General features: G+C 38.9%; 2 protein-coding genes across 3 annotated transcripts; both read left to right on the top strand.

The window, feature by feature from the left end:
• Window positions 1–29,450: 29,450 nt before the first annotated feature.
• WNK3 (with no lysine (K) kinase 3) lies at window positions 29,451–35,528 on the top strand. Of its 2 annotated transcripts, XM_077370900.1 has the most exons (9): window positions 29,451–29,772; window positions 30,014–30,180; window positions 30,846–30,883; window positions 31,064–31,291; window positions 31,392–31,615; window positions 31,708–31,865; window positions 33,402–33,585; window positions 33,683–33,826; window positions 34,096–35,528. In XM_077370900.1, the coding sequence occupies exons 2-9, from the start codon at window positions 30,094–30,096 to the stop codon at window positions 35,292–35,294; spliced, it is 2,262 nt and encodes a 753-aa protein (XP_077227015.1). In that variant the 5' UTR covers window positions 29,451–29,772; window positions 30,014–30,093; the 3' UTR covers window positions 35,295–35,528. The 2 variants fall into 2 exon arrangements, with proteins under 2 accessions (XP_077227015.1, XP_077227016.1); XM_077370901.1 differs by lacking the exon at window positions 29,451–29,772 and having other exon boundaries at window positions 30,041–30,166.
• Window positions 35,529–52,656: 17,128 nt separating this feature from the next.
• Window positions 52,657–70,698, top strand: LOC143861474 (uncharacterized). Its single transcript, XM_077372402.1, has 5 exons — window positions 52,657–52,969; window positions 53,392–53,631; window positions 68,681–69,533; window positions 69,581–70,013; window positions 70,177–70,698. The coding sequence occupies exons 1-5, from the start codon at window positions 52,657–52,659 to the stop codon at window positions 70,696–70,698; spliced, it is 2,361 nt and encodes a 786-aa protein (XP_077228517.1).
• Window positions 70,699–72,089: the final 1,391 nt, after the last annotated feature.

Here is a 72,089-nt window from a genome sequence, read left to right as displayed (position 1 = left end):
ACCGAGACGGTCAAACCATGGTCCAAGATCATGATTTCCAGTAGTTTTGGAATTTTTAAAACCCTAGAAAAATATTGGTTTTTGAAAAGGATCCTATTTTCAAACACTTGCTTTGTAAATCTCGTTTAAAACCATACCGAAAAGAAAAGAAAGAAAATCGATCTTTGAATGGAGGAAAACTAATTTTTGGGCGAAAGTTTTGATTTTAAAAACTTATATTTTATGTTATATCATACTGGAATTTTAAAAGAAAAATCATAGATTTGATGCTCCAAAAAAATAAAACCCTAGCATGTTTTTCTAATTCGTAAAGAAGAGAATTCTTACCGTTGATCGCAATCCTTGTCTCTAAGGTTGGTGATCCTAGATATACGCTTTGTCCAACCCTTTTATATGCTCAAAAAGATCCAAAGAACACTCCAATAATCCTTGATTGTGTGATGCCTTGGAGAAGAAGAAGGAATTTAAGAATCCATTTTGTGAAGAACACTTGAGAGAGAGATTGTTATGTCATCTAATAAAGTTCTCTGCTGGATAAGTGTTAGTGAAAGTCCATGAAAAGTCCCAGTCTTTAGGGAGTTGTTAGCAAGACCTAGTCTTTAGGAGAGTGTGGGTTAGTGCTCTGTTGTGAGCTGCTATTTAGGAATCAATTGCTCTGTTTCTGTTATGGTAGGAGTCTATATATCAGTTGGAACTATTGTAATCAGTTTTCATGTTAATCTAATCTATGCTTTAAGCATTTGGAGGTGAGTTTCCCTCGAAGAAACTAATTTCTCTCTCTCTCTCTCTCTCTCTCTCTCTCTGATTATTTCTTCAAAATAGGTAAAAACAAGTCCAAGGGGAAGAGCCGTGAGGTTTCTTATCTGAACAGTGAAAGCATCTTGGGTAATCCTGATTCAATTCAGAGAATTACTCAATCTTCCTCTGTTGCACATAACAAATTGGTATCAGAGCCAGGAATGGCTGACCAACGGTTTGAGCGACTTGAATCAGAAGTGGGTAGCTTGAAGTCTGAAGTCGGAAGTTTGAAGGAGAAACAAGGGCGAAAATTCAGGGAAATGATGGATTCCATGCAAAATCTGTTCGCTGGCATCAACACACGTCTCGACGGTGTTAGTGTCGGCCACGATAAGGGGGAGACATCCAACAATCAGCAACAGAGAACTGGAGGAAGAGGCAACGGCGCACCGAACCAGACTACTACGACGGGGTCCTCTGGAACTTACCTTCCGAAGATGGTAAAGCTTGATTTCCCTAAATTCAACGGCACAGAAGACCCAACGAGTTGGATTTTCAGAGCTGATCAATTCTTTGATTTTCATCAAACTCCAAGAGAAGACCGTGTTCCCCTTGCTTCTTTCAACCTCGAAGGAGATGCGCAGTTATGGTACCAGTTGATGAAGGAAGAACAAGAATTGGTTTCATGGCGTTCTTTCAAGAATGAGCTTCATGTGAGGTATGGTCCTACACAGTCTAAGGATTTCTTTGGTGAATTAACCAAGCTGAGACAAACTGGTTTGGTAAAAGATTATCAAACCGAGTTTGAACGGCTGTTAATCCGTGCTGGACGTTTGACTCCGGAGCAACAAGCTAGTTGCTTCGTTAGTGGTCTCAGAGAGGAAATTAAGGTGGATGTCCAAGCCGCACAACCGGCTACTCTGTCCGCTGCTATCGGCCCTGCTCGTCTTTATGAAGCCCGTAATCACTCTTCAAAGTAACAGTCCTTTGCAGCTGAACTAAGAAGGCCCTTCACTGACCAAGATAACGCCAAAAACTCAACAATGCCTATCAAGAGACTTACTCCAGCGGAGTTAAGCGAGCGTCGGGCAAAGGGGTTATGCTTCAATTGCAACGAGAAGTTCGGCCCTGGACATCGGTGCAAAAAGTTATTTCTTATTGAAGGAAGATGGCCTGATGATGAAGACGATGGCGGTAATGACGTTGAAGCAGACACGGAAAAAGAGGAAGAAGTACTAGAAATTTCTCTTCATGCCATAGCCGGGGCCAGAGCCCCTCAAATGATGCAGGTTCAAGGGAAGTTGGGTCATCAACGGGTGACATTTCTAATTGATTCTAGCAGTACCCATAATTTTTTAAATATTAAACTTGCAAGGAGAATGGGTTTGATGCCTAACAGTGAAGACAAGTTTGAAGTAGCTGTTGATAATGGAGAAAAGGTAGAAAGTCCAGGACGTTGCAAGGGAGTATGTATGCTGCAAGGAGTTTCCATCAAGTTGGATTTATATTTGCTGCCTTTGGATGGTTATGATGCCGTTTTGGGTGCTCAGTGGTTGTGCACATTGGGACCCATTGTGTGGGATTTCTCAAAGCTACAGATGTCATTTTTGGTGGATGGGCAAGAAGTTGTGTTGCAAGGAATGAAGACCCCTACAAACAAGTTGGTGGATGAGGTCTAGTTCTTTCTCAAAGTGTTACTGATAAACAATTAAAGGATCTGTTGCAGTCCTATGAAGATATCTTTCAAGAGCCGAGAGGCCTTCCTCCAAAACGCTCTCATGATCACCGAATTCCATTGAAGGAAGGAAGTGACCCTGTTTCCATTCGGCCTTATCGATACCCTCATTATCAGAAATCTGAGATCGAAAAAATAGTAACGGAGTTACTGCAGTTGGGGGTGATTCAGCCAAGTAGCAGCCCATATTCGTCACCGGTACTGTTAGTAAAGAAGCATGACAACTCATGGCGTATGTGCGTGGATTATCGAGCACTTAATCAGCTAACCATAAAGGACAAGTTCCAATGCCAATGATCGACGAGCTGTTAGATGAGTTATATGGTGCAACCTTCTTCACAAAAATTGATTTGAGATCAGGCTACCACCAAATTCGCATGCACCCGAGCGATATTGAGAAGACTGCATTTCGTACGCACCAAGGACATTACGAATTCCTAGTAATGCCCTTCGGATTGACGAATGTGCCTTCAACTTTCCAGTCTTTGATGAACTCCATCTTTAAGAACTACCTCTGTAAGTTCGTATTGATATTTTTTGACGACATTCTTATTTACAGTAAGACTAGGGAAGAACATTTGATGCACATTGATGTGGTTTTTTCTATTTTAAGAGCTCATAAGTTATATGTGAAGAAAGAAAAGTGCAGTTTTGGTCAAGGAACACTGAAGTACCTGGGGCATCTTATTAGCCAAGAGGGTGTGGCGGTTGATCCCGAAAAAATCGAGGCTATGCTCAAGTGGCCTAAACCAAAGTCATTAAAGGCCTTACGGGGATTTTTAGGGCTGACTGGATACTATCGTAGATTCATTCAAAATTATGGTAAGATCGCAGCTCCCCTAACGGAAATGTTGAAGAAGGGAGGATTTCATTAGGCAACTCGATCAGAAGAAGCATTTGAGCAACTTAAAAAAGTGATCACTGAGGCACCTGTTTTAGCTTTGCCGGATTTTTCAAAGACTTTCATTATCGAGTGCGATGCTTCTGGAGTTGGGATTGGAGGGGTATTAAGGCAAGAAAAAAGACCAATCGCTTTCTTTAGTCATGCATTACATGGTAAAAATTTATTTTTATCTACTTACGAAAAAGAAATGCTAGCTTTGGTCCCTGCAGTGCAACGGTGGAGACATTACTTATTGGGGCAGCAATTCATTGTGAGAACTGATCAGAGGAGTCTCAGATATCTTTGGGAGCAGAAAATTACAACCCCAGCCCAGCAAAGATGGTTGGTGAAATTGATGGGCTACCATTTTGTCATCGAGTATAAATCAGGGAAGGAAAATTTAGCAGCTGATGCATTGTCAAGAAGAGATGAGGAGGGAGAAAGTTTCGCAATATCTGAACCTATACTACGATGGTTTATCCAATTCGTGAAGAAGTCCAAAGCAACTAAATGATGCAGGAGATTGTGAACCGTGTACAGCAAGATGAGGCAGTGGGACCGTGGAGCTACAAGGAAGGAGTTCTATTCTTTAAGGATCGAATTTTTCTAGCTACAGAATCCTCATTAATCCCAACCATCCTGGAGGAGATGCATTCTAGCACACATGAGGGTTATCACAAGACCTTCCAAAGAATAAGATCTGTATTTTTTTGGAAAGGGATGAGGCGAGATATCCGGGAGCATATGAAGAAATGTTACACGTGCCAGCGCCAAAAATGGGAAAACACAGCACTAGGTGGCCTTCTCCAACCCCTTCCCATTCCCATGGAGGTATGGACTGATGTATCTATGGATTTCATAGATGGTCTCCCCAATTCCAAGGGAAAATCAACCATATTTGTGGTGGTCGATCGTTTATCGAAGTACGCACATTTTATTCCTATTTCCCATCCATACACTTCTTCATCAGTAGCCCAAATTTTCTTTGACAACATCTTTTAGTTATATGGCATGCCTAAAAGCATAGTTTGTGACAGAGATCCGGTATTCACAAGCACATTTTGGAAGGAGCTATTTCGGTTGCAGGGTACAAGCTTTAATTTTTCATCGGCGTATCACCCACAGACAGATGGGCAGATGGAGGTGGTAAATCGCACAGTCGAAATGTATTTACAGTGCTTTACAGGTGATAAACCGAAAGAATGGGCTCGGTGGATTCCATGGGCGGAGTATTGTTATAATACAAGCATCCATTCTTCTACAAAAAAAACACCATATGAGATTGTTTATGGACGACCTCCATCAACTTTACTGTCATATATTCCTGGTGCAACACAAGCAGAGTCAGTTTATAAGGAGCTGTATGATCGGGATCAGGTTCTCAAAGAATTGAGGAATCAGTTGCTAGCTGCACAGAATCGCATGAAAAAGTTTTATGATATGGGTCATTTAGATCGTTGTTTTGAGGTGGGTGACTTTGTTTACTTACGCTTGCAGCCATATAGACAACTTTCAGTTTCGTTGCGCAAGAATATCAAACTCTCACCAAGATACTATGGGCCATTTGAAGTCATTCAAAAAATTGGACAAGTAGCTTATAAACTCAAATTGCCCAGTGAGTTGAGAATTCATCCAGTGTTCCATGTATCTTCTTTAAAGAAAAAGGTTGGGTTAGCAGTAGAAGTTCAACATGAGCTCCCTAAGGTGCATGAAGAAGAGGGCACAATTTCAGCTTGGCCTCAGGCAGTGCTCGAACGACGCCTCAATAAACGAAAAGAAGAAGTTCTTATACACTGGAAGGGGCTTTCTCCTGCAGATGCAACATGAGAGAATGTGGAACAACTGAGGTGCCAATTTCCTGAGTTCACCCTTGAGGACAAGGGTGATATTTAGGGGGAAGGAATGTTATGTCATCTAATAAAGTTCTCTGCTGGATAAGTGTTAGTGAAAGTCCATGAAAAGTCCTAGTCTTTAGGGAGTTGTTAGCAAGACCTAGTCTTTAGGAGTGTGTGGGTTAGTGCTCTGTTGTGAGCTGCATTTTAGGAATCAGTTGCTCTGTTTCTGTTATGGTAGGAGTCTATATATCTGTTGGAACTATTGTAATCAGTTTTCATGTTAATCTAATCTATGCTTTAAGCATTTGGAGGTGAGTTTCCCTCGAAGAAACTAATTTCTCTCTCTCTCTCTCTCTCTCTCTCTCTCTCTGATTATTTCTTCAAAATAGGTAAAAACAAGTCCACGGGGAAGAACCGTGAGGTTTCTTATCTGAACAGTGAAAGCATCTTGGGTAATCCTGATTCAATTCAGCGAATTACTTGATCTTCCTCTGTTGCACATAACAGAGATGAACACTAAAGCAACAAAAGAGATGAATGAATTTCAAGGAGGAAGAGAGAAAGAGAGAAAGAGATGAATTTTCTAGAGAGAAGCCAAAGGTTGTACTTGCTTTGTTTTTATAGAAAAATTTAGGGTTAGATTAGATTTAGAAGTTTCCAATGTGAGGACTCCTACCTTTAGTTAGTTTCCAATTTTCACTGTTGCTTGCTTTTCCCTTACCTTCTAAATTGGATTTACTTCTAATATTGATTTCTTGCAAGCCAAGCAATGCTAAATTACATAATGGAGATCCTTCAATATCAATCTAGAAGCCTTCTCACATAGGAAACTAGTTTTTATGAATGATTTTCGTCCAAAAAGGGCTGCCTGACGTTTGACCTCATTTTTTACCTATGTAGAGGCTGATTCAGAAAAAATCATAAACTAAAAATTTAATAAAACTCTTTTAAATTCAATATTTTATGGATGGACCTAACTCATGTGACCTTTATAGTGCACCCCTAACATATGGTTGAACCATCCCCTTTAAAGAAACAAATTTTTTTGGACCAAAACACCTCTATTTGACCATTACCCACCAAAATGCGACCAAAATATCCTCAAATTGGTTCATTTTTAAAGGGGAAAGTTAAAAATGAAAAATTTTCGTAGTCAAACCTAAAAAATAGAAAGTTTTTAAGTTTGCTTCTTCTAGTGGGTAATATCAGACAGGATCATTTGGCATCCTCTCAAAATTCCCAAAATGCCCTCAACACTCAAAATTTTCAAATCGAGCGAAACTCCTAAGAGGTCTAAATTTAGCAAGCTTTTCAAAATTCATGGAATCACTCAAGATTTTTTAGACACAACCCGAGGGTCAAATGAAACACATTGAAAATTACTAAATTACCCCTGTGGTGCAAAAATTGATGAAATTAGGAAAAACCCTGAGAAATTCCAAAAATAGCAGGTTTTCTTACTTGATTGGAAACTTGAATTCTAATCTTCCGGAGACTAATGGAATTCCCTAGAGACTTTGAGGATCGCGAATCAACTTCAAAACTCCTATAATGAGCGAAACTTATCCTAAAAATGTAAAAATGCAGAAGACCGACTCAAGACTCGATGACACTACCGAATCTTTTGCTTTTTAAAGTGTAGCAAAATGGGGGTGTCTACACATTTTCTATTGTTATGAACTCATATTCTTCGACCATCACATCTTTCATTGATGTTGTTCGCTCCGCAAAGTCTTCGGATGTAGTGGCTATTCCCAATCTTGTTCATGTAGACCATGTTGTTTCAATGAATCTAGTTTGTACCAATTATCCCCTTTGGTGGTCCTGGTTCATTCCCATGCTTCGGGTGCACGGCCTTTTGGGCTTCGTCACAGGTGAAACATCCTATTCGGTGCCCTTCTATCCGCGCTACAAGCCTGAGGAGCCCCTTCAACCCAATCTAGATTTCGATATTTAGCATCGTCATGACCAACTTATCCTTAGTTGGATTATCTCTTCACTTACCGAAGGGCCCCTCGCTCAAGTAGTCATTTTATCCACTTCCATGGCAGTATGGAATGGAGTTGACAGGAAGTTTGCTTCGTTTTCACGTGCACGCATCATGCAAATCCATCTCCATTTCAGACGTTATAAGAGGGTACTCTTTCTATCCAACGCCCTTCAATCGCAGATGCTCTTGCCTCTGTAGGTTTGCCAATCTTGGATTATGATCTTATTCTTTATATTCTTGTCTGTCCCAGCCCTACTTACGACAATTTTGTCACTATCATCACCAATCGCTCCGACAACTTGCCTTTGGAAGACTTCTACGACTTACTTTAGAGCCATGAGGTTTGTCTGGAACTGCAAGTACTTTCTCTTAATGACTCGGCTATATCATCTGAAGCTAATGCTGCCTCCAACGTTCCTTCATCTTGGTTTTTTGCCATAGTTAAGTATTTTGGAAAATATTTTCTCAAGAGTGTTTGGTAAAAAGAAATTTTTTTTTGGAAAGATTTACTTTTTACAAAAGGATGTAGAAGTGTAGTTGAAAAGATAGTCCCGTATCGAATGAGAAAAAGGAAAGAGAAGGGCTTATAAAACATTACCCTTCTCTACTACTTGTTTGGTTGCACATTGGGTTGAACCCATGGGTTGGACCTGTGGGACGGTGCAACGCACCGTTCACAGACGCGCACACACAACGTGGGCAATGGGCTATAGGGCTCATAATGGTGCTTTTTTAGGCGCACCTTGCACTTTGCACGTACGCATCGTCGCGATGAGCGATTGGAGCACTTAATTTCTCCAGATTAGATTTGGACTGTTTGATCTAGATCAAGGTGGATCGGTCGGGTTGGGCTTCGAGTTGGACCGAAAGGTTGGCCAAGTGGGCCCAATGCGCTCCAACTACTACTGTGCCAGTGAGTGTGATCCATTGGATTGTGCCCCTTCCCCCAATTGCCAAGAGCCCAAGGGTTGCGATCCGCACCGTAGATGGTTGATCTAAAGGTTACGGGGCTGGAGGGAGGTTTTAATCAAACCAAGAATCACTCCAAGACCGTTCAATTGTGAATGGGTGCGATCTAACTGTCAAATTTCAAACATTCTGGAAAGGTGCCCGGTAGAGGTGCTTTTCACATTGAAAAGTCATTAGAAGCTCTATAAAAATAAAAATAGCAGATTTCTGTCATTTCAATATAGAAACAAATTGGCAATTTCCTAGTGCTATTCTAACAAATTCTAAACACTCTTCTACATTCCTACAAAATCCCCAAGTATTTTTTACATACTGTTTTTGTTTTGTTACTGTTATGGATACTGTTATTCTGCAGAAACAGTATCTAGAAATTTCTCTTAGGCTTGAAATTTCTGAAGGGCATTTCGGGTTTGATTCCGCTTGTGCGAGGCGTCATCAACATTAGTAGGATTTTCCTACTAGGCTTCATTGTATCTTGTAGGCAATTCGCGAATCCCCTTTGCACACTACTGGCTGGGACGAATCTTGTCTTAAGAAAATTGATATCACGCCTTGAAGCAATATTGTTTTGTTTTCTCACCACCAACAGGAACTTTCAAATTCTCCAACTATCTTAAAACAAGATTTCTCTTCTCTTACTGTTGTTTCAATGGCGTTATATTCCATATGAAAAATGACCCAAGACTTTGTCAAACTTGAACGTTTTGACAAAGGAAATTTCAAGCGGTGGCAAAAGAAGTTGCATTTTATTCTTACTCTACTCAAAGTGGTCAGGGTTCTCACAACTCCAAAGCCAACAGCAAATGAGAATGAAACTTTGGCGGAGGCTCGTGCAAGGATGAAATGGGAACAAGATGACTACATTTGCAAAGGGCACATCCTCAACGTTATGTCGGATACACTATTCGACATATACCAATGCATGGGATCAGCAAGTGAAATATGGAATGCGCTTGAAGCCAAATACATGGCAAAATATGACAGTAGCAACAAGTTCACTATGAGTCGATTTTTAAAGTATCGCATGGTAGATGATAAGTCTGTGATTGATCAATTACATGAGATAAAACATGTAATTAGTCAAATTCATTTGCAATGCATCCTTCTTAATGATTCCTTCATTGTTCCTTCAATAATTGACAAACTTCTACCAACTTGGAAAGACTTTAGAAAAAGTCTCAAACACAAGAAAGTGGAAATGTCTCTTGAAGACTTGGATCAATGCCTCAGGATTGAGGAAGAGTCAAGGATAAGAGACAAGAAAGAAAAGCTTGAACCTCTATCCTCTAATTCTAAAATTCATTTGGTGTAAAATGTCAAGAATTCGAACCAACAATCGAAAGGCAATCAGAAGAGAAACAAGCATCCTGAAAATTTTCTAATAAGAATAAGAAAAGAAAGGGTGATTGTTTCAACTGTGGCAAACATGGCCATTACAAGAGGGAGTGTCGACTTCTTAAGGATAAGATGTCGGGTGCACCAACAGACAAAGATAAGTTTGTGACCATGATTTCTGAGGCAAATGTCCTTAAAGATGGCAATGATTGGCGGATTGACTCGGGTGTGATGAGGCATGTCTGTAAAGACAGGAACCTGTTTTTAGCCTATGAATCGGTTGAAGATGGAAGCGTGTTGTACATTGGAAATTCGTCAACAGCAGAAGTCAAAGGGAAAGGAAAGGTGGAACTTGAGTTCACATCCGGCAAGCGACTCACTCTAACCGATGTCTATCATGTACTAGAAGTTAGAAAGAACTTAGTATCTAGAAGCATTCTTAACAAGAATGGATTCAAACTTGTATTTGAATCTGACAAGTTCATTATTTCTAAAGGGGGTACATTTGTTGGGAAGGGATAGTCACTAAGTCACTTCCTAAAGTTGAAAATGACTTAGTAGATAGATGTAAAATATGCATGCAAACCAAGATAGTCACTAAGTCACTTCCTAAAGTAGATAGAACTTCTAACTTGTTAGATTTAATGATAGTGATGTATGTGACATACAGTGTCCCCACTAAAGGAGGAAAGAAGTATTTTGTTACTTTTATAGATGACTCTAAATATTGTTATGTGTATCAACTTAGCCATAAAGATGAGGTTCTAGAAAAGTTTAAGGTTTATAATACATAAGTCGAAAACCAATGTGAAACAAGCATTAAGTGCCTTAGATAAGATAGGGATGGTGAATATCACTTTCCTCATTTCTGTGAATCAGTAGGCATAGTCCATGAAACTTCCGCCCCTTATACACCACAACAAAATGGTGTAGCAGAAAGAAAGAATATGACTCTTACTGAAATGATTAATGATATGCTTGATAATTCTGGTTTAAATAAGAGTTTTTTGGGTAAAGCCTTACTTAGGGCTTGTCACATTTTGAATAGGGTACCAAGTAAAAAATCTAATATAACCCCTTATAAACTGTGAAAGAAAAGGAAACCAAACTTAGGTTACCTTAAAGTTTGGAGTTGGAGGGCTATAGTTGAAGTCCCTAAACTTAAGTTAAGGAAATTAGGTGAAAAGGGTATTGAGCGTATCTTTTTGGGATATGCTAGTCATAATAAGGCCTATAGGTTCTTAGTTATAGAAGTTATTTCATAGAAGTTAATATTGTAATTGAGTCTAGAGATGCCATTTTCTATGAAAATAGGTTCACTTCAATACCTAAAGAACCTACAACTTCTATGGAACAACCTTTAGACCCACAAATAGAAGTTAGTGAACGTAGTGTACAACCTAGTAAAATAAGAAGAAGTTCAAGAGATAGAAGGGATAGGAGTTTTGGCCCTGAATTTGTAACCTACCTGGTAGGAGGGACAAGAGAAAAACTCCAAGGTTCTGTCCTGTTAAACTTAAGTATAGAAAGTGACCCTCAAACCTATGAAGAAGCCATAAAGTCACAAGATGCTGCTTTTTGGAAGAAAGCTATTAATGATGAAATGGATTATATCATAGGTAATAAGACATTGATTTTGGTTGACCTATCACCTGGGTCTAAACCTATAGGATGTAAATGGATCTTCAAGAAGAAGATCAAAGTAGATGGAACCATATAAAAGTTTAAGTCAAGGTTAGTTGTCAAAGGGTTTACTCAAAAATTCGGTATTGATTACTTTGACACATATGCACCAGTTGCTAGGATTTCTACTATTAGAGTCTTGATTGCTTTTGCTTCCATATACAAACTTCACATTCACCAGATGGATATTAAAACTGCATTCTTAAATAGTGAACTTGATGAAGAAGTGTACATGAAACAACCTTAGGGCTTTGTTCTGCCAGGGCAAGAACATAAAGTATGTAAGGTAGTCAAATCTTTATATAGCCTTAGGCATGCCTTTAAGCAATGCCATGATAAAGTTTTAGTGTCAAATGGTTATAAGATACACGAGTCAGATAAATGTGTATACAGTAACTTTAAGGGTGGCAAAGGTGTTGTTATTTGTTTATATATCGATGACATGTTAATATTTAGTACCGATATTGAAAGCATTCAAAGTACTAAATCATGGGTGAAGCAGATGTGATTTTAGGTATTAGAATCATAAGACATGATAGTGGTCTGATTCTAACCTAATCACATTATATAGAGAAAGTCCTCAAAAAGTTTAATCATTTTTTATTGTTCACCCATTTAAACACCTTTTGACCCAAATATGAAGTTGTATCTAATTCTGGTAGGACTATCTCTCAACTAGGGTATGCTAGTGTGATTGGTAGCCTTATGTATGCTATGACTTGTACTAGGTAAACTTAGCAGGTTTACTAGTAATCCTAGTTTTTTCCATTGGAATGCAGTCTATAGAGTATTAAAATACTTAAAGAAAACTATAGACTATGGTTTATGTTATAGTGAGTATCCAACTGTAATAGAAGGATACACTGACATTAGTTGGATAACTGAGTGTATAGATCATACATCAACTAGTGGGTCAATTTTCACCCTTGGTGGGGGAGCAGTCTCCTGAGCCTCTAAGAAGCAAACATGCATTACAACTTCTACTATGGAAGCATAATTTATTGCATTAGCTACTTGTTATAAAGAGGTAGAATGGCTTCGAAATTTGTTATTGGAAATTCCATTATTACCTAACCCAATACCATCGATTTTTGTCCATTGTGATAGTCAGGCCACACTATCAAGGGCATATAATCATGTTTATAATGGTAAGTCCAGACATATAGGACTTAGGCACAGTACTGTGAGAGAGTTACTTCCTAATGGTGTAGTAACTATTGATTATGTAAGATCGAGCCAAAATTTGGTTAATCCTTTAACTAAGGCTCTTCCAAGAGATCTGATGTGTAAAACATCATTAGGGATGGGGTTAAAGCCATTAACCAAAAGTCACCAATGATGGAACCTCAACCCAACACTTGAATAAACATCAAGTCTTGAGTTCAATGAGTCCAAGTACATCATATGTAGTGATTGCAAGCACTATAATATGTTTTATTTGCCATCCCAAGGTAAAGTGCTTGGTACTTGTAATGTTTAAAAGGAGAAGGCTGAGTATTTAAACTCTTAATAGGCTTAAAACATAGTACTGGAGTGTTTAAGTTATAGGGACACTCTTGATAAGCCTACCTATGTGAGTGTGGGAGTGGTGCCGCTTCCTATGAGATCTGCTAGTCTCTAGAGCGCTCATGAAACCAAGATATAGACACAAGGCTAGTACATGTGTCAGTTTTTAAAAATTGCCCAAAGAGGTGAAATCTTATGTGTGAGACATGTCCGGTTAACCAAATAGAATAGCTAGTTCAAAGATACATCTACTATACAGTTCTAATTAACTTTGATGTGTTTTCACTAAGTGAAGTGAAATACTCGTAGGCCCTAGATGGCAACCCAAAGTGGGGGTTATAAGGTTTTAAAAACTTTTGCCAAATACAAAATGCGGAAGCTTAAAAACAAATTGGCAATTAAAACTTAAGCACAACGGAAGATAAAAAATCATAAGTGCAATAAAATGTAAAGGAGACAAGAAAGAGTGCACCAGAGATCTTTAAGTGGTTCAGTCTAAACCAAGGACCTACTCCACTCTACCAAGAACTCTTGATGGCTTCACTAGTCTGATCCCCTTAACGGAGGAGAATCAACCCAAATACACAGAGGATAGCTCTGCATCCTCAGCACTCGCTCTGTGGAGATGGCTACGCATCTCCACCAACACTTGCCCTCTAACAATGATTGAAGAAAAGAAAAGAAAAATAATATCCCTCACAAGGGTTTACAAACTTGAAGAAGATGTACAAATGAAGGCCTATAATCCAAATCCTTAATCTAGAGGTTGAGAAGCACAAAAATAAGCTTGAATCACTCTTAGGATGTTCCAATAATATTTTAGAGTGTAAGGATTGAGTTTGGTGAAGTTTAGAACCCAATAAATAGGAAAGAACCAAATATGACCTTTACAGGGGCATATTGGTAATTTCGCAGAAGTCCCAACGACTTTTTTTTACTTTTAGACCATTCACAGAGTTCCAAGAGAATTTCTCGGAGTTCCGAGATAATTTCTCAGAGTTCCGAGAAAACAAGCAGGGGTTGAATATTTGATCCCTGGACCATTTCTCGGAGCTCGGAGAAGCCTATTTTAAGCAGATTTTCCCGATTTTGTGCTGATTTGATTTGGGCCTTTTGGACTTCCTATTCACACATAGATGGGATTGATATGAGGGTTCCAAAGTCTTGGAACACCACAAGGGCAATCACTCTACCATTATAAGTCTATTTAGGGGTGTGTGATGTACTCCATTTTATGCTTTCCAAAACCTAAACTAGGATTGGATACGTACAATCTAAAAAGACTTAAATTAAAACGATCTTCACTTTGCACCGCTTCAAGTCTTCTTGCGTCTTGGATCACAACGTCTTTGGCCTTCCGAATGTGGTCCAATGAGAGCTTCTTGGCCTTGATCCAAGCAACCTTGATATCAAACTATCATGATCTACAACTAAGACATTAAAACACATTAGTAAAATAAAATCACTTGTGTTTTGGAATCATAAAAAAAAGATGGGAATGCCAAGGTGGGAACCATTAGGCTTACAATCTCCCCCTTTTTTATGATGACAAGCACAATGGATTTTCCAATAAAAGCAAACACATTTCTCTCTCCCCTATTTGGTTATCAAATATACTAGAATTCTCTCCCCCTTTGTCATCAACAGAAAGATGGGGCAAGAGGCAAGAGAAAAGGGATAAAAAAAAATCAATTTTAACTCCCCCTTTATCAAGGAAAAAATCAACAATAGAACTCCCCTTATTTGGAATACAAATACAACACAAGAGGGGATTTTCAAAACCATACATCAACAATTAAGATGTTCAATAGATAAGCTCAAACCCCTAATCTAACTCATTTTCAAAATGAAAATCAAGTTGGGGATTTGGGAAACCAATATCTCTTGGTTCTACCACTATCTCCCTTCCATTTGGATGCACATTGAAATTGGTAATGGCCATGAAGCCCACAATAACGGCACCCAATGGATGGATTAGCAAGGCTAGTTTTCTTATGATAACCATTTCTAGAACTAGCCTTCCTAAGGATTATGTCTATGATTTTGTCTCCACTCATAAATCCATTTAGACATATCCTGAGCCTCTCATTTTCATTTTGAAGATGAGTTATTTGGTGCAAAAACTCATTTTTCACAACTTCAAATAATTTGGATGAACTTGGTATGTTTTGAAATTTCAAATTTTGGTTTTCAAGTTCTCCTAATCTCCCCTTTAGGGTATCATTCTCAAGTATGGAATTTTTCACATCAAGTTCAACTTGAGTTTTTGAAATTTGAAAATCCAATGTCTCACATACTTCATCATAAGACATATTTTCATTATCACTAGATGGAGAGCATACCTCTTCTTCATATGCAAGAGCGATGAAGCAAACATTTGGATCTTCTTTGTAGCTCGTGATGGCGATGTGAGCATCCTCTTCTTCACTTGAGCTTTTGGATTTCTCTCTTCCTTGGTCATCCCATGTAGCAACCAAGTTCTTCTTGTTCTTCTAATTGTTTTTTCCTTTGTACTTAGAAGATTTTAGAAGGGGACAATCCGGTCTAATGTATCCGGGCTTCTTGCATTGAAAACACCAGGGGGTTCCACTATTTCTTTTCCATTTCCGTCCTCCTTCTTATCTTTCTTTCCTTTCTTTCATAGTTTTTTTAACTTCTTCAAGGCTTCTTCTTCGTTGCTATCGGCACTAGATGATGATGATGATGAAGATGATGCCTTGGCCTTAAGGGCAATGGATTTGCCTTTATCCTTCTCCTTAAATCTCTTCTCGTCTTCTTCTCAGCTAGAGAGAATCATCTCATGGGTGATGAGTGATCCTACAAGCTCCTCCAAAGTGAGTGTTTTTATGTCCTTTAACTCCAATACGGCAGTCACCTTTGGATCCCAACCTTTTGGAAGTGACCTAAGCAATTTGCTCACCAACTCATCATTAGCAATAGGTTTACCAAGATTAGCTAATTCATTAGAAATAGAGGAAAAACGAGTATACATTTCCGAAACATTTTCATCTTCAGACATTCGAAAATTTTCATATTTACTTCTAAGGAGGGTTATCTTGGAATCTTTTACTTGACTAGTTCCCTCATGGGTGATTTCAAGTGTATCCCAAATTTGTTTGGCGGAGTGAAACAGAGCAACTCTACCAAACTCCTTTGGAGATAAAGCACAATAAAGAGCGTCTATCGTCTTATAATTCAAGTTGGCTTGTCTCTTTTCCACCACACTCCATTCTTCAAATGGTTTAGTTAGAGGCGTGTATCCAATTTCAACCATGTTCCAAAGTTAAACATCGATTGAAAGTAGATAGAAGCGCATTCATGACTTCCAATAACTATAATTTGTTCCATTGAAGAAGGGAGGTCTAGTTGTACAATGGCCCTCTATAATACCACGAAGGGAATTCCAATGCCGGCCATTTTACAAAAAGAAGGATTTGCCAAAAGATCTTAAAACTCAAACAGGTTAAGGCTTAAAAAATCAAGAGCCCTAGGCTCTGATACGAATTGAAATAGTCGTAGGCCCTACATGGCAACCCAAAGTGGGGGGTGTATAGGGTTTTAAAAACTTTTGCCAAATACAAAATGCGGAAGCTTAAAAACAATAATGGCAATTAAAACTCAAGCACAACGGAAGATAAAAAATCACAAGTGCAATAAAATGTAAAGGAGACAAGAAAGAGTGCACCGGAGATTTTTAAGTAGTTCGGTCCAAACCAAGGACCTACTCCACTCCACCAAGAACTCTTGATGGCTTCACTAGTCTGATTCCCTTAACGGAGGGGAATCAACACAAATACACTGAGGATAGCTCTGCGTCATCGGCACTCGCTCTGTGGAGATGGCTACGTGTCTCCACCAACACTTGCCCTCTAACAATGATTGAAGAAAAGAAAAGAAAAACAATACCCCTCACAAGGGTATACAAACTTGAAGAAATGTACAAATGATGGCCTATAATCCAAATCCTTAATCTAGAGGTTGAGAGGCACAAAAATAAGCTTGAATCACTCTTAGGATGTTCCAATTATATTTTAGAGTGTAAGGATTGAGTTTGGTGAAGTTTAGAACCCATATAAATTGGAAAGAACCAAATAAGACCGTTACAAGGGCATAGTGGTAATTTCGCAGAAGTCCCAACGGCTATTTTTTTTGCTTTCAGACCATTCTCGGAGTTCCGAGAAAATTTCTCAGAGTTCCGAGAAAACAAGCAGGGATTGAATATTTGATCCCTGGACCATTTCTCCGAGATCCGAGGACATTCTCGGAGTTCCGAGCTCGGAGCTCCGAGAATTCTTTCCGAGAAGCCTATTTTCAGTAGATTTTCCAGATTTTGAGCTGATTTGATTTGGGCCTTTTAGACTTCCTATTCACACATAGATGGGATTGATATGAGGGTTCCAAAGTCTTGGAACACCACAAGGGCAATCTCTCTATCATTATAAGTCTATTTAGGGGTGTGTGATTTACTCCATTTTATGCTTCTGAAAAGCTAAACTAGGATTGGATTTATACAATCTAAAAAGACTTAAATTAAAACGATCTTCACTTTGCATCGCTTCAAGCCTTATTGCGTCTTGGATCACAACGTCTTTGGCCTTTCGAATGTGGTCCAACGAGTGCTTCTTGGCCTTGATCCAAGCAACCTTGATATCAAACTATCATGATCTACAACTAAGATATTAAAACACATTAGTGAAATAAAATCACTTGTGTTTTGGAATCATCAAAAGAAGATGGAAATGCCAAGGTGGGAACCATTGGGCTTACATGAAGGTTCAAATCGAGAGATACCTTCATTTATGCATAAGATTTTCAAGCCTGATGAGAAAAAAAATTTTGATTTTGAAAATGGTGGGGGATTGTTAATGATTTTAGATTTTCAAAATCTTGGTTTTTTTCCATAGTTAAGTATTTTGGAAAATGTTTTATCAAGAGTGTTTGGGAAAAAGAAAATATTTTCTTGGAAAGATTTGCTTTTTACAAAAGGATGTAGAAGTGTAGTTAAAAAGATAGTCCCGTATCGAATGAGAAAAAGGAAAGAGAAGGGCTTATAAAGCATTACCCTTCTCTACTACTTGTTTGGTTGCACATTGGGTTGAACCAATGGGTTGGACCCACGGGACGGTGCAACGCACCGTTCGCACACGTGCGCCGCGTGGGCAATGGGCTATAGGGCACTTTTTTAGGCGCGCTTCGCACTTCGCTCGTACGGATCATCGTGAGGAGAGATTGGAGCCTTTAATTCTTCCAAATTAGATCTGGACCATTGGATCTAGATCAAGGTGGATCGGTCGGGTTGGGCTTTGTGTTAGGCCGAACGGTTGGCCTAGCGGGCCCAGTACGCTCCCACAGCTACTGTGCCAGCGGGTGTGATCCATTGGATTGCGTCCCTTTCCCCCAACAGTCAACATCCAAGGGGTTGCGATCCGCACCGTAGATGGTTGATCTAACGGTTACAGGGTTGGAGGGAGGTTTTACTCAAACCAACAGTCACTCCAGGATCGATCAGGACCGTTCAATCGCGAATGGGTGCGATCTAATGATCAAATTTCAAACATTCTGGAAAGGTGCCCTGTAGAGGTGGTTTTCACATTGAAAAGTCACCAGAGGCTCTATAAAAAGAGTAGATTTCTGTCATTTCTATACAGAAACGAATTGGCAATTCCCTAGTGCTATTCTGACAAATTCCAAACACTCTTCGACATTCCTACAAAATCCCCAAGTATTTTTTACATACTGTTTTTGTTTTGTTTACTGTTCTGGATACTGTTATTTTGCAGAAACAGTATCTGAAGATTTCTCTAAGGCTAGAAAGTTCTGATGGGCATTTCGGGTTTTATTCCGCTTGTGCGAGGCGTCATCAAACATTAGTAGGATTTTCCTACTAGGCTTCATTGTATCTCGGAGGCAATTCACGGGTCCCCTTTGCACACGATAGGGGTGAATCTTGTCTTAAGGAAAGTGATATCATGCCTTGAAGCAATATTGTTTTGTTTTCTCACCACCAACAGGAACACTCAAATTCTCCAACAAAAGTTCCATAATGGTTGTGGTCATGGTGGCCACCACAATTGAATTCGTCTCCATGATCGAGCTCCCCACCATCTTACAGATTGAGCAATAGCACTTGACGAGTCGTTCGTCAGCTTTGTGGATGTATTGGACACTTTGCCTCTACTTGCTACAACTATAATCCACATGTACCTGTCGACGCTCCTTGGCACCACTCTTCTCTCTATGCTGGATCTCCTTCCTCGGTTGATCGAGGGTGGTATTTTGATTCTAGCTCAACCAATCATCTAACCTCGGACCTACACAACCTTCAATTGGTCTTCGAATATCATGGGCAACAATGGTCAATGTTTGCATATTCGACATATTGGTTCTTCACCGATTTCTACTTCTCATAATTTTTCCCTCCAGCATCCCATGCATGTCCCTTACATTACGAAAAATTTACTCTATGTTCGTCAATTTTGCCTTGATAACTCTGTTTTCTTTCTGTTGAATTCACTTCCTTGTTTTGTTTGGTCAAGGACCTCTGATCAAGGATCGTTCTTCTTCATACGCCGATTAGAGGTGGTCTCTACTACATTCCTGCCCCAATGTCTTTGTCAAATAATATGGCAGTCGTGTGTACCCTGATTGGGGAACGTGTGTCTGCGAGTGTCTAGAATCAATGTCTGGGCTACCCCCCACCACTCTTGAATCGTCCACAACATTCTTCGTACATATCGGCTTCCTTCATCATCAAATAATTTGAAGACAGTGTGTTCATCTTGCTAGATTGGCAAGAGTCACTGCCTTCCATTCCAAGACTTCTAGTAGGCAGCCTTAATTTCCTTTACAACCAGTATTTTCTGATGTTCAGGGCCACTGCTAGTTGATTCAATAAATGGCTATGACTACAGTAAATTTACATGGATTTTTCCTATTCGTCTTAGATCTGATGTGTATGATGTTTTTCTCTGCATTAAACGTCATGTTGAAAATATTTTCGAGTGCAAAATTAAATTTTTACAAACAGATGGTGGAGGCGAATTCCATTGTCTTCTTCATTTATTAACTAATTATGGCATCGGTCATCGTGTTTCGTGTCAGCGCACTCATGAACAAAATGGGTCCTTTGAGTGCAAACACTGACATATTATCGACAAGGGATTGTCCCTTATGGCTCAGACCTCTATGCCTCTCACATATTGCGACAATGCCCTACAAACAACCGTTTATCTTATCAATAGGCTACCTTCTTCTCACTCTAATCAATGTCTACTTGAAATTCTCTTTCAATGAAAACCTGACTATACATTTCTTCTGAGTGTTTGGTTGTGCATGTTACCTTGTCTTCACCCTTATTCTCCAAATAAGTTTAACTTCCAATCAGCCACGTGTATTTTCTTAGGATACAGTTCTAATCACCATTTATATCGTTGTCTCCATCTTCCCTCTGGTCGGATCTATATTTCATGCCATGTTGTCTTTGACGAAACCGCTTTTCCATTCTCTTATGAGCGTCCCTTGTCGTCCCTTAATCATTCTTCATCTCCTATCCACTTAACCATTCCTTGGGTTCCATCACATCAACCTATAGTTTCATCCAACCTGTGGCCCACCTCGGTCTCCAATTAGGTATCTGTCGATACAACCTTACCTATAGTCGACATATGTGTCCCTACCGTCGAGATTGTCCTATCCTTCTCCCTCCTTCACCCCCTCTATTGATCATGTTGTGAACATTGGCGCACATCCCACTGCGTCCCGATCTACTACAACTAACACCCACACTATGGTTACACGATCAAAAGATGGAACTCGGAAGGCCAGGGCTCTCTTATCAACTCGTCACCTATGACACATGATGCGACAATCGACACCCACACTGAACCTACATGTTTCTGCCAAGCGTTTAAGCTTCTTGAGTGGCATGCGGCAATGACCGATGAATTCAACACACTTTTACAAAATGTTACTTGGCTGCTTGTGCCACCCGCACCATGGGTGAATATCTTCGGATGCAAGTGGGTGTTTCGAATCAAAAGACATGTTGATGGAACGGTCAATCATTTCAAAGCTCGCCTTGTCATTCGTGGTTTCAGTCAATAGGCAAGCTTAGATTATGGAGAGACATTTAGCCTAGTTGTAAAACCCACCACAGTAAGATTGGTCCTATCCCTTGCTCTCCAATTTGGGTGGTCCTTACGGCAACTTGACGTGCACAATACCTTTCTCCATGGATACCTTCAGGAAGAGGTTTATATGTCTCAACCACCTGGATCTGTAGATCCCAGATTACCCTCATATTATGTCGCCTTCAAAAAGCCCTTATGGTCTCAAGTAAGCTCCTCGTGCCTGGTACAAACGCTTAAGCAACTACCTTTTCACTCTTGGCTTCATTGGATCTCTCTCAGATTCATACCTCTTGATATTTCGTCGAGTCATCATTGTACTTTTGGTATATGTAGATGATATTATTATTGCTGGAAATAATAGTGGATCCCTCTTCGTTTTTTTGCACCAATTGGCTCATGAGTTTGACAACACGGACCTCGGCTACCCACACTACTTTCACGGTGTTAAAGTTCAACATCTTGCAGATGGTCTCCTTCTCTCTCAAGCCAAGTACATTGCAGACTTATTGGCTCGTACCAAAATGGAGGGGGCCAGACCCTATTGCACACCAATGGCTTCCAATTTATCCTTGTCACGTTTTTCAGGAACGAGTCTCCCTGACGCAACAGAATAACGAAGTACAATTGGTGCATTGCAATATTTGTCTCTTACTCGACTAGACATTTCTTTTGCAGTTAACAATGTGTGTCAATTTCTTCCTCGTCCCAGTACACAGCATTGGTCCACAGTTAAGCGTATTCTCCGCAATTTAAAGGGTACGATCACACATGGTTTGATCTGCAACGCTCCTCTTCACTTACTCTACATGCCTTTTCCGATTCTAGCTGGGCTGGTTGCCCCACATGACCGTAAATCCACTAGCAGGTACTATGTGTTTATTAGACATAATCTTATTTTATGGAGCTCATGTAAGCAGCCCACTGTTGCACGATCAGGTACCGAGAGTGAATACAAAAGTCTTGCAAATGTGGCTGCAGAAGTCACATGGTTACGTTCTCTCCTATGCAAACTCAGTTTTCATCTTCGCAAGCCACCTGTGCTTCATTGTGACAATATTGGCGCAATCTATTCCACGACAAATCCTATTTTCCATGCTCATACAAGGCATGTGGAGATTGATTATCCCTTTGTTAGGGATAAGGTTGCTCGTCGTGAACTGTTGGTGTACTTTATTCCTAGTAATGATCAACTTGCAGATACACTCACAAAAACCATTAATGCTCTATTCAATTTTGCATGCTCCGAGACAAGTTAACAGTAAGATCTCGACCGTTAGACTTGCGGGGGACTATTATATAAGTCATCAAAATATAAAATAAACTTTGTAGCTGCTTTATCTTGTAATTGTTATCTTGTGAGATATTTAGGGACTTTTAGATGTACATCGTTAGCAGATGTTCTTTCAGATATCTTGATTATTATCAAGAGATACTATGATCTTATATACTATTCTATATAATGGAAACCTCCTACAAGAATCTGTAGAGAAGGAAATCTTTTCATCCAACCATGGGGAATTCCACATTGGCATTAACTTTGGATCCTTGATGAAAGATCCACTTGAGCTTGCCTTGGACTAGACATCATGCAATTATACATAGTGTTGGGTTTTTTGCCGAAGAAAACCCACTAAAATTACGAAGCAAATAAATACGTGGATAAAAGAATCAAACCAATAAGAGAGCAATCACACAAAAGAACACAAAGATTTACGTGGAAAACCCTCCAACGAAGAGGGAAAAATCACGGGGCAAATCCGACGAAATATCCACTAATCAAATAAGTAATACAATGTCTCTTTCTCAAGTTTTTCACCCAAAACTTGAGATCATACAAGAAATAAGAAAGATAAAAGGTTTACCTCGTTGCGAACAACAAACCCACTTTCTCACCAAAAATACCCACTTCGATCTTCAAGTCGAAGAAACTCAAATCCTCACGAAGTCTCTGTACAACAAGAGGATTCAACGGCCCGGTGAAATTCTCCAAGAACAACGCTCCAAACTCTTGGTTTTGATCACACACAAAACCCTCTAAAAGAGCCACCAAGAAAACCTTGTTTTCTTTTCTTCTTCTCTTCCTTTCTCTCTCTTTCTTTCCTTCATTTTTTCACGTATTTGATTTTCACCCTTTTTACAAAAACGTCAACAACCTGCGCACTCATTCTTCTTATGGCTTTTGCTATGTTGCCGTTTTTACAAACACTCGTTCACATCCACCGACTCCCTCACTTGCCTCTTTTAATTAGGTTTTCTAATAATAACAGGATACTATTGCGGGTGGATGTGGGCCTACACATGGGCTGGACCCACTACAATCTCCCCCTCCAGGCCCATGAAGAGAAGACACCAACCTTGACTCTCACTTGGATATATATACGAGCTATGTCTAGGCATAGCTCAAGCTTTCCTTTGGAAACAACCATAGTCAACTTATCAAACGGATTCTTATCAGTACGAATCTTCTTCAACTGCACCAACCGTGTTTCGATCACATCACAGATCCATCAGTTCCTGAAAATCCATTCTACTACTGCCAAGTATTCGTTGGCTTTATGAGATTGTGTCTCCTGAAACCTCTTTGGTTCCCCCTCACTAGTAACCAACATATAATCTGAGGTAGGATATCTCGCTGATGGCCGATGCTCTCTAGTAGATCTTCTAACCTGAGATTCCACTATCTCTGTCTGTGGGGGATGCTCCCTCTGCTCATGATATATCACAATATCATGACTACCTGCATCCGATCCATGATCACTACCATCTCCTTGCACTTCTCCCCGATGTGTAACATGCTCGAATGGAGAACGAATAGATGTAAGATCAATAACACCATCAACCACACTCTTAGGTGTTTCAACCCTCTCAAAATCTGCAAAAGTCTGGTCTTCGTGGAACACAACATCTCTACTTCTGACTATCTTCTTCTTTTCAAGATCTCATAGTCTATAGCCAAAATTTTCATTTTCATAGCCTAGAAATATGCACAGAGTAGCTTTATCATCAAGCTTCAACCTTTGCTCTTTGGGCACATGAGCAAAAGCTTTATACCCAAACACCCTCAAATGAGAGTAGGAAACATCTTTTCCTGTCCACACTCTTTCTGGAATATCAAAATCCAACGCAATCGAGGGAGATCTGTTAATCAAGTAGCAAGCAGTGCGAACTGCGTCATCCCAAAATGACTTTGACAACTTAGCCATCTTCACCATGCATCTGATTGTCTCACTAATATTGTGGTTCATCTTCTCTGCCACTCCATTATGCTGTGGAGTATCAGGAACTGTCTTCTCATGCCTTATTCCATGTTTAGAGCAATAATGTTCCAAATCTTTTGTTTTATACTCTCCCCTACCAGTACAGAGGCACTTCAAAGGTTTTCTCGTCTCTCTTTCTACCATGACATGAAATCTCTGAAAACATTGGAACACCTGGTCTTTTATTTTCAAAAAATAAACCCACAGATTCCTGGATGCATGATCAATAAAAGTGACAAAATACCAATTCCCACCAAGGGATTCCCACCTAAAAGGGACCACACACATCAGAATAAACTATTTCTAAAATATTATATTTTCTTTCTGATGACGTAACAAAAGAGACCCTATGTTGTTTACCAAATAAACAATAATCACATGGGTCGAGATGCGTACCTTTGACGAATGGAATAAGTGTCTTCTTTGCCAAAATCTGCAACTCTTTCTCACTCATGTGAGCAAGCCTCTTATACCACAAGCTAGGAGAACCATCTTCAGTAACATTTACCACATCCTTGCACACCTTTACATAAGTCTTATATAATGTGCAACAAATCTTCCCCTTTGAAAAAATGAGTGAACCTTTGGTAAGCTTCCATGTAATGAAAGTGTAAGTGTTAGTGACAATGGGAGTTCAAGTATTAGAACTGGCGATAATGGCAGCGATTTCAATACTAAGAAATTCAGGTTCTTGTGAACCTTCATAAACAAGTGAAGCAAGGCCCTGCCATGTGTGCAGCGGAGCTAAAGTCAAACCCAAATCCTCAAAATCCAAGATTTGTCCCAGTCAGCAAAGGAGGCCCCTCCCGAAATCCCTCATTGATGCAGTTCAAATCACAAAGTTGTTCCCTTACCAAAGTAGCTTTCATAGCCTTGCCTATCCATGGCTATCCCAGAAATAAGATTTACGAGCAAATCAGGAACATGTCGCACATCTCTCAAAGTCAAAGTGCACCCAACATTGGTTTTTATGCACACATCACCAATTCCAGCAATCTTTGAGACACTAGTGTTGCCCATCTTCACCATACCAAAGTCTCCTGCTTTATATGAAGTGAAGAACTCCCTGTTGGGAGTAGTGTGGTAAGAACCTGTATCAATAACCCACTCTACATCCTGTTCTGCAACACGTAAACACTCTTCTTCTCCAAAAGAGAGTGTTATTACATCTTCATCAAACACGGTAGTCGTAGTGTCTTTATCATCATAGTTGTTTTGATTTTTACCTTCTTTTTGTTCTCTTTTGTAAACCCAACAATTCTTCCTTATATGGCCCTCTTTGTCACAGTGGAAGCATTTTTCCTTCTCTCTTGAATTCGACATTTCTCTGGATTTGTCATCATTTTTTGACCCTCTACTTTTACTTCTACCCCTGTTCTCTGTGACAAGAGCCTGTGTATGGTCTGTACTCGTTGATTTCCTTCTAGTCTCTTCATTAAGCAAGCTACTAGTAACTTGACTCATGGTAAGTACACCATCTGGAGCAGAATTACTAAGTGAAACCACCAAAGTTTCCCAACTGTCAGGTAACAAGCTCAAAAGTAACAAAGCCTGCAACTCATCATCAAGCACCATTTCACTGAAGACAATTGGTTCACTATGCTCTGAACTTCATTCAAATGCTCTGCAATTGAACCACCTTCTTTGAACTTTAGGTTCACAAGCTTTTTAATTAAGAAAGCTTTGTTCCCAACAATCTTTCTCTCATAAAGACTCTCTAACTTTTTCTAAAGAGAATGTGCAGATGTTTCATTAGACACATGAATGAACACACTGTCATCCAACCATTGCCTAATATTTCCACTAGCCTTTCTGTTCAAATTTTGCCAATCTCTATGAGACATGCCAGTCGGCTTGGCCTTATCATCTTCAATGGGTTCATACAAATCCTTACAATAAAGAATATCCTCCATCTTTGGTTTCCAAATCATCCAATTTGATCCTGTAAGCTTGATCATGGTTCCCGTAGAACTCTCCATCTCAATCCACACATACAACTATGCTTCCAAACAATAACAGCTTTGATACCACTTGTTGGGTTTTTCGCCGACGAAAACCCACTAAAATTACAAAAGCAAATAAATATGTGGATAAAAGAATCAAACCAACAAGAGAGCAATCACACAAAAGAACACAAAGATTTACGTGGAAAACCCTCCAACGAAGAACGAAAAATCACGGGGCGAATCCGACGAAATATCCCTTAATCAAATAAGTAATACAACGTCTCTTTCTGAAGTTTTTCACCTAAAACTTGAGACCATACAAGAAATAAGAAAGATAAAAGGGTTACCTCGTTGCGAACAACAAAACCCATTTTCTCACCAAAAATACCCACTTCGATCTTCTAAGTCAAAGAAACTCAAATCCTCACGAAGTCTCCGTGCAACAAGATGATTCAACGGCCCGGTGAAATTCTCCAAGAAGAACGCTCCAAACCGTTGGTTTTGATCCCACACAAAACCCTCTAAAAGAGCCACCAAGAAAACCTTGTTTTCTTTTCTTCATCTCTTCCTTTTTCTCTCTTTCTTTCCTTCATTTTTTCACATATTTGCTTTTCACCCCTTTTACAAAAAACGTCAACAACCAGCCCACTCATTCTTCTCACAGCTTTTGCTATGTTGCTGTTTTCACAAACACTCTTTCACATCCACCGACTCTCTCACTTGCCTCTTTTAGTTAGGTTTTCTAATAATAATAGGATACTATTGTGGGTGGATGAGGGCCTACACATGGGCTGGACCCACTACAAGAAGATCATTAGTCCAAATAATTTTTTATTATTTGACAAATTGCGATTGTTAATCATCAAAACATGGGTTTCGGAGAATTTGTTGAACCCTTGGGCTAACACTGACCTTAAGGATACTCATTTCTTGAACTTGTTGTTGATTTAATAAATGTCAGTATTAGTAGCTTTGCATACTGTTGTACAGGTTGTGGTCGACGAAAAAGCCTTGCACACCTATGAGATAGATCCATGGGTCCACATTCCTCTCACGTGCTGGGTTGTGGCTCGGTTCGGAATGTGACAGTCTATTCATTGTATGTGGGTGTGATATTTTTGCTTTAAAGACTGCTGATTCAGACTCTACCATGAGTCAGACTCAATGATAAGTCGCTTCTTCACTGGTTTGTTCTTAATATTAATTCTCCTGCCATCTAATGCTTCCGTTTTTCCATTGTTTTCATATAATCCCAAACCCTCTACTATTCATTTGAGAGATGAGCTACAAAATCCACACAATCATTGAACACACCAAAACCTCTGTTCCTCCACCTAACCTAAATGAAATAGTAACCTCTAATCGATATGATATCCCATTCCACATTAGATCTCCACTAATGAATATCATGGGACAGCAAGAGAAGTCATTAGAGCTCCAGAAAAAGTTTCATGTGTGGATACAGCATCTATCTTCACTCTACAACCAACTAATTGAATGGAACCCTTGTCATGGAGAATGTGATCCACGTTCTCAACTGCATGCAGAAGGGAATATGTAAGAATGTAACTCATATTATTTTTCTCCATTGTAGGGGTCCACCAAACCTTACCTTACGTTGACCATATATTAAAAAAAAAGAAAAAAAAAAAAAAGCTACTGTGACAAATTATGGGATATTTTGGGACTATTCTTCCGCACTATCCCGGCTATATCCAATCGTCGGCCCCGCGCACACTCCACAGCAGACTATATGGCGAACAAAGCATACTGAGGAAGGAGAAGCAAATTTTGTGGATGATTACACCAATAGAATTTGAAACTTTTTTGTTCAAAGACTATTTGGTTATGTTTTGTATGAATCTCTAAGGAGGTTATATCTTTTCTTGTTTTACGAACATCCTTTGGCTACCCCCCAAAAACAAAGATGGAATTTTTACGAGATAGAAATAGAGATGTGAGGCGTTTATTAGCTTTGAAAGTGGTTATATCAGTAAGGTATTTAATAGATATAGATAAATTTACTTAAATAGGATATTTAATGGATACCATTCATAATGTGACTGAATACCTCTGTGGCCCACGATCATTTAAAGAGTTATAAATGTCATTTCTTTTCTATTAAAAACCCTTTAAATGTATATTTCTTTAAATCTATTTAGTACCTTATCCATGTTAATTTCTTCATAGCTACTGAATACCTTTGTTTTTTAAAAATGGATAGCTACCGAATACCTTAAAATTAATTTTTTTAATATCTATTAAATACCTTATATTGGGGCGCTATTTTTATCGCATAAAATTGGGAGTGATATTCCTTCCCTATACAAACCTCTCTCCCTCTCTTTCCCTGCAAAATTAACGGTTTGTAGCCTAATAATTAATTTATTTAAATCCTTGGCCATTGGATCATCCAAATTAAATGTCCATTTGATGGGCCACATGGAAGAAGAGATTGAAGAGAATATTAACCATAGAATAAGAGCTGGTTGGTTGAAGTGGAAGCTTGCCTCAGGATTTCTGTGCGACCGTAAAATCCCTACCAAGTTGAAGGGAAAGTTTTATAAGACGGCTATGAGGCCAGCCATGCGGTACGGCTCAAAATGTTGGGCCACCAAGAAGCAGCATTTGCATAAGATGAGTGTAACAGATATGCGAATGTTTAGATGGATGTGCGGCCAGAGAAGGTTAGATAGAATTAAAAATGAAGACATTCGTAAAAAGGAGGGGGTGACACCAATTGAAGAGAAGATGAGAGAGCACCGCTTAAGATGGTTTGGACATATCCAACGTAGGTCTTTGGATGCTCCGGTGAGAAGAAGCGACTCGTGCCAAATTGATGGAGTAAAACGAGGTAGGGCGGACCAAAAACAACTTGGATAGAAACAGTGAGGAAAGACTTGATAGCTAGGAACATAACAGAGAATATGACCTTGGATATGATAGAATAGAAGAAAATGATCCATGTAGAAGAGCCCAAATAGCGCCAGGATTAGAGCTGGATAGATTCCTTTCACATTTTTCATGAAATTTTTCTGTAGGATTCATACAAGTTTGAGACAAAGGCTTTGTTGAGTTGACTTGAGTTGATGGGCCACATCTTAAATAGGTTCATCCCTAAAACTCATGCCATATGATGGATATAAAGAGAAACTACATGAAACCTCCATAGATCGGAGGGTTGCGATCTCCGTGTGGAAATCATTTTGTTATTAACTAGGTAAATGACTGGGATTTTTTATATGGTACAAGAACGCGAACTTCAGTGTAGGTGGTACACTGCCCTTGATATTTGATCCAACAGCATCAAACTTATCAAGACTCTGCTGTTGGATAAAATATCAAGGGCGGTACTTTAATCGTACCCCCTGCACTAGATTTAAATGATATGAAGGACTTTTTGGTAAAAATCCAAAGAAAAATAAGATAGACGTTACCTCTCTCAATTTCGGTCAAGCCAACGTAAAACGTTCTCTCTCTGAAAATTCGGACGTTTCATCTGCTCTCTCAATTTCCATGATTTTTCCATTACCAATTTGATTTTCATTTGTAGGTTTTCGCAGATCAATATTCTGTTAATCAATCAACATGTCCTTTTCTGAACGTTTTATGGTCCCTTCGTTTGTTTTGGGAGAATTAGAGGTTTGAATTCCCATTCTTTTTTATTCTGTTTTGAGAAAATTAGGGCTTACCATGTTGTGGGTTTTCTTGCGATATTCCTCGTCCGAACAATATCCCGACGATTCTGAATTCGCGCTACATTTGGGTTAGTTTTTTCTTTCTTTCTATAAGTAATCTTGAATGTTTTAATTCAGAAAAATTGATCATGGCTCCCTTGGAATTTTGACTTACAATTTTATTTCAATTTTTGGTTGTGCTTTGTTTAATATTTTTCATGAATCATGAAATTTGTTCTGGCCATGATTTCACCAAAACAAATTTGATTTTCATTTGCTGCTGATTAATCTTTCAAAAAAAAATTGATTTCCATTTGCGGGTTTTCGCAGACTCTGTGAACCAATACTAGATCTTGTTTTGAGAGAATTAGGGCTTCCCACGTTGTGGGTTTTCTTGGCTATTCAATAAGATGATGCGAGATTCCTCATCCAAACAAGTTCCTGATGATTCTGATGCCGCATTTGCTGAGATCGACTCATCTGGTCGGTATGGTCGGGTTAGTTTCTTTTCTTTTCCTTTTTTTTTTTCATTATATGTATTCATGAATAATGTACTTCTGAATAATTGATCATGGGTCTCTTCAAATTTTTGATTTTCAATTTCATTTCATTTTTTGGTCGTGCCATTTGTAATATTCTGATATGTGCATGTTGGTAGTGTATATGGGATTAGTTAGAATGTAGTTATTATGTGGTTATGGGTTATGTGTTTTGGGGTTGTGGGTAGTAGTTGTTGATGATGTGTCTTGTAAGTGGGGAAGTAGATCAATGGTGTGTACTATCTCTGTGCTTGTATTTAAGTAGTTGTATTACAATGGACTTGTAGAGAATTTGCAAACAAAACAGAAACTTATGTTTTAGGAGAATTATGGTTCCTCTCAAATTGAACCGTTAGGAGGTCCGGTTGTCTTGAATCAACCTATCTCCCCCTCTAGTTCTGTCTTTTTCCTTATTTATTTGTGTTAAGGCCAATTAGACACGTAACATATTCTTCATGATTCATGAAATTCGTTCAGGGGGACTATGATAGATTTCCCTTTTTGGGTTGATGCTGTTAATCTTTTCATTTCTTTGTTTATTTGTTTCATTTTATTTTAGTTGGAGGTTTCAGTTTATCTGTTTATTATTATATGTTTGTTTGTTTTTTGTCATGGTTTTGCAGTATCAAGAGGTGTTAGGGAAAGGAGCTTTCAAAACAGTGTATCCTTTGCACCTTTATTCTCTCTTTTTGTTCTAAAATTGTGTTGATCAATTAATCTGAGATTATTAGCAGATGATAACTCAATAAAGAAAAAATAATAGGAGAATAAGAGTTAGACAATAGCATATGGACATACTAGTTAAATTTTGTGAGTCCTTGATTGTTCCACAATTTTTCAGCTACAAAGCTTTCGATGAATTTGAAGGGATAGAAGTTGCCTGGAATCAAGTTAAAGTGGTTGACGTGTTGCAGCGTTCAGATGACTTGGAGCGTCTCTATTCCGAAGTTCATTTACTCCAGACTCTGAACCACAGAAACATTATCAAGTTTTACGACTCTTGGATTGACACCAAACATGATAATATCAACTTCATTACTGAGGTTTTCACTTCGGGAACATTGCGCCAGTGGGTTATCTTCTTCGAATTTCTTTTTGTTCTTATTTTAGAGATAATCTCTGATTTGAAAGTTATAATTGTAGAGTTTTTTGGGCGGTAAATTTTCTAGGTACCGGAAGAAACATAATCGTGTGAATTTGAGAGCATTGAAGAACTGGTCCAAACAGATCTTGCACGGCCTTCTTTATCTCCACAGTCACAATCCTCCAGTTATTCACCGGGACTTGAAGTGTGACAACATATTTGTTAATGGAAACCATGGGGAGGTGAAAATAGGCGACCTTGGATTGGCTGCCATTCTTCGCCAGGCTCATTCAGCCCACAGTGTCATCGGTAACTATCACATGTTTTTGGTTGGCCTATTGGAGATATGGCATAGAAGTCTGGTATTTTGTATCATGTTATCCTTGTACTTTTCCCTGTAGGGACTCCGGAGTTCATGGCACCAGAGCTTTATGAGGAGGAATACAATGAGCTTGTAGATATCTATGCGTTCGGTATGTGTTTGTTGGAGTTGGTGAGCTGTGAGTACCCATATGTAGAGTGCTCCAATGCAGCTCAAATTTACAAGAAAGTTACAGCGGTGAGGATGCTCAGACCTATAATCAGTTTCAGACACATTGCAGCCTTTTCTTGCTCTCTATTATCTATGTGTTCCTTGTTTGATCTTCTACTTGCTCCTTGTTTACTCTTCCAATTCCTGGAGGCTTTATCTTTTGCTATTGTTTGCCTTATTACTTTGGTATTTGTAATCAAGGTTTTAAAGTCGGCACGGAAATGGAAACATTTCGCTTTCAGTGGAGATCTTGTAAAATCACGGAAACATATGCAAATGATGAATTTTTTTTAATCTTTTAAAAAACATATGCAATTGATGAAATTTTAGGATAAAACTTTGGGAAATGCTAGAATAAGCATGAATACATACTTATAAACCATCACATAAGCAACAAAACCATCCATAATTGTTTAATCACATCGAACACCTAGTAATATACATTGTTGCGTATGTCTAGAATAGTAAAGTCAATAAAGAAGTACAATGTAATGAAGTACAAGAAAGTACAATGACCAACCCCCCCTCTAAGGACCCCAACCCTATGTCAATACCCCATAGAGTTACGAGGTATTACCTGTCGCATGCATAAGATACGGTTACTTTGCAACGTAGTTCAATGATGTTGCCTACTAAATATCATTCTCTACATTAATGAAATGAAATGCAAATAATAACATCTTTCCATTTGTTTTGTTGTTCCCACCATTTTGGTCGAATTTTGAGAATTTCAGCCGAATTTTGGGAATTTCGGTCGAATTTCAAGTATTTGGGTCAAAATTTCAGGGAATTAATGACGTGAAAGAAAATCATGTAGATTTCATTTCGGTGTGGATCGAAATGGAAACATCTTGTAATTAGAGGTTGATTATTTCGGGGAATCTAAAACCATGCTTGTAATTAGAGGTTGTACATATATTGGGGACAAGGTAGCTTTGAAACTCCCTTTTTGAATTGTGAATGATTTTTTGTTTTTGGGTAGGATGGTTGCCCACCGGATACCCAAATTCCTGGTCTGCTCGATCTCAACAGTAATTGTGTCCCATGTATACTCCAGATGATGACAGGAATTGTTCAAATGGTAGGCTACACCATAGATGCAAAAATTGCACCAATTGGACAATCCTAAGCCGTTAGTGGGCTTTGCATGTTGAATGTAAACCATCAACCAATTTTGTACTAACTCTCAATTTGCAGGCAGTTATTAGTCAGTTATGATAATTAATTCATGGTGTGGTCCACGTAATGAATGGTTCTGATCAATGTACCAGGAACCTTATTCCTCTTATCTTGCTTCTGTGTATTTCAAAGTATGTCCTTTTTTATTTGGGGCCACATGCCCACATTGTAATCTTTACATACTTTCAACTCTTGTTAAATAAGTGTTCTAGCCAATTGATAAAGATAAAAAATAAAGAAAAAAAAAATCTCCGTAGCTAGAAGAACATCTATTTGTTATATTCCTGTTTATGAGCAGTTCTTGGTAAACCCCGGTGAATATGAGTTTTCACATGTACCATTCTTGAATTCCGTAATGCCACTTCATTTCTTGCAATTGTATAGGGAATTAAGCCCTTATCATTGGAGAAGGTAAAGGATGCTGGAGTAAGAGGATTTATAGAGAAATGTATAGCCAATGTTTCTGAGAGATTGTCGGCCAGAGAGCTGCTAAAGGATCCTTTTCTCCAATCAGATGGGGAGAATGAAAGTGTTAGGCATTCTCTGCGACCAGATCTCAATCATTCAGGTATATAGAGGACCATAGCCTCTGTGGCACCACATGTAATTTAGAGAAACCAGTGCCTTTGATTGTTCTTATTCTCATTCTGACAAAACAATGGCAGAAAATATACGTGACCAGTCTGATTCAAACACCACTTATTCAAGTCTTAAAGAAAGCCTTCCTTTGGCAAATCGAGACTTTACGGTTGAAGGTCAAAGGAAAGACAACACAATTTTTCTAAAGCTACGCATTGCAGATTCCACAGGTTGATCATATTTCTCATCATTTGATTCCTATCTTTTTAGGATGATATTTTTAGGGAAATGATATCAGCACATCCATGTTTCATTAATTGCACTAACACATCTTGTCTATTCTTTTCTAAGTAGCTTGTCAGAGCTTTTGGGAACTGTAATAAAAGACAATATGGGGTTAGTACAATTATTAAAACATAGATGTGTCGATATCATTTCCCTATTTTTCTTAGCATTTCCAAAGAGCCTACGATAAAATGTTACTATTTGAGTTCTACAGGCCACATTCGCAACATCCACTTTCCATTTGATATTGAAGCAGACACAGCGATCAGCGTTGCAAGTGAAATGGTTGCCGAATTGGACCTTACAGATCAAGACGTGACAGCCATCGCTGCAATGATTGACACAGAAATACAGGCCCATGTTCCAAAATGGATTCCGGGAGAATCTTTCGAAGATAATTTTGTTGATGAGAAACCAAATTCAGATCTTCATGAATCTGACACTAAAGTTGAGCTATCTGAATTAACAAACGACTCCAATCATCCTCCTAGTCGACTTGTCCTCGAAAGGTTACCATCGGGTCGGTTGTTTTGGTCTGATTCTCCTAAGGCAAGTAGTGAAGACTCTCCAGTTGGGCCCGCCCATTCAAATTTATCTTCTGAAGTGGGTCAACATGTTGGTAGCTATCTCACTACTGAAGGTTTTGAACTGGCAGACTCTCCTGAAGACCAAAAAATCAGAGATTATCAAAATGTTGTTGTAGGTTCACCAAATCAATGGACAGACTCTGAAAATAATGGTTCCTCATCAGTATATTTTGAAAATAGGAACACATCTCCCGATGAAAATGTTTGCCAGGAAAAGAAAGAAGTTTCCACATCCACTGAGTTTTCATTGAGTGGTGATCAAAGTAAGGGAATTGTGGAGGAGAATGATAGAATATTAATTGATAATGAGCCAGAGAATGTTAAAATCATTGCCGAGAAACTAGAGTACTTGTTGGTGGATCAGCGAAAGGAGTTAGATGAACTACAGAGGAAGCACGAACAGGCCGTGGCAGAACTTTTGAAAGAACTGCCTCCTGAACTACATTGCAGAACTTTAAATTTATGTCATTCGAAGGATCCCGACTATAACAAAGCAGAGAGTTCTGTGCACTGGTACCCAGGACAGTCCACTGACTCTGGTTCCTTTTTACCACCCGAAGCTTTGTCATCTCATATAAGCAACTCTTGTGCAGATAGTATTTTGGATGATCCTTTAGATGATGTCACTCAACCCAAGAGACTTACAGATTTGGGAAACTCTAATTCTATTCGCCCTGGTCGGGAAGATGGGAGACGGGTTTCTGTAGTTAAAAATCGCGTAGTAGGATCTGTCTTTCGAGATCGATCGAATTTGTTGAGAGGAGATAATAGATCTTCTGATATGGGTATTGCTGTGATTTTGGGAGATATAGCCAAATCAATATAGATTTTATGCAGACTTTTGTGAGATACTATTGCTCTGTTATATCAGTTTGGTCATGCTTGATGAAACTAATATCAGGTTAAACTGCCTTGTACCTATAATTTGATATGGGCCCATAAATGATGGGATGTATATTGTTCATATGATACTGTGTTGTTACTGACACTAGTTGTTACTCTGTAAATGTTATTGGTTTTTGTAATTTATCTTAATAAAGAGGATGGTGGATTCATTGGATGTTACTTATTGCATTTCTGTATTGTTTTTTGCAATTTCTATTAATGAAAGAGGGTGATGGATTCATTGGCTGTTGCTCAATGCATTGTTGTATTTTCTCTTTATCGTTTTTAACTGATCCATAATAATATTTTACCAGTCTTTGGATTCTCTCCCTTGGAGAATATAAGAGACCATTGGTCCCTCTTATTACATTCCATTAACTTGAGAACTCATTGAGAGAGAATGAGAGAATTCACTTTGAGAGGTTTCCCATAGACCGGTTGGTGTGAAGGTAAGAGAAGAATCAAGGGTCGTTTTTGGGGCATCTCAGTACTCGGAAAAGCTATGAGGATCGTCGGATTATACACTTACAAGGACAAGCCATGACACAAGGTACTACAAACCCATCTCACTTAAATTGACGTTTTTCTTTATTTTCAATGCCAATGATCCAATGGGATCATTAAAGTAATGTTAAAATTAACATTCCTCTGCTATTTTAGGTTCATTTGTATCTTTTTTAGATTTTCTTAGTCTTCCTCTGCTTTTTTAGGTTCATTTGTATCTTTTTTGGCTTTTCTAAGATCTAAACTAAAAATAGTTGTCAAAGCATGATGTAATTTGCATCAAACTATTAAGTTGAGGGGTTGTTTTGTCTTTTTATAGAGCTTAATACTAAATATACATTCGCTGTCCTAAGTGAACTAAGTGAGATTTTCTCGTCTCTAACACAATGTCTCTCTCTCCTTTTCCTCTCCTTCATCTTTCAAGGTTTCTGCATTCTAAATCTGATCTGACATGGTATCGGAGCAAGATTGATCTAATCTGTTACAAAGCCACGTACTTCTCTTCATACAGGTCAACCTGGAATGAAAGACTGCTCTTTCCTGCATCTAAGTCATAAAGCGAGTGGGCCACATTTTCCACCTGCATATTGATTCCAGCAAGGAGACTTTTGGCCAAATTAATCTTCAAACCTAAGACCAGTTCAAACCATCTAAATAGTCTCTTGAGGTTTCTAGTGTAAAGCATGTCTTCCTTAAAAAAATTAGCCTATTATCGGCAAACTACAGGTGACATATCAATTGTGTGTTTCTGCTAGGCTCCAAACCTCTGATGAAGTTATTTTCGTCTGCCTTATAAATGAGTAGGCTAAGAGCTTCAGCCACTATAATGAACAAATTGAGAGAGATTGGAATAATTGGATCACCTTGTCTGATTCCCCTTGACCTGCTAAAGAAGTCAGTCAGGGAGCCGTAGATAAAAATAGAGAATGAGGCCTGATGATAGGCGCACTGATATCCGTGATCTCCATTTCACAACAAAATCCATCCTTTCTTGGACAAAGTCCAGGAATTTCCAATCAACATGATCGGAAGCCTTCTCCATGTCAATTTTACAAACTACCCGCCTCTCTATTGTTTTCCTTGTGTCTATCACTTCGTTCGCAATAAGGACCCCATCTAAAATTTGCCGACCTTTTACAAAAGCCCCTTGAAATTGAGAGATGATGCTTTCCATGACTTCCTTCACTCTTCATGCTAGAACTTTATTAAGGATTTCATAGACACTATATATAGGCTAATGGGCCTATAATCCTTTACTTCAATGGCACCCTCTTTCTTAGGAATGGGTGTGATAAAAGCCATGTCCATTTCCTTCTTAGTCTACCTTTGGTGTGTAACTCTTATAGGAAGTTGTGAACATCCATCTTGATCACCTCCTAATATTTCTCGTAGAAGGCCATGGGGAAACCAGTCACTCTTACTTCTTCCTCAAAACTCCTTTCCAATATATCTGCATGTTCCTTATTTTTTTGAAAGCCAATCTATCTAGCTTCAGCCTCCAATAAGAGCCTCTCGAATATAGCTTTATGAATTACTTGACAACCAAGCTTTTTATATGGTCATTGTTTTCCACTAGTGCCTCACCATCTTGAAGACAGTTGATATGGCTCTTCCACATTTGTCATCCTGTAGAAAAAATTAGTGTTTTTATCTCCTTAAGCCACAGATACCTAGACGTCTGACTCTAACTAATGTCTTCCATTCTTAGTATCTCATCTTACTCTAACTTCATGGCCTATCATATTGTAACCAAGGTTTTAAATTTCGGTTTCGGAATGCATTTTACTCCTTCCCGAAACCGAAATTTCAGCCGAAATTTCAAAATTTCGAACGAAATCAAACAAAACAAATAAAGTTGTATTTTATCTCTTCTTAAAATTTCAGCCAAAATTACCAAAATTTTGGGAGGATATTAAATTACGTTAAAACTCCTTATTTATTGGGATTTCCCTTAAATTTCCAGGAAAAATGAAATTTCTATCAAAATTTTGAAATTTCGATTGAAATTTTGTAATGTTTCGAGTTTACACGAATTTGGTTTTGTTCTCTACCAAAACCCGAAATTTTGGATTTCGGTTAAAATTTAAAACCTTGTTGTAACTTCTTCGTAATTTAGTGTGTGTTCTTCCCCAGTTTTATTATAATATTCTATTAATAACACCTCTTCTTTCCTCTGCCTTTGCTCCTCATCGGTCTTCTTTTTCTACTTTTCGACCTTTGATTTCAAAGAGACCAACTTTCTGCAAAGGATGACTCCTTTCCATCCCTCCACTTTAGATTTCCCCCACCATTCCTTGATCTTATTGTCAATGCCTGTGATCTCCAACCAAGCCAAATCTAGCTTCAAAGGGATTTTTCAGTTATTCATGCTGTACGATGATCCTTGTCAAGCATCCATGGCTGAATGGTTAAAGAGCCAAGCTCATAATTGGCAAATCTGATATTCGAATTGAGAGATCAAGAATTCTCACTATTTCTTAGATTCATGGACCAGATTCGATTCAGTGGGATCTTTCACTCACATTTTTTCCACCAAAAACGTTTTATGAAACTCTTTGACCCCCGAATTTGAAGTGTCCTACTTTCACGTTATTCACAGGGTTCAACAAGCAATTGATATTTCACGATCAAAGGTGTCATTGCGACTTTCCTTCATTTCAAGCAATATGGGCTAATGGTATGAGGTTGGGCGGGGTAGCACTCTTTGGGCGATTAGGGGGAAGCTTTCTTCTTTGGTTGATTATTTGACCACGTGAATTTCTCTCCTTCTAGAGAAACGTCCACCAACTCGCTATCTTGGATGAATTTGGACAAGTTCCTCATACTTCTTATGATTCTCCCTTGTCGATTCTTTTCATAAGGCTATATCAGCATGCTAAAATCACCCCAAAAATCCACCCCCACCTACCCACACACACACACATAAAAAAAAAACGATATCAATGCCCCCTTTCGTGTATGTCCAATAGCTCGGCCCAAAATTGATCGCGCACTTTTGCCATGGCAGGCCCATACACTTCTATTGGTTTCCACTTCATATGGAAACCCGTCAAAGATGCCATAATAGATACATTAAATTCCCATTACTCCAACTCTTACACCATAATTCGTCTACTCTCCATATAATAATTATGCTCCCTGATGTTCCCCTGGCATTTAGAGCCACCTATCTTTGATTCCTATTGATTAGCTTTTCAGTAACAGTCATCTTCTTTGATTCCAGCAGCACCAATATGTTAATTTCCCCACTTTGGATGGTGTCCTCCACTTCTGCCCCCTCTTCAGAGGCTCTCAGACCTCTTATATTCTAGAAAATCGCTCTCATTTGGGTAACCTTTTGAGATGGACCCCATTCTTATTTTAGGCAAGATTCATGAACTCTCTTAGTGCCCGGATTTCCCTTTCTTTATGGCATTATCAACTTTATCCCTTTTTATCGCTCGACATTGATGGTCTACCACAATTCTTTTTCTAGTGAATCTTCCACGATATCTCCTTGCTTGAGTGCAGCTTACAAAGAAATCTTCATGGCACTTTTCCTGGGTAAGAAGGGTGGATGAGGAAATGGGGAGTGCAGCCATGGCATAATGAGAAATTTCTGAGGTTACAGAGTTTTATCAGGGTGAGTCTGCTCACCTTGGAAGGGAGTTTTCCCTTCGAACCTTGGAAGGGGTTGTTATCTTGTCAATGAGGAATTGGAATACTGCTTTAGGTAAGGTTTTAGGTAAAGCTGGGAGACCAAATTATTGAGAATTGGGGGGTGATTGTCTGATTTGGAAGCATTCCTGAATTCTACATCTTGTTTGTTAGGCTACATTTTAAAGTAAATTTTGCAGGGTACCATCCCAGAGAGGCATTTCGTGGCTGGCTGTTGCATGAGAGAGCAGCACCTCAGATGAATCAAGTGAATAAGACAAAATCTGTTGAAAAGTGAGAAAATCTGTTGAAAAGTGAGCCCATGTGGCTGCTCTCATGCAACAACCGGCCGCGAAATGCTTACCTGCGATGGTCCCTAGCAAATCCCTTTTTAAGATGTCCCTAATTCACGTTGAACTGGCCAAGATGTATCTTAAGAGATGATTTGAAGATCATTCACAAAGAGTGGTGTGAAATTGTGGAATCTATTAGAAGTTTCTATCTTTGGAACTTGCTAACCTTGTGCATGGCCTTGCATTAAGGTAACCCTTCTCTTTGGCAAATAATCACCCATGTTTGGGAAGGGTTTTGGGCTCAAAATAAACACTAATGGCTTGCTAATTTTTGCCCCAAAGACGCCAAACAAAAATTGATTAGATTAGAAAGTTCTATGGGTGCTTTCTCCTCTTATAATAGACTCTTGGTCTCTCTTCCTCTAACCACAATTCCACTCTCTTTAAGAGTGCTCATGTGCAAAAGAAAGGTTTCCCATAAGCCTAGTGCTGAGGTCCGCTGCTTCGTCAGATTACAAGCTCTAAAGGTGATGCCATGGTGAAAAGGTACATCTAACCCTTCTCATTAAATTGCTGTGTTTCTTTTATTTTCATGGCTAAAGATCCTATGGGATCATAAAGTAATGTTTTAGAATAACATTTAGTATGAGAGATATGGTTAATAGGCTTTGAAGTTCAAAGAAATTAAGATTATTGGGCTTTTCATAAAAGTTTTTGGTCACTGGAAAAATTCGATTTCCGACGAGTTTTCCGCTGATTCAATTGCACTAGCATGTTCCCTTTAGTGAGATGAACTCCCCCTTGTAGTTTCGTCGAATTTCGACAGTCGGATTAAAAGTTATTGGAATTTGAAGTTCGGTAGCAATTTCATAATATTTTCCATACAAGTTTCTGGTTGCCGGAAATCTCATGTTTCTGGAGAGTTTTCCAGTGATCCGAGAACAACAGTGTGTTCCTCTCCAACATATGACCCTGCCCTCAAAATCTCGCTATGATTGGATGGTCGGACCATGAGATATAAAGTTAATTGGCAATTCTGTAAATACTCAGGAAAGTTTCAGGTTTAAATTGGAGAAGACAACCTTCAATGGTAGTTTTGAAGTTTTTTTTATATACTGAATGGTAGTTTTAAAAGAAAACTGACATCCAAAGATAAAAAGTTAATTTTTTTTCTATATGTCACTATGAAGTAAGGCACAGGTGAAAATATGTAAGATGGGTGAATTTATCCTGTGAAAGGGGGTGAATTTTTCCTGTGAAGAGGGGTGAATTTATCCTAAATTCGCTTTCTAAAATTTTTTCATGCGGTTAGTTCGGCCTTCTTCCGTCTAACTCTTGGCAAACTGAAACCTGTTCCAGGACCTCTAGGTCCCCTCTACCTTTTGGTAAAAGTTTCAGAGGTCTCACTTTTCTGCTTGTTTAAAATCTGAACTTTAGGGCATATTAGCATTTTCCCACAAGAAGTCTTTTGGACCTAGTTTTGGGTAATTTTTTACAATATAGGATTGTATCCAAAGCCATTGGCGTAAGTTTCAGAGCCATCTGAGCATCGAATCTTATAGCTCATGTGTAAATGCTTGTAGGTCTCCCTTTGTAAGTTGTTTTTGGACCGTTTACGGTTCCCGTTTTCGGTTTCTCACAACTGATACTTGTTTTGTCTTGCTTAAATGCATCAATTGCATAAAATATCTTCTTGTGGTTTACATGTTTGGTTTATTTTTATACACCCAAATACATATTGTGGATATTTTGTACGCCCCCGCTTGATTTATTAACCCTTTTGATTTCTCGTTCTTGAGATTTTTAGTCATATATTAATTGGGTACATATTAATTTTATCATTGGACATAAATCTAATATGAAGATGTGCTTTTAGCCTCTTTTTAAATATCCAACTATATTTTATGTGTACTTCTATGTTTGAATTTAGTTGGATTACTTAAGAAATATATGTGCATGTTTTGCGAAGGACCTTTGGATTCGTGCAACAAAGTTTTCAAAGGATTCCTAATGTTCTTGAAGCACAAATTAAGAGCCTAACATTAACTAAGGGGTTGAGATCTTGTGAGTTACATTATTAGTTGGCTGTGGTTGAACGTCGTTGTTGTACTTGTTTCTGTTTAGTTTCATTTGTGCACCCAACTACAGTTTCTGCATGCTCATTATTCACATAAAAGTTTTTGTGCCTATAAGTAAAGGATTCTTTGGTTTCTTGCAACAAAGTTTCCAAATGATCCCTATTGGTCGTGAGGCAAAAATTGAGAGGCTTACATATGTATGTATACACAGGGAGTTTGCAATCTTAAAAATTATGTAAGGGCTTTGATCAGCCCAACGGAAGGTCATTACTCATATGTAATTTTGTATATGTGATTTTAAAACTTCAGGTTTGTAGCCTCTACACATGTGATTGAGATGTTGTACTTTCTTAGATCTTATATTTTATGGCACTTTCTTGGATCTTCTATTTTATGGCATACTTTAATAATGTAATCTCTTTATATTATTGTTTAATATAATGTGAGTATATTAAAATCTATTGTATAAGATCATTTTCAACTGGCTACCATCCAAAGCGAAAAAGGTTTAACCAAACTAAGAATGCTTGTTCGGATTGACTGGGTGGTATAAGGAAGTTGGAAATGAATAACCATTCTTGGAATTCTATTCTGCCCAACGGTGATGGAATTTCTAGTGCTAGGTTGTTCATTTTCACTTGTCTCGTTGCGGAGCCACCCTGTCGTGGTTCGACCTAACAGAAGGGCCACAATGACACGACATGTGTCTTGACAGGATCACATGAGGATATTTTGGTTGATCTTGTAAAGATCTAACAAATCATGGAATAATAGGTGTTAAAAGTAGTAAGCCTATTAGGAAATTTAGGACCATGACATTGAACCCTAAAATGTATCTATTTTGGATACCTTATTATAGGATATTGGTTGAAGAAAACCATAATGAGTGATATAACGGATCGATAAATTTCCAAGCTGCATGGATAGAGTACACGTTACTGAAAGACAAGCTCGTCGAATTCACATATGAAGAAAACTTGTGAATAGTGGGAGTGCACTAATTCTATTAGTCTAAGAACTCCATCTTGACTGCAATCCGAGATATTTATTCTGACTCAGAATGCAAAGGAGGTTGTGAATGTAGCCAATGAACTTTTCAGATGATCGTTTAGGACACTCATGAGTACCCTCCGGATGAGATTAGATAACCGTAAGGTGAGTTGACCAAAGGGGTCTATATGAGCATATTTTGAAGTCTTGGAGTTTGCACTCTTGATAAATGCTCACTCAGAGGTCATTTCGAAGGCAACATATCGAGTCTTATAGATATAGTGACTGACCCAACAGGATGAATTGGTAAGAGACTAAAATTTGGTATTTAGTGTCGCCTCGTGGTAGATGGATGGCATATTAAGTATCTATACCTTAAGTTTGTGATGGCTGAAAAGATCATTTATTCTAAAGATATGTAGACCTTTTTATAACTCTGAAGGCTAGCGAGAGAGATTATTAGTCTCTCGCCCATATAGCTTAGTTTTCCAGCTATTGTAGTTTATCTCTTTCAATGAAGGCCGGAAACTGTGGATATGGTTTCGATCTATAAAGTAAACGTTGAGAACTTACTTCACTTAGAGATCAAAACCTTTAAGCCTATAAAGGAAATGAGTATTGTAGTAAGACCCACATATAGGCTGTGGGCTGATGATTTTGGCCTTATATCTGTAAGAGAACAATATTGATGAAAAGTGAGACTGTACTTTTATGGACAAGATGATGAGCATGTTGTGTACATCTGTTAGCCCAAGGGTTCCCAGGGGTTCAACTAATCACCTGTACCTTGCTGTTTTGATTCTAGCAAACTCAAATTGATTAGTCTTTATGGACTATTGTGTTGTCTTGAAGTGTTGTGCCTTAGACAGGAACTTGACATGTCATATCACCATTAGCACATTAGCACAATACAACACAGCGCAAGGCTTGAGGATCAACTTGCACAAATGAACCAAGAGAGCTTGCACACAATGAAGACATCATCCATGGAAGGTGTTCAAGTCAAGAGCTCAACTTAAAGATCCCACAAGCATGCCTTGCACAATGCTAAGAGGAGCTTGAAGATGAACAAGTGTTGGTGACTATCTCAAGCATTCAAAGTGAATATGATTCAAGAAGAGAAGTCACATGTACCAAACCAATCACAAGTGTTCACTTACAAGCCAAGAGCCCAAAGAAAACCTTTGAAGCCAATACAATCAAGGTGCTAAGTAGTTTTACATTTCTAGATTGTATTGGAGATCTTTTTCATGTGGTTGTGCATTTCAAAGAGTTTTTATACCTTTTTCAAAAACACCCTTGAGACCCAATTGTATTTCATGAAAAGCCATTTTCAAAGGTCCTAAACATTCTTAAAACAAACGGCCATAGCCCAAGGACCCAAATCTCAAGTGCTAAGTTAAGTTCAAAAGTGAATAACATTAAAATTGGCACCTGCATAGTGGACAGCAGCTGTAGACACCCAATTTTGTCAAGGTGGAACTAATGATAGGTTGTCGCGAGGAAGAGTCTCATGACGAGTCTCAGAGCACCTGTAATCTTTCTCTCAATCTCTCTCTAGGTTATGAAACTATGAAAATTTCTCAAAAATGAACTTTACCCCAGAGGTGTGACGAAAGCCCGTCTTTATACGGTATCCCGCCTTTCACGGCACGGCCAAAAAGCCTATTTTTACACAGCCTTTCAACCAAGAGGTTAACTTTGAGTAAAAAACATCTGTATTTACCCAAAAACACTTTGTGTTCCGAAAACCATCGATATTAGATTCGTTGGAATCTCCTCAGAACGAGGAATCCAACAGATTTGACCGCGTGCGATTCAGAGTCCAAACGGAAGTGTTATGGTCCGCCGAAACTCCCCGAGAACCCATCAAAAGAGACAAAAAATCACATTTTTCGAGACCAAAAAAGACAAAAAATCACATTTTCCAAAATGTTGCCGACCTGACACTGACATGTCAGTGTTAGGTCCAATTTCACAGAGTGCAAAAATTTTCACATTGCGGAAATTTGGCCTGACCCCCTATAAATAGTGGGTAAGAGTAAAATCATATCAAAAACTTTTTGAAAATCAGATATTTTTAACTCTCTGAATTAGATTTTTAACTTTCTGGTATTTAGTTTTTAATTTCCAGAGTTATTTTCAGAGGATTTCCTTCTGGTTTTCCCTTCTGAATCTCAGAAAACTCTACTTTCTTTACTTTAGAAGAGAGAAAGTACAGAAATTCTTAGGTAGCTCACACTGGGCGTCGGCACTCTGCCGAATTTCTGAAGACTCGGAACGACATCCTTCAAATAGCGCCGTTGTTCTGCCAACTTTCGGAGAACTATTGGGCTATTTTTCAATAATAACGCTATTGTTTTGCCGAATTTTTGGCAAACCTGAAGCCCCTTCGTCTAAACAGCACCGTTGTTCTGCCGAAATCTCGGCAAACCCAAAGCCCCTTCGCCTAAACAGTGCCGTTGTTATGCCAAAATCTCGGCAAACCCGAAGCTCTTTCATCTAATTAGCGTCGTTACGCCACTGATTTCTCGACAAGCCCTTTCGCTCCTTTGGAAAATTTACATTTATTTACCAGCTTTCTGCATTTCTATTACAAAATTCGGTGCAGGGTGGTTACGGGATTTAGGGCTCCTTTTGCCCTAGATCTTGTAATGTAAACCCCTCTCCTCTCTGTAAATAGAGCTACGCTCCCTCTCCTTATCCCACCACTCTGTCTCCGGTCCTACCATAGACAAAAGAGACAGAGACGAGAGCCATGGTGCTACACGGTGTTGGACAAATGGAAGGAATCATAAACTCAGTTTCTTTTCCCTTACGTACTATCTTTTTTGTTTGATTTAGTTAACTTGATTGTGGTCAGCTGCGAGATCTTTCAGGACTCATATCACAGCATACGACTTCAATCAGGATAACAATCTCTTATTTTTAATTTTTATAATTTCATTTAATTTACATTATAGAACTAAGCCTAATCCAAATGCAGGATAAAAAGATAAGTTATTCTGATTAAATTCTTCAAAAATGCCAAATCAAGTCAATAGACCGGATTTACCCGGGCAAAATGGGTGCCTAACACCTTCCCCGATTGTAACCATAACCCTTGCTCAGATATCTGTAAGGACCATGCCTTAACAAATAGAGCAAAGTTACAAGTTCTAGGCCCAGAGCAAAAGAACCTCTTTGGTTGTTGTTCATTCAACGAAACCCGGATATCTATCCCCATTTCATCGGAAGAGCAGGCACAGGTCCTAGGCCCTAACCTAGGTGGAGACTCTGAGTTTCTCTTTCTTGTGAAATCCGGACCACGATCCAGAGTTCACAAGAAACCTAGAAAACCCAACATGGTGATCCCCTGCCGCCCTGCGTGCTCTGGAAAAAACTGGCACCTACAGACTGGCGACTCTGCTGGGGAGAAATTTTCTTAAAAATCAAAAGGTTATAACTCTATATTGACTTGACTTGGCATTTTCAAAAAATTTAATAAAATAACTTGGATTTTTCCGTCTTTATTAGGGTTATCCTTAACCCGATGTAGCTCTCATGGGCAGCCGCAAGTTCCGAACACTTCGCAAGTTGCGGATCCTCCTCACGACCGAAATAAAACAAGTGTTAGATTTAATTTCAGTACCATATGCTTGTTCTGCAGGATTGCTTGAGCCAATGCTCTAAATTTCAGCCAAATTGTGCGAAAATGCCCTGGGAGGCACCTAGGTTTACCCATTTATTTTATGTCAAACACTGCACACACCATGTTTTGTATACCTATTATCCTCGGGAGTGACTAGCTGCCAACCAAATTGGGCCAGATGGTTGGCGTTTGGGATGTCATTACCCGGATTGTTGTTTGTCACGGTTCCATTTGATGTGAAAGCACCACCTCTTTGCATGTCGCCCTTGTGGTGGCGTTAAAACGATGATGTATTGAACTTCCTACCACACCAGGGCCTCCTGGTAAGGGTTGTTCGAACACTTCGGCGAGAGGGACCTTTAAGCCTTCATCACAATGCATAAGCCCAGTATAAGCACGTAGATGTATACCATGCCCACATAAGGCATCCTGAGCTTAGAGTTAGCAAAGCCAAAACCAGTTACTCTCGAGAGATGTGAGCATATTCCCAAAATAGGAATACACTAAACCTCTGGCCCACTTAGGGCATGTCCAATGAGTCTAGAAAGGTGTCCCCAGGTTGCCTCAATTCTTGCTAGGGATGTCATTACCCTAGCCCGATGCGCATCGGTCGCAGCTCATGTTCACCCAAAACTAGGGGTTATTTCAAACCTTTTGTTTTGTCCATAGTCATTGTTGCAAACCCATACCATCACCTTCCTTGGATAAGCAACCATAGGACCCTGGAGGAATGTCCGTCTTACGATTAACATGCTTAACCAAAAGACCCCATTCTAGTTCCATCATTAAAAAATAAAGGTCATTATTTCTCTTTAAAACCTTAACCCCTCATTCATCTTCTGTCCTGGCCATCGTTATGGTCAAAGCAGCGGAGCTATGCTTAAATCTATCCTTCCATATAAGGTAGATGTGTCCTGACCACGTTGGTCATAGCCTCATCAGGCTCTACTGTTTAATGACTTTGGACCCGTCCTAACCATCGTTATGGTCAAAACGGCGGAGCCCTGCTGATGCAAGTGGCACATGCAGAAGCTTAAAATAAATGACGAGTGGCGGCAGCAGGCTAATCGAGGGGACGATCAGTTAATGCTGTTATTGATCTTGCATTCAACAAGGGAAATAGGGGTGGGGAAGAAGATGCGAAGCAAGAACTTCATTCATGCTTGCAACTACAAAGGCAAGAGATGAAAATAAACCAGAAAACACGAAGCTCTTTTTCTTATTCCATAATCAGCAGCCTCATATACATTCTCATTCATGTATTTATAGAGAGTCCCATTACAATAAACCAGAAAGGAAGCTTCCTTAGAACAACAACCGTCCCTTAATTAGTGTAGGCTGCTTTACACATTACTAAATTGGCATGAGATGATTTCAAAAACAATAACTAATTGATAAAATACCTAGGCTAAAAATGGGAGCAATAGCATTTCCTTTAAACAGCTTTCCACATCCATTTATGAGCAGCAACAAGTACGGTAAGTTGTCATTGATTCAAAAGCCACAATCTTGTAGAATTGCTAAAGTAGAAGGTCTCTAAATGGCAAGGCAACTCATTATTGACACGTTCAATAAGTTGCCGTTTCCACAAGTCTAAAAGAGAAATGGTACCCCAGCTCTTCTTGGCATTTCCTATATTGACACAACCTCATCAGACTCTATTGTTTAAAGAGTTTAGACTCGTCCTGACCATCGTTATGGTCAAGACGGCGGAGGTTTGATATGATAAGTCTATCTTTTCATAGACTTGTCCTGACCATCCCGATCATATCCCTCTTTGAATCTATCTTTTCATAAAAAGATAGACATTTCTGGACCATTGTTATGGTCAAAGCAGCGGAGCGCTGCCCAAATAAACCCATCTTCTTGTATGAAGATAGTCTTGTCATGACCATTGTTATGATCACAGTGCTCGAGATTTGCTCAAATCAAGCTAGTCTTTCCGAAAGGTTAGACTCGTCCCAACCATTTCTTATGCTCAAATCAGCGTCAGGACTCTGTCCAAATCGTCTCTATCTTCCTCTATGAGGATAGACTTTCTAGACCATCGTCATGGTCACATGTCTTGAGTCATGCTCAAGTCAATTTGTCTTCTCCTGTGAAGACAAACCTATCCCGACCATTTTTCGTGGTCAAAATGTCAGGGCTTTGTTCAAATGAATATATCCTCTCATGTGAGGATATACCCAGCTCAACCTTGTCATGATCAAAGTGTCGGACCTCAGTCCCATTGTCATATCAAACGAGGTTAAATCCTGACCAAATTCAATCTTTGTAGGGGTATTTTCCCAAGTCACAGACCACGGGGGCAGACCATGCTCTCAACCCCTCACCTGTCCAAGATCCGTCATAAATTAAGAAATTTGTAAAAATTACAAAAAAAAAAATACAAAAACAAATGTTTTACCGAGACTTTACAGTTGTTTTACCGTGTTTTATTCTCTGTCTTCTGTGTAGATAGATCATGGACCCTAATGCACTGGATGAGTGGATTCATAATTTCTACTCTGTAGAAAGTTTCGATTTCAACCAATGGTTCACCAGTCCATTCGAACGGTTCTTTCCATTACTTCCATACGTTCAGATCAATTAGAATATCCTTAGAGCTGTTGCTCAGTGTTGGGATAAAGACACTCATGTCTTCCGATTCGGATTAGAAGAAATTGGTTCCACCTAAGAGGAATTTTGTACCTTGCTCGGGGTATCGGACGAAGGACCCTCTGTCAGGCCCGTCATCAGGCCGGGTTATGTACAACGAGTCAAGCAACTTTTCTGTATCCGATGGTAAGACCCATTGGACCTCATGACCTCAGACGGTGTCCTCATCAACCAGCTGATCAACATCTTTTCGCCTATGTAAGATATAGACGATGTCTCTTATCAAATGGTTCGACATAGGGCTCTCTTATTTTGCATGTACGCCAAGTACCTCACAAGGCAAAGGTTCAACGAAGCTTCGTTTGGTATTCTTAGTATACTAGATTAGGTCCCTGACAAAGCCAATCCGTTATCTATCATCCTAGCAAAAACTTTGAATGGACTAGATAAAGTTCAAGATAACCCCGCACATCAGTTTTCAGGTTGCCCTGTCCTTCTCTACATTTGGCTATGTATAAAACTTTACATCGCCACCCCGGGTGCCCGATTAGATATCTCAATCTACAATTACCATAACTGGCACCACTTTTAGCATCTTGAGACAGTATCGAGCTAGGTTACATAGATGTCTAGCATTAAAGCCGAAAACATTTACTGAAGACTTCATGGATACAGTCCCAATGTCGTTTCAACACCCGGAGCTTCTTACGTCCAACTTCTTGGCTTAAAAGACATTCCTTTTATATCCCAAAACATATCATGCTTCAATACTGGGCCAAGCAAGAGGTCATCGAACCAATCATTCGCTTCTTTCCTCCACAGGAGTTCTCCAATGATGTTGCTAAGATCATTACTTCCAAGTGGAAAAGGAGGAGAACAATCCTCACAGGTGATATGGCTACTTAGTAGCAATCAACCATTACTCTTTGCTTGGAAGGGATGTCCTTCAGGGGACCACTACTATCAGGTTTTGATAAGTCCATGCGGAAGACATATAACGCCGTTTTCCTTTCTTTTACCACTTTTGCTTTGTATTTAGCCTACTACAGGCCGTGTAAAAGAAAAAGGGAATGTGAATAAATAAAACTATGTGCATAGGTATTCTACTTATCTTTTTTGTCTGAAAATTTCTTTGTTACCTTCTGTATGGAGCAGACCATGACTCAGAGATGATGTCGGAATAGATCCGAAGTTATAGTGAGTCGAAGAGCTTCCTATGGTTCAGCCATCTCACCCAACATGAGCAAACCTTTCCTTTGTTTGAGTCCATCCAAATAGACTGGAACCTCCTAAAAGAGGCAACGAGATGTTGGGATCTCTAATACCATGTTTTTCGCTTTGGTCTTCAAGAAATGTGTCCCGCCTTCGAAGAAAGTTGCACCTTGTTATAGTACCTGCAAAGCGGACCTATCATCCGTCCTGAGGTTAGGTACACATTCAATGAATTCATGTGTCTTCGACTACTTTGTATGCCGGAACAAGACCCAAATGACTTCATATCATCAGATGGTGTTTACATAGGTAGGCTCATTGAAGCCTACGCCCTAGAGGGAGACTTAGAAGACATGACGTTTCAACAGCGTCGCCACGAAGCATATATATTTTGTGTATATGCTAAGTATCTTCTATGTCAGAGGTCTGATGCAGCCTCTCTTGCACTCCTCGTTGTATTGGACCAGTTGTTATTAGATGCCGACCCCGTACCAACCATACTTGTCCAGACTTTCAAAGGACTTGATGATATCTTTCAGTATCCTCATCTCCCTTTCACAAGGTGTCCTACCCTTCATTATGTTTGGTTGTGTTTAAAGCTTTGTATAGCAATCCCTCGTCATCGTACGATCCCTTGCATTACGAATTTTGCGTCATGGAGACAACACATTCCTTCAACAGTGAATGCGAGTGGTATAACTGGTTCGGAACCCGTACCGATGATGACATATTGTGTAGAATTCCAGGATCTAATAATGTCACCATGAACACCGCCAAAGCCAAATATGTTCACATCCTTGGTTTAAAAGACACATCCTTCTACATTCCTCACCGAATTATGCGTCAGTTCGGAGGAGAGCAAAGGCCATGGGAACCCCTCTCTCGCTTCCATCCACTTGAAGAATTCAGTAAAAATACAGCCAGGAATGTATACTCAGCATGGGAAAATCGCAGGGTAATCTATATCCGCAACATACATGTTCCTCGTGAAGATAGGATACATCTAGATTACTACTCATCACTTCTCTCACACATCCCTTCAGATACTGAGCCTTTAAATTTCTCAAAAACGTAGAAGCTCTACCAACTCTCTGTTATCTTCGTCACTGCTCTGATCTACCGATCAAGAGACTACTTCATACAAAAGATATCAAGTTTTTTTTTTTTTTATGCAACTTTTGTAAAAATATTGTCTAAAGTCAGGCTAGCACAGGCTTTTTTGTACAAATTGTAAAGTTGATAAGACATATGGATAAAATAAGATCATTCCCTAAAAATTTTTATTTAAAATCTTAATTGTCTGTATAACTCTTTCTCCTTGCATGAAAAAGTTCTAAAGCTAGTGTATAATCCCATCTACAGGTAAAAAGTTCATACACTCGAAACTATTGCACCTAAGAAAGAAAAAACTTGGTACCGAACCGATTCTCGTTTAGTGAAAATCTCAGAACTACCTAGTTCTTTAGTTCCTACTCACTCAGTAGAAATTTCAGAGCCATCTAGTCCTACAACTCCTCTTACCATTATGGCAGAACCTACGAACCAGTCCCAGGTTATCCAAGAACTGCAGCAAGCAGTAGCTGAACTCACTCAAAGCCTCCGCCAACTCTCAGAAGAGAACACCGCATTGAGATCACCTCCTCAAGTTACTGTAGTACCAAGTACACCTCAGCAACCTCTTCCTCGTATCTAGGAAACCATACCAGCCCCACCTACTAATCAGTCTACAGCTCAGCCATTGTATCCATTCCTAGGAGAGCAGTATGCAAATGAGAACCATCCCTTTGCCCAGATTCCGAAGCAGTGGGAAGATAAGTTTGTCAAGGTTAGTCAAGACCTCAAATTTATTAAGGTGCAACGGTCATCATGACTCTCTTCCCATGACATCTCTTTAGTTCCAGATGTACAGCTCCTGGCCAGCTTCAAATGGCCTGACATCAGTACATACGATGGAACCGGTTGTCCTCGTAATCACCTGTCAGTCTTTGAAAGTATGCTACGATCACAAGGTCTGCCCTCAAATCAGCTAGAAATGGTATTTCAGATGTCTTTGAAAAGCGTGGCACATAAATGACTTCTAAGTTTGCCTGAGCTACCGACTATGGATTGGGAACGTATTATGAATGACAGAACTCATTTTGTCCTTTCATTAGAAGATTGCAGAATCAGTGATCCTGGACCTTCAGAGGTAGGACATCTCACCAGGGGTAGTAGAAATTACAAAACCTCAGAACTCCGATCAGACGAGCAAATCGACACTATCAAACGAAAGGTTGTTAGCACAGAGGTTGATCAGGAAGATCTGAACATCATCAGGCAGCTCAACAAGACTCAGGCAGACAACTCACTTTGGGATTACTGATGGTATCCCTTAAACATCGAGAAGTGCTCCTCAAAAGTTTGCAAAGTTCCCAAGTGTCAAAGGACACTACACCCAAGCAGCTCACAAATCTGGTTGCAGCAGTCAGAGCCTCTACGGCCCTCTCATTTTCAGATCAAGATCTGACCCCTGAAGGAAAGAATCACTCAAAGCCCCTCCTTGTTACTGTGTTATGTAATCAGAAGAAGGTACCCGCCGTATTCATGGACAATGGTTCTGCCTTAAATATTTGCCCACTAAGCACGGCCACAACCAACGGATTTGGTCCCAGTGATTTCTTCCCATCTGATCAAGGCATCATGGCCTATGACAACTCCTAACAAGATGTAGTCGGAAGTCTATCTACTATCATTTATATGGGTTGAGAGATTTTCGATGTTGAGTTCCAAGTGCTTGACATCAAGTCATCCTTCAACCTGTTGTTAGGACGACCGTGGCTTCACAAAGTTGGAGCTGTATCCTCTTCTTTAGATCAAAAGTTCAAATTCATGAAAGTAACAAAGTTATCACCATCCGAGCAGATGAAGACTTAGAAGCAGGCGCCATCCTGTCAGATACTAATGGGAAGTCAGTAGGAGACAGTGTCTTTCTCAAGGGTTTTCATCTTGATGCTACCACAATCAGCTGGTAACAAGCCAGGAAGGAATTAGTTCCACTCCCATACGATATCAATCATGTTGTATCTACAATCCTTAAGATCAACGGTTACATCCCAGGAATTGGGCTAGGTCGATATCAGCAAGGAGTAGCTCAGTTCGATGATCTGCAGTTTCCTACCAATGTTGGTACAACTGGTCTGGTTTACCAGAACACGTACAGGGAAGAACAAGAAATGTATCGAAGTATAACTCAAAGGAGGTTGTACAAAGAAACTGGAGAGGTTATGTCATTGCCAGAAATCAAGCTGACCCTCAACGGTCACTTCTGCAAAGAAGGAGAAGACTTCCCCTACTGTGGTTTCCCATAATGGTCCACACATCCTATCACTAGAGAAAGAGTTCCTGGGTTCCAAATCTTCTTTGCTATAGGCTGGCCAGGTGAAGAAGATGACATTTGGTGGAGAAAGCTGTACAGACGTGCAGAGACTCTAAAATTTGATTGAGCAGATTACCTAGATCTAATGTTGATGCGATCAATGTTCCAAGAAGTTTCTTGTTGTGGATTTTCTCTTTGAGACGCTTGTTGCTTGTTCGGGGTTTCCCCTTTTGCTTTAGGGCTTTGCCCTAGTTTGTGGTTATGCTTGCGTGTTCCCTTTGAGGGTGAAAACATTTTAAGGTCTAAAAGCATTTGAAAAACTTCAAAAACATCAAAAACATTGAAATATCTTAAAAATAAAATAAAAAAAACATTTGAAAACCAGAAAAATCCAAAATCATCTAAAGTGTTGAGTGTTTCTTTTAGAAGCGTAGTTTAGGAAAGTTCGTTTCGAACTACGTTGGCTTGATCCTCTTCCACGAGGTACGTAGTGCAGCTTGGGATCTTCATCCCAAGTTCAGCCAAACTTTGTAAATAAATGCTTTAACTCTTTTTCTTCAAAACCTTGTTTTCAAAAAGATCTTCCTCTAGAGTTAGGAGTTTGTCCTAGATAGAGAGTTTTTGAAATTAACAAGATGGGGGGTGAATTGATTATAACACTAATTTATACCCTTTTTTAATTTTAAGTATTAAACCTAATTTTATTTTTTCTTCTCTTGATTAGAGTTTGGTTAGTTCAAATAAGATCAAACAAAATGAAATGCCAAACCAAAATCAAGAATAAAACTGCAAGCCAAAGAAAGAACACACCGATATATAGTGGTTCGGGCAAAGCCCTACTCCACTCTTCTTAAGATTGTCATTTAAGGATTTCCACTATGCGAGACCTCCACGATGCCCGGCTCCGAGGCGATTACACTTCCAAGGGGTATTAAATGAGGATGCCATTGACACCTTTACACCGACTCTCCTTCTTCGCCGAGTTCTAAGCGATACTCTCTAGGGTATTAAGATAGGATGCCCTAGCCACCTTTACAAGAATACAAGAAGAATAGCTTGGCTTCTCTTGAAAGCTTGATGCACGTTGTAGTCTCTTGAAGGCTTCTCCAAAATAGGTTGCAAGTGAAAGCCTAAATCCAAACTCTAAAGATTTGCAAGTGCAAGTCAAGTTTGGGAAGAAAAACAAATTCTTAAGCACAAATGAGTTGCAAGTTGTTTGAAGGCTTAAGGAGGTTTTTCCAAAAATTCAAGAGAGGAAAATAATCCTCTTGAATGTGTATATATAGCCTCTCATGAAAATATGACCGTTTGGAATTATAAAAATCAAAAACCAATTTTTAATTCAAAAACCAACGGCTCTTTTCTTGGCTGTCGCGACGTTCTCGGAGTTCCGAGAACCATTCTCGGAGCTCTGAGAAATTCTCGGAGTTCCGAGAGAACGACCAGAAGTTGAAAAAATTCTACTGGACCATTTTCTTGGAACTCCGAGAAAATTTCTCGGAGTTCCGAGAAAATGACCAAATACTACGGACCATTTCCTCGGAGTTCCGAGCTCAGAGCTCCGAGAAAAATCTCGGAGTTCCGAGAAGCCTAAAATAAGCAGATTTTTATCTTTTTATTGCTTATTTGATTTTGGGCTTTTGGAACTCAATTCCTAAGATAATTTGGAATGTTTATGAGGGTCCCAACATGTTGGTTCACCACATAACCATTCACTAAACCATTTAAGTTCTTAAGTGTTTTTTAAAACTATATTAAAACACTTTGCCTTGACTTAGAAATCTAAAGAGAAAAGATGTACATTGAATTCTAGGTAACTCTCAACTTCTCTTTAGCCTTGGTCTTCAATTGGTCTTCCATCTTGTGTATGCTTGCTTGAGAGATGATGTGAGCTCCACTTAGCTCCTTTGACTCTTGTATGGTACATTTTCAAGCATGATCATGTGGTGTGTTGGTTTCTTCAATGATCACCCTATCTTAACACAACACTTCAAGGCAAATTGATTAGTATTCAAGAACATAATCAATTATGTTTAGAATCATCAAAACAAGATAGGAGAGTAGACCCTTGAGCTTACAATCTCCCCCTTTTTTATGATGACAAACAAAATTGATTATGAGGTGTGTGTGGAGTGACATAATAGGCAAGTGAATGTAGGAACTCCCCCTCAATATATGCACAGTGATAAATGATAACAATTAAAAGCATATGGTGCATATAGGCAATTAAATAGATAATCAATTTCAAACTTGTCCCCCTTTTGTCATCGACAGAAAGGGCGAACTAAAATGTATAGCAGTTTAAGAGTGAATGAAGATTGAGTTAGGTACCCCTCCTAAATCAATGCTTATGGTATAAAATATATAGCCAAGTAATGCACATATACCTGCTCATGATTGAGATGTAGACATATTGTCAAATTGTTAAGTATTTTAATTAAGGTGAAGGTACCTCTCCATCTTAGAGAACTAAGAAGGCTAAGAGTACCAATTGAGTGATTTTTAAGATTAATGTTTGACATCTCATTCATGTAGATACTACCAAACAAGGATGATATATATATATATATATATATATATATATATATATATATATATATATATATATACTTTATAGATAAGCTTTTGAAAGGCACAAAGTATTTATTTGGCAATTTCCTTGACTTGTTCCGCACTCCAAATGTTTAAGGCACTTCATATATAACATATTCTATCAGCACTAAGGGGTTTTGTAAAGATATCAGCTAATTGTTCCTCAGTGTTGATATATTTTAAGCAAATATCCCCTTTTTGTGAGTGATCTCTAATGAAGTGGTGCCTAATCTCAATATGTTTTGTTCTAGAGTGTTGTATGGGGTTCTTTGTCAAGCTTATAGCGCTAGTATTGTCACATTGGATGAGAATATTTTCCATTTTAATTTCATAGTCCATCAATGTGCTTTTCATCCATAGGACTTGTGCACAGCTAGCTCCAGCAGCCACATATTCTGCTTCTGTTGTGGACAGAGCTACTGAATTTTGTTTCTTGCTAAACCAAGAAACAAGTGATTTGCCCAAGAATTGACAAGTCCCACTAGTGCTTTTCCTATCCACTCTACATCCAGCGAAGTCTGCATCTGAATATCCAATGAGAGTGAAGGCAGTAGATCTTTCATACCATAGTCCCAGACTTTTGGGTTCCTCTTAAGTACTTGAAGATCTTCTTGACTGCCGATAGGTGAGACTCATTTGGATCCAATTGAAATCGAGCACAGAGACAGACAGTAAACATAATGTCTGGTCTGCTGGCTGTCAAATAGAGTAAGCTACCTATCATACCCCTATACATCTTTTGGTCCACAGATTTGCCAAATTCATCATTTTCTAGCTTAGCAGTTGTACTCATGGAAATTCTTGATGTCTTACTGCTATCCATGCCATACTTCTTTAATAACTCTTTTGTATATTTTTCTTAATTTATAAATATTCCATTTTGGTATTGTTTAATTTGGAGTCCTAAGAAGTAGGTTAACTTACCCATCATGCTCATTTCAAATTCATTTTTCATTAGAGTTGCAAATTCATCACACATTTTTTGATTTGTTGAGCCACAGATGGTGTCATCCACATAAATCTGGACAAGGAGGATATCTTGATTTTCTCTTTTGATAAATAATGTTTTATCCACCTTTTCCATCTCAAAATCTTTTTCCACTAGGAATGTGCAAAGCCTCTCATACCAAGCTCTAGGAGCTTGCTTTAATCCATATAAAGCTTTATCAAGCCTGAAGACATGATTTGGATGCTTATAGTTTTCAAAACCTGGAAGTTGCTCAACATATACTTCCTCTTGGATATAGCCATTTAGGAAGGCACTTTTGACATCCATTTGATATAATTTAAATCCTTTATGAGATGCATATGCCAAGAGTATCCTAATAGCTTCCATACGGGCAACAGGAGCAAATGTTTCATCATAGTCTATTCCTTCCTCCTGATTGTACCCTTGGGCTACAAGCCTAGCTTTATTTCTAGTAATAATTCTATTTTCATTCATTTTGTTTCTATACACCTATCTCGTGCCAATGACTGGATGATCACTAGGCCTAAGCACTAGCCTCCACACCTTGTTCCTTTCGAATTGACTCAACTCTTCTTGCATAGCCATCAACCAATATTCATCCTTTTCGGCTTCATTGATGGACTTAGGTTCTAATTCAGATAGGAATGCCCAGTTATTACTCACACTACGATAGTATGATCTAGTTCGTACCGGTGATGTGGCATCACCTAAGATTTAGGATTCAGGATGATCTACCAATATTCTCCTATCCCTAGGCAATGAGTCATCATCTACATTCTCAACTTCCTCACTAGGTAATGTATTACTTGTAGATGCATGGGGAGGAGCATTTGTCTTAGGTAAGAGATGTTCAATAGGTTCATCCTCATCATGTGGCATTTCTTGAGGTGTTGGCTCTCTCTCATCAAATGTCACATGCATGGACTCTTCTACAACTAGGGTTCTTCTATTAAATACTCTATATGCCTTGCTATGTGTAGAATATCCTAAGAATATGCCATCATCCGACTTCTTATCAAATTTGTGTAAGTTATCTTTAATGTTCAAGATATAGCATTTACAACCAAACACTATAAAATAGCTTATATTTGGTTTCAAGTTTTTCCAAAGCTCATAAGGTGTTTTTCTTAGAAATTGGCCTCATATATACCCTATTTATGATATAACAAGCGGTGCTAACCGCCTTCGCCCAAAAATATCTAGGAAGATCATTCTCATGCAACATAGTTCTAGCCATTTCTTGGAGGGTTCGGTTCTTTCTTTCTACAACCTCATTTTGTTGAGGTGTCCTAGGTGCTGAAAAATTGTGTTTGATGCCATGTTCATTACAGTAAGTGTCAAATTGTTCATTTTTAAATTCTGTTCCATGGTCACTCATAATGTAAGATATGGAAATACCTTTCTCATTTTGGACTTGATTACACAACTTAAGAAAATTTTCATAGGTTTCATCTTTATGTGCTAAAAATATGACCCAAGTATATCGTGAGTAGTCATCCACAATGACAAACACGTACCTCTTTCCACCTAGGCTACTTGTCTTCATTGGTCCAAAAAGATCCATATGAAGTAGTTGCAAGGGGTAAGTGGTAGAGATCATATTTTTAGGGGCAAATGAGCTCTTCAATTGTTTGCCTAATTGACAAGTTCTAGAAATGTGATCTTTTGTGTATTTGAACTTAGGTAATCCTCTAACAATGTCTTTTGAGGAGAGGGTTGAAATGAGATCCATTCCGGCATGACCCAACCTCCTATGCCATAACCAAGAATCTTCACTAATGGTATTAAGACAAGTTACCTTTTGTAGTCTAAGATCATCTAGCCCAATAGTGAAAATGTTATTGTCTCTAGAACCTATGAATTGTACTTTTTCATCTATCTTTATTTTTAACAATGCATTTGTCGGGGTTGAAGACTACTTCAAACCCATTGTCACACAATTGACTAATGCTAATAAGATTATGGGATAAGCCATCAACAAAAAGTATATCATGAATGGGAGAGGTAGAGTTACCTATGGTGCCTTCTCCTTTGACTTTTCCTTTCTTATCATCTCCAAAGGTAACATCTCCGCCATCCTTGAGTGATAGGGATGCAAATTGAGTGAGGTCTCCGGTCATGTGTCTAGAGCATCAACTATCAAGGTACCATGTGTTCTTCTTGTTATGGCTTTTAAGGCATACCTACATATGAATAGGCAAGTGATATCCTTTAGGCACCCAAATCTTTCTAATCTTGCTAAGTTCATTTATTTTCACTTTAGAGTTCAATTTGATTTTATCTTGTTTAGCATACATGCAAGCAACTTTATAATGTCCTTCTAGACCACAATAAAAATAAGTTTTAGTACCACTAGAAGAGGCCTTTACAAATTTACTTTTATAATTTGACATTGTAGTATTCCGTTTATGTCCAAGTCCACTTTTATCATGTGACAATCTTTGAATATCAACAAGCCTATCCAATTTTAGTGAACCATGTTCGAATTTTTTAAAGCGTTTCTTTAACTCATCATGTTCATGAGATAGTTTGCTATTTTCATGCTTTAGCTTGTTGTTTTCAATAGATAGTTCTTGTCGATTTTCATTTAAAATTTTGATAGTAGCATTTAAATCATGAATTTCAACTTTATATTTTTTATTTTCATCATCTAAAAATTCATGGTCTTTCTTTAACCAACCAAATTCTTTTGTCATGTTAGAAAGAGAATTTTCAAGTGATGCATTTTTATCAAGTTCTATTTCAAGTTCATCATGTGCACTTTGCAAGGAATCAAGAACTTCTTTTAAAATAATGACATCATTTAAAGTATTTACCTCTTGATTGTCATTTGTTGAGGCCATGAAGCAAACATTCTTTGCTATCAAGCAATCTTCTCCATCATTTGGTTCGCCTTCACTTTCATTGTCCTCATCCCATGTGGCCGTCATTCCTTTCTTGCCTTCTTTTCTCTTGAAACGATTGTTTGAGGTAGGCTCATTTTTGAGTGGACAATCCCGGCGAATGTGTCCAAGTTTTTTGCATCCATAGTGAAAATCCAAGGGTGGTCCTGAATTGGCAACAAATGAGGAGTGAGAATTATTAGGTTGCTAGCAAGTTTTAACCTTTTGAAAAACCTCAAACCTAATTTTGAAATTAAGAGATCAACAATGAAATTCAAGCACACAAGTTAAATCTAAAGGTGCAATGCAAAATAAAGAGCTAGAGTTCAAGAGAGAGTGCACCCGAGATTTAAAGTGGTCCGGTCATCAAAACGCGAGGCCTACTCCACTCCACAAACCAAACCGTTGATGGCTTCACTATGTGATCTTCTTAACTTCGACGAAGATCAATGCCGATTACAAAATTCCAACCGCCTTTAACCTTGGTGGCGATCTTCACCACGGAGAGTGGGCTACGCTTCTCCGAACACTCGCCCAATACAAAGTTCTTGATAAGAAAGAAAGAACAAAAAAAAAATCCCTCACAAGGGTTTACAAGAAGTAGAAGATGTACAAATTTAGCCTATGATCCAAATTCTAATCTTAGAAGATGAGAGGCATAAATAAGCTTTGATTCACTCTTTGAATGTTCATGTAAAGTTTAAGAGTGTTAGGATTGATAATTAGAATGTTTGGAATGCCCATATATATAGGAAAAGCCAAATATGACCATTCAAGGGCATTGTTGTAATTTCTGGAAAATTCCCAACGGCTAAAAATTCGACCGTTATAGTGTTCTCGGAGTTCCGAGATTATTTCTCGAAGTTCCGAGAAATTCTCGGAGTTCCGAGAAAAAATCTCGGAGTTCTGGGAATACAAACAGAAGTTGGAAAATGTCTACTGGACCATTTCTCGGAGCTCCAAGGAATGTCTCGGAGTTCCGAGCTCGGAGCTCCGAGAATTCTCTCGGAGTTCCGAGAAGCCTATGTCAAGCAGATTTTTAATTATGTTTCTTGGGCTTCCAACTCTCAACCATGTTGGGATTGCTATGAGGGTTCCAAGGTGTTGGAACACCACAAGGACAATCTCTTATACATTTAGGGTGTGTGAGATTAACTTAATTATGCCTCTAAAATCTAAATTAAGATTGGATCTTTTACAATCTAAATTGACTTCGATCTTCAATGCGATTCTTCAAGTCTTCAATCATCTCGGACTTCGATGTCTTTGGCCTTCATGATATGGTCCAATGAGAGCTTCTTTGGCCTTAATCCAAGCAATCTTGTCTTAGCATCAATGTGATCTACAACTTAGACAATCAAACACATTAGTGATCATAAATCACTTGTGTATTGGAATCATCAAAATAAGATGGAAATGCCAAGGTGGAAACCATTGGGCTTACAATCTCCCCCCTTTTGATGATGACAAGCACAAGAGATTTTCTAATAAAAAGCACATATATTTTTCCTTATACTAAATTCTCTCCCCCTTTGGCATCTATCAAAAAGATGGGGTAAAAAAAATTAAAGGGATAAAATTTACAATTTTAAGCTCCCCCTTTTCAAGGAAAAAGACAAACCTAGAACTCCACCTATTTAGAATTTTTATTCAATATAAGAGGGGATATTTAATTAACATTGAAAAAGATATTCAATTTTAAAGCCAAAGCCCCTAATCTAAGCACATATGAAGATAATCATAGGGGGGCTTTGGGAACCCAAGATTTCTTGGTTCCACCATAATCCCTAATCTTAGATGCACATTGGAATTGGTAATGACCATTAATTCCACAATAATAGCATCTAATATGAGGGTTAGATAAACTAGTCCTATCATAATGTGCATGATTAGGTCTTTGACTAGCTTTCTTTAAGATTATGTCAATTTTTTTTATCTCCATTTAGGAATCCATGGAGACATAATCTTAATCTTTCATTTTCATTATGAAGATGTGTTATTTGATTTAAAGAATCATTAAATTCATCTTCATAAGATTTGGAAGAGCTTGCCATATCTTGAAATTGTGCTAATTGGCAAGATTTTTCATCCAAACAACCCTTAAGGGTTTCAATCTCAAGTTTAAAATTTTCAAATTGAGTTTGAGATTTAGAAGAAGATTCATTTCTCAAAAAATTAAGTTCATTTTCTAATTTTGAAATAGATTTCTTTTGAAATTTATTTTTAGAAATTTGATAATGTAAGGTTGAGCATAATTCATCATAAGATATTTTTTCACTATCACTACTTGATGAATAATAAGAGGAGTTAGAATTTACCTCAACTTCATGGGAGAATGCCATGAGGCAAAGATCATCTTTTTTATCTTCCCCTTCGCTTGAACTCTTGCCCGACGTGCTTAACGCATCCCAACCGGCGGCAAGAGCCTTATGCTTCTTCCAATCCTTCTTTCCCTTGTATTTTGAGGAAGATGACTTGAGAAGTGGACAATCCGGTCTTTTGTGTCCGATCTTCTTGCAATTGTAGCATCTTATAACTCCCTCAACATCGCTTTCTTCTTTCTTCTTCTTTTTATCATTTTTATGTTTCTTTCTCCATAAGCTTTTAAATTTTTTTTAAAGCTTCTTCTTCATCACTATCCGCCTTACTTGAGGATGATGAGTCTGCTTTTATCTTGGAGACTTTTAGAGCTAGAGATCGGCTTTCTTTTTCCTTCTCTTTTGGCTTCTTCTCCTCTTGTCGGCTAGTGAGGAGCATCTCATGGGTGATGAGAGATCTTACGAGCTCTTCCATAGTTAGCGCCTTGAGATCCTTTAATTCTTGTATGGCGGTGACTTTTGGATCCCAATGTGGAGGAAGTGACCTAAGCAACTTACTCACAAGCTCATCAGTAGGATAAGATTTACCAAGATTAGCTAGTTCATTAGAAATTTTAGAAAAACGGGTATACATTTGGAAATGCTTTCATTTTGACTCATTCTAAACATTTCATATTTGCTCTTTAACAAGTTTATTTTGGAATCCTTGACTTGTGATGTTCCCTCATGGGTAACAGCAAGTGTATCCCAAATAACCTTGGCGGAATAAAAAAGAGCTACTCGATTAAACTCCTCCGTAGATAGGGCGCAAAACATAGAATTTATAACTTTGTAATTTAAATTTGCATGCCTTTTCTCTACGACATTCCATTCTTCAAATAGTTTGGAAGGCAACATGTATCCATTTTCAACAATGTGCCAAAGTTCCACATCTATCGAAAGAAGATAGATGCGCATCCTTGTCTTCCAATGTCCATAGTTGGACCCATCAAAGAAGGGAGGTCTAGTTGTGGAATGGCCCTCCGGAAGTCCGGTTCCATTTGAATTTGCCATTTCACAAAATAGAAAGTTGCCAAAGATCTAATGATCTTTCCCTTGTTAAAATTTTTAAAGAAAAATTTACCAAAGATTTTAAGAAAACGAAAATCTTTTAAGAGCCAAGGCTCTGATACCAAGTGAAAATCCAAGGGTGGTCCCGAATTGGCAACAAATGAGGAGTGAGAATTATTAGGTTGCTAGCAAGTTTTAACCTTTTGAAAAACCTCAAACCTAATTTTGAAAGTAAGAGATCAACAATGAAATTCAAGCACACAAGTTAAATCTAAAAGTGCAATGCAAAATAAAGAGCTAGAGTTCAAGAGAGAGTGCACCTGAGATTTAAAGTGGTTCGGTCCTCAAAACGCGAGACCTACTCCACTCCACCAACCAAACCCGTTGATGGCTTCACTATGTGATCTTCTTAACTTCGGCGAAGATCAATGCCGATTACAAAATTCCAACCGCCTTTAACCTTGGTGGCGATCTTCACCACGGAGAGTGGGCTACGCTTCTCCGAACACTCGCCCAATACAAAGTTCTTAATAAGAAAGAAAGAACAAAAAAAATCCCTCACAAGGGTTTACAAGAAGTAGAAGATGTACAAATTTAGCCTATGATCCAAATCCTAATCTTAGAAGATGAGAAGCATAAATAAGCTTTGATTCACTCTTTGAATGTTCAAGTAAAGTTTAAAAGTGTTAGGATTGATAATTAGAATGTTTGGAATGCCCATATATATAGGAAAAGCCAAATATGACCGTTCAAGGGCATTGTTGTAATTCTTGGAAAATTCCCAACGGCTAAAAATCCGACCGTTATAGTGTTCTCGGAGTTCCGAGAAAAAATCTCGGAGTTCCGGGAATACAAACAGAAGTTGGAAAATGTCTACTGGACTATTTCTCGAAGCTCTGAGGAATGTCTCAGAGTTCTGAGCTCGAAGCTCCGAGAAGCCTATGTCAAGCAGATTTTTAATTCTGTTTCTTGGGCTTCCAACTCTCAACCAAGTTGGGATTGCTATGAGGGTTCCAAGGTGTTGGAACACCACAAGGACAATCTCTTGTACATTTATGGTGTGTGAGATTAACTTAATTATGCCTCTAAAATCTAAATTAAGATTGGATCTTTTACAATCTAAATTGACTTCGATCTTCAATGCGATTCTTCAAGTCTTCAATCATCTTGGACTTCGATGTCTTTGGCCTTCATGATGTGGTCCAATGAGAGCTTCTTTGGCCTTAATCCAAGCAATCTTGTCTTAGCACCAATGTGATCTACAACTTAGACAATCAAACACATTAGTGATCATAAATCACTTGTGTATTGGAATCATCAAAATAAGATAGGAATGCCAAGGTGGAAACCATTGGGCTTACACATAGCATCGGGGTTGAGATGATCTGTCACCGAGCTCTTCTTTCTTCTTGAATAGAGGATTGATCCTTCTATTTCTCATGCCTCCCATATTCCTTCTTGTTGAGGGCTACTTCATCTTCCATGTCTTCCTTTGCCTCTTCATTATCACCTACATTGCAAGCAAAAGCAACACCTTTTCCTTTTTCAATTTTATTTTCAATTTCGGGTGCTTTTGTTTTGAAAATCATCTCATGGGTTATCAAGGACCCTATTAGTTCATCTAGGTTTAAAGTGTTCATGTCCTTGGCTTCGGTGATTACGGAAGTTTTGGATTCCCATGATAAAGGTAGGGATCTAAGGATTTTGGTCACTAAATCTCTATTTGAAAATTGTTTACCAAGTCCCCTTAGACCATTGACAAGGTTAGTGAATCTAGTGTACATGTCAGCAATAGTTTCATCAGGTGTCATTTGAAAGAGTTAATATTGCCTAAATAGATGATTCATTTTAGATTCTTTAACTTGGTTGGTTCCCTCATGGGTAACTTCTAAGGTGTCCCAAATTTCCTTAGCCGAACTCAAGTTTGACACTCTATTGAATTCTCCGGGTGATAAAGCACAAATTAGAGAATTCATGGCTTTGGCATTGTAGTTTGAGGCTTGTTGTTCGGCTTCGGTCCAATCATTTAGATTTCTAGTGGGTAATGTATATCCATTATGAATGGCTCTCCACATTTGGTAATCTTGGGTTAAAAATATTTTCATTTTGGTTTTCTAAAATCCATAATTGGTTCCATCAAAATAGGGTGGCCTAGTGTTTGAGTATCCTTCATGGTGTTGAGGGTAGTTTGCCATTTTTAGAATCTTTTCTCTAGACCGGTTAGGGTTTTAAATAGAGACGAGGCTCTGATACCAATTGAAATTAACAAGAGGGGGGTGAATTGATTATAACACTAATTTATACCCTTTTTTTAATTTTAAGTATTAAACCTAATTTGATTTTTTCTTCTCTTGATTAGATTTTGGTTAGTTCAAATAAGATCAAACAAAATGAAATGCCAAACCAAAATCAAGAATGAAAGTGCAAGCCAAAGAAAGAACACACCGATATATAGTGGTTCGGGCAAAGCCCTACTCCACTCTTCTTAAGATCGTCCTTAAGGATTTCCACTATGCGAGACCTCCACGATGCCCTGCTCCGAGGCGATTACACTTCCAAGAATAGCTTGGCTTCTCTTGAAAGCTTGATACACGTTGTAATCCCTTGAATGCTTCTCCAAAATAGGTTGCAAGTGAAAGCCTAAATCCAAACTCTAAAGATTTGCAAGTGCAAGGCAAGTTTGGGGAGAAAAACAAATTCTTAAGCACAAATGAGTTGCAAGTTGTTTGAAGGCTTAAGGAGGTTTTTCCAAAAATTCAAGAGAGGAAAATAATCCTCTTGAATGTGTATATATAGCCTCTCATGAAAATATGACCGTTTGGAATTATAAAAATCAAAAACCAATTTTTAATTCAAAAACCAACAGCTCTTTTCTTGGCTGTCGCGACATTCTCGGAGTTCCGAGAACCATTCTCAGAGCTTCGAGAAATTCTCGGAGTTCCGAGAGAATAGCCAGAAGTTGGAAAAATTCTAGTAGAGAGTTTCCCCTTAGGAGAACCATTTCAGTTTTAGTAGAGAGTTTACCCATAGGAGGCATGCCTTGCCTCATTTATAGAACTCCATTTTAGTTGCTCTCTCTGAGTTGTGCCTCAACTGGTACCCCCTACTAGTTAGAGACCAACTTGGTCTGTTAGTTGCCTCGCCCCTAGTTATTCTTTACAAGGGCGATGAAGGCGCTAGCCCAAGCCCATCCTTAGAGGACTTGCTCAGTCTAAGTAGCGGTCTCCTCCTTTGTATATAGGAGACTTGCCCAGTCTCATCAGAACCCTTGTTTACGTCATTTGTGTCTCAGAGACAAGCTTTGTCTCATATAGAGAGTTTCCCCTTTAGGAGCCTTACCTAGCCTCATGTTAGAGCGGCCTCCTCTTTTAGAGCGAGTCTTTGACTTGGTAGTGTTATTAGAGAGTCTCTGACTCATTTTTACTCCCTCCCTAGTGTTATTAGTTATGAGTTTTTCCATTAGAGACTAACTCAGTCATATAGAGCCTTCCCTGCTTGGGGCCTTAGATTGTTTTCTCTGTTCTTGGGATGCTAACTTTCTTGTTGTGGATTGTCTCTTTGAGATGCTAGTTGCTTGTTCGGGGTTTCCCCTTTTGCTTTAGGGCTTTGCCCTAGTTTGTGGTTATGCTTGCGTGTTCTCTTTGAGGGTGAAAACATTTTAAGGTCTAAAAGCATTTGAAAAACTTCAAAAACATTAAAAACATTGAAATATCTTAAAAATAAAATAAAATAAAACATTTGAAAACCAGAAAAATCCAAAATCATCTAAAGTGTTGAGTGTTTCTTTTAGAAGCGTAGTTTAGGAAAGTTCGTTTCGAACTACGTTGGCTTGATCCTCTTCCACGAGCTACGTAGTGCAGCTTGAGATCTTCATCCCAAGTCCAGCCAAACTTTGTAAATAAATGCTTTAACCATTTTTCTTCAAAACCTTGTTTTCAACAAGATCTTCCTCTAGAGTTAGGAGTTTGTCCTAGATAGAGAGTTTTAGAGTTAGGAGTTTGTCTTTGATTTGTTGTGTGCTTGTTTATGTTTGTTTTAGAGTTAGGGGTTTGTCCTAGAGTTATAGGAGCGCCTCCGTCCGGTCAGTTGGCGATTCACATCGCCAACTAATAACTAGGTCTAGGATGCTCTAGTGATCCCATTGTTTTCCTTAGGACACACAGCCTAGTTACACATAGGTTGTAGGAACCACCTGCATTAGCTTAGGGCTAACCTGCGTTTAGTTAGGGCATATAGGGTGTCCTAAAATCCACAATCCACTAGAATTTAAATAATCGAATAAGAAGCTTTAATAACTAGTCCGGTCTTTTAGGTCGAGTCTAGGATAGAGGTCTAGATGTGCATCATAGTTTAGAATAGGTGCGAAGAACTATGTTGCCTTGATTCTCGTGGAGGCGGGGATACGTAGGCTTCTTTGGATGAACATCAAACCATCCAAGGGCTCGGGCTAATTCGTTTATAGTCTTAGGATTTGTTGTGTTGTCATTGTTGTGTATTTTATTGTGTTTTCTTACTTTTGTGCTCATACCTTATACCTTTAGCTGTAGCATGTGTGTGTTTGTTCACCAGAACTTAGACACCAGTTAGGCATATCACTCATAACCTAGTTGTCATTAGGTGACACATCTTTTATTTTATTTTGTGTGTGCTTATTATTTTATCCCCTGGTCATGCATGATTAGGTAGACGTCTTCCCGGGGATATTTTGTTCCCATTTCATATGATTTTGCCCAAAATTCTTTGGAGTTAATGAAAATGGCATAAGAGACCAAGTGCTTGCACTCGGACGAATTGAGGGTGCTCTTCGGACCTTCTCCATTCGTAATCAGGCACGAACCCATATATATTTCTGGTTATCCATTGCACAGAGGATTTGTTTTTGGCCATGGATGGTGACTCTGAGTTATTTTAGGTACATCTTGGTTTGGGGATTTATCCTTGGATCAAGAGGTATCTAGTTTGTATTGCCACTCGTGCTATGCTATGAGGGTGACATCCATTTCGAGAGTTCCTTAGTAGAGCTCTCCTTCACATTGTGGAGATCTTTGAGGATTGCAGGGGGATCTCGCGTCCCTCGTCGGACCTGTCCTCCAGGATCGGGGTCCACATTCCTTTGATGTATCTTACGGATCAATCAAAGAACTTTCTCTGTACTTGCCTCTGTCTCTCGATTCTTCTTAAACTAATGCTTTAAATAACATCGAACAACCCTCCTCAGATGAGGATGCAGATGAAACTTCCCTCGAGATTAAAAATTTAATCAAACGAGGGGAGGAGCATCGAGCAAAACCTTTAGAAGATGAGTTTGAAACTATTAGCATAGGCATTGAATCCCTGCTTCAGGAGATAAAGATTAGCAAAACCTTATCCTCTGAAGAGCATGCGGAATTAATCAAATTGTTAAAAGAATTCAAAGAAGTCTTCACCTGGTCATACGAAGATATGCCAGGATTAAGTGAGAAAATTGTTCAATACCATATCCCTCTCTTCCCAGAAGCTAAGCCGAAGAAGCAGAAGCTCAAAAGGATGAAACCTGAATGGGTCCTCAAAATCAAAGACAAAGTGATCAATCAGTTGAAAGCAGGCTTTCTAGAGGTTGTCACATATCCTGAGTGGTTGGCGAACATCGTTCTAGTACCTAAGAAGGATGGAAGAGTACGGTGTTGTTTTAATTTTAGAGATCTAAACAAAGCCGGTCCAAAGGATGATTTCTATTTGCCTCACAATGAGATCTTGGTTGATAACATGGCAGATCATGCCTTACTCTCCTTCATGGATGATTTTTCTGGGTATAATCAGATAAAGATGGCTCCAGAAGACAAGACCAAAATAGCTTTCACTACACAGTTTGGAACCTACTGCTACAGGATGATGCCATTCAGTCTCAAGAATGCTGGTGCAACTTATCAAAGGGCTACAACTACCTTCTTACATGACTTGATTCACAAGGAAGTAGATGTATACGTTGATGACATGATTGTTAATGCCAAAACTCGAGCAGATCATATACAAACTTTGAGGAGATTCTTCGAAAGAATTGCGAAATATAAGCTCCGGCTTAATCCTAACAAGTGCGTTTTCAGAGTTATCTCTGTAAAATTGCTAGGTTTCTGGTCAGCCACAGAGGAATCAAGGTAGACCCTGCTAAAGTCAAAGCAATTCAGGAGATGCTGTCTCCAAAAACAGAAAAAGAAATTAGAGGATTCTTGGGAAAAGTTCAGCACTTGAGCGGTTTCATAACCCAGCTTACCAGTACATGCGAACCAATTTTCAAACTCTTGAAGAAAAATGCTTCCAAACAGTGGAACCTCGAATGTCAGCAAGCTTGTGAGAAGATCAAAGATTGTTTGTCATCACCACCAGTGTTAACACCTGCAGTCGCCGGTCGACCCTTCCTCTTATATCTTTCAAACACAGACACATCTCTCGGATGTATGTTGGCACAAGAAGACCCTGAAACAAGAAGAGAAATGCAAGTTTATTATCTCAGTAAGAAGATGTTGGAATATGAGCTGAATTATACTCAATTGGAAAGAACCAGTCTACCATTAGTATGGGCCACTCAAAGGCTCGGTCACTATTTGTTATCAAAGAAAATCTTCCTCATATCTCGAATGGATCCAGTGAAGTATCTATTCGAAAAACCAGCTCTGATCGACAGGACAGCTCGTTGGTTGCTGTTATTATCAGAATTTGATATCACATGTCACCCAGAAGTCTGTCAAAGCCAGAATTGCCATAAAACAGTTAGCTGATGCACCTACTGAAGATACAGAGTTGAGCCGTGAATTTCCAGATGAAGGAATCATGACGAACATAGTTGCACCCAGTGATAGTACATGGACCATGCACTTTGACGGAGAGTCAAATTCTAGCGGCAGAGGAGTTGGTATTGTTCTTCTCTCACCTCGGGATGAGTACATACCAATTTTCATCAAATTAGAATTCGAATGCACCAACAATATGGATGAGTACGAAGCTTGCATAGCCGGTCTGGAAGCAGCCTTGTCATTAGAGGTACAAGACCTCGATGTGTACGAAGACTCTCTATTGATCATTTGTCAAACAAATGGGAAATGGCTCACTAAAGAACATAGGTTGATTCCGTATCACACTTACCTTACGAGCCTGATGAAAAGTTTCCACAATATCAGCTTTACTTACATCTCTAAATTGAGAAATAGGTTCGCCGATGCTTTGGCCACGCTTGCATCCATGGTTGACATTCCAGTATAAGTATAGGTTCGTAGTTTGGCAATAAAGTGACATGTCATCCCAGCACATGTACACATAGTTCAGATAGTAGCCAGATGTCTAGATGGGAAACCATGGTATTTTGATATAAAAAATCTTATCTCTGGCAGTGGACACCCCCCAGAGGCCTCATTAAAAGAGAAAAAAGCATTGCAGAAACTGGCATCTAGGTATGTCATTTGTGGAGGAGATCTCTACCGAAGATCATTTGACGGAGTCCAGCTTCTCCGTGTCAATAAAGACAGAGTCGCAGAAATCTTAGAAGATGTTCACTCAGGTGTCTGTGGTCCTCATATGAATGGCAAAATGTTAGTCTGGAAGATCATTCGTCTCGGTTACTTCTGGACCACTCTCGAAGCATATTGCTTTAGATTTGTCAAAAAGTGTCACTTAGTAACCCCGTCTGAACACGGTATCTAGTTTGAGCGAACCCGTTATGACACGTTAGCTCTCCAAGGTAAACTCGTCTGAACACGGTAGCCCTTTCAAACCACAGTAAACTCGTCTGAACACAGTATCTAATCTGAGCGAACCTGTTACGACGCATTAGCTCTCCAGGGTAAACCCGTCTGAACACAGTAGCCCTTTCAAACTAGCGTAAACCCATTTGAAAACAGTATCTAATCTGAGTGAACCCGTTAAGACGCGTTAGCTCTCCAGGGTAAACCCGTCTGAACCCAGTAGCCCTTTCAAACTAGAGTAAACCTGTCTAAACACTGTATCTAATCTGAGTGAACCCGTTACGCCACGTTAGCTCTCCAGGGTAAACCCATCTGAACATGGTAGCCCTTTTAAACCACATTAAACCCGTCTGAACACTGTATCTAATCTGAGCAAACCTGTTACGATGAGTTAGCTCTCCAGGGTAAACTTGTCTGAACACGGTAGCCCTTTCAAACTAGAGTAAACCCGTCTGAACATGGTATCTAATCTAAGCGAACCCGTTACGACGTGTTAGTTCTCCAGGGTAAACCCATCTAAACACGGTAGCCCTTTCAAACCAGAGAAAACCCGTCTAACACGGTATCTAATCTGAGCAAACCCGTTACGACATGTTAGCTCTTCAGGGTAAACCCATCTGAACATGGTAGCCCTTTCAAACCAGAGTAAACCCGTCAGAAGATGGTATCTAATCTGAGCAAACCCGTTGCGACGCGTTAGCTCTCCAGAGTAAGTCCATTTTTTACTCGATAACCCTCCAAATTAAAATTGGTCAGTTTCCATGCAGTGATCCTGCAAATCAAATCAAAGCCCGGGTAAGTCCGTTTGTATACGGTATCTTGTCGAAATCAAACAATGTTTAAAACACAGTATCATATCAAAAACACACGTACGATCCGTCGTATCAATCAAACAAGTGCCAATTTGGCATT

This window comes from Tasmannia lanceolata, unplaced genomic scaffold, assembly GCF_043159265.1.
Source record: "Tasmannia lanceolata isolate RefF3 unplaced genomic scaffold, GAP_Taslan_0.1 ptg000037l, whole genome shotgun sequence".
NCBI lineage: Eukaryota > Viridiplantae > Streptophyta > Magnoliopsida > Canellales > Winteraceae > Tasmannia > Tasmannia lanceolata.
This window is presented reverse-complemented; position numbering and strand designations above follow the sequence as displayed.

Excerpts from the sequence above, each read along its gene's own strand:
- WNK3 (XM_077370900.1), top strand. The coding sequence starts at position 30,094 with ATGATGCGAGATTCCTCATCCAAACAAGTTCCTGATGATTCTGATGCC. Across the intron at positions 31,866-33,401 it reads TTTACAAGAAAGTTACAGCG|GGAATTAAGCCCTTATCATT; the intron begins GTGAGGATGCTC and ends GCAATTGTATAG. Across the intron at positions 33,827-34,095 it reads ACGCATTGCAGATTCCACAG|GCCACATTCGCAACATCCAC; the intron begins GTTGATCATATT and ends TGAGTTCTACAG.
- LOC143861474 (XM_077372402.1), top strand. The coding sequence starts at position 52,657 with ATGGTATCCCTTAAACATCGAGAAGTGCTCCTCAAAAGTTTGCAAAGT. Across the intron at positions 52,970-53,391 it reads TTTCTTCCCATCTGATCAAG|GAATTGGGCTAGGTCGATAT; the intron begins GCATCATGGCCT and ends GTTACATCCCAG. Across the intron at positions 69,534-69,580 it reads CTCCGGCTTAATCCTAACAA|CCACAGAGGAATCAAGGTAG; the intron begins GTGCGTTTTCAG and ends GTTTCTGGTCAG.